At 47.9% G+C, this 71,067-nt stretch overlaps 1 protein-coding gene across 1 annotated transcript; it reads left to right on the top strand.

Moving 5' to 3' along the window:
• The first annotated feature begins 30,424 nt into the window (after window positions 1-30,424).
• On the top strand, window positions 30,425-70,231 carry WNT3A (Wnt family member 3A). Its single transcript, XM_071419275.1, has 3 exons — window positions 30,425-30,646; window positions 66,106-66,371; window positions 69,599-70,231. Exons 1-3 carry the CDS (start codon window positions 30,520-30,522, stop codon window positions 70,076-70,078), a joined length of 873 nt encoding a protein of 290 aa, XP_071275376.1. The 5' UTR covers window positions 30,425-30,519; the 3' UTR covers window positions 70,079-70,231.
• The last annotated feature ends 836 nt before the right edge of the window (window positions 70,232-71,067 follow it).

The raw sequence follows: 71,067 nt of genomic DNA, 5'->3' as shown, positions 1-71,067 counted from the left end.
AAGCATTCCTGTGCTCTGTCCCAGGCTGGTGAGGTGAGCAGGACCCTGCTCATGGTCACAGTGCTGCTGATCACATCTGTCTTGGGAGCAGAGGTGGGATGGGAGGGTAAAACTCTCGGTGTCTGCCTTGAAAATTGTCTCTTCTAACAGTAAAAAGGTTGAGTTTGTGACTTAGACCTGACTGGACTATCATGGCACCCATAACTAAGGACCTTTGGTGACATTAGTTAGTTGTTTCCTGCCTCAGAAGGAAAAGTCCTATTTAGGACCTATTTAGTCCTAATTATTATTATTATTATTATTATTATTATTGTTGTTGTTGTTGTTGTTGTTGTTGTTGTTGTTGTTGTGATTATAAGTCCTATTTAGTCCTATTTATTCAACTTAGCTAAAAACAGATTTATTTGTGAGAAATAAATGCTTTTTACTGTTTCCTCCTCAGCACAGCCCTGTGGTAAGGGATGCTGGCTGCTCTGGTGAAACAGATCTGCTGCTCTTTGATACAAGCAGCTTTAATGCTTTAAGCTGGAAAAAAACCAAGGAATTTAAGGTTTTTTTTTTAAATTGTTACCACTGTTAGATTTGCACAAAGTGGAGGGCTTTGGAGCAATACTGAAGTCCACCTTGTCGTGGCACCTCCCAGCACGGAGGGGCATCTCTGTGACCTCTCCCTCTCCTCAATACAACTTTTAGTCAGTTTTGTACTGCCCGAGGCTTTGGGAGAAATTAGAATCCAGGTCTCAGGGTTTGCCTGCGTGTGGAAGTCCTAGCAAATTAAAGTCCTGATCGAGTTTCTGCGGTGCAACAAGTTACCACACATCAGCTGACCCCTGGTACCTGTCTGTGTGTTCACTAGCCTGCAGCTAGTGAGGTAATTAGACTTTGCTTACCCACAATAAAAAAGGGTTAATTTAAATCACATTCGCCAGCATTTGCTGTAGGCTAGGGATTCACATTTGTAGGATTGCTGTGGGTCAGCTAGCACCAGGGAGTAATTTGAGCTCCTCTCTTGCTTGACCATGAGATTGAGCCCTAAGTGGGATTTGTTGTGGTGTCTGAGCAGTGATTCCTTCAGGATGTGCTCCAGGACATCCACACTCAGGCTTCTGCAGCAGAGACATCTCTTCCTGTCTCCTCAACAAGGTGGAGAAAGGGGTGATTGTAGTGAGACATGATTCTTACCCTAAAGATCTTTAAAAAAAATGGGGTGAAAACACCTTGAACTGTGCCCTTAAATGGTGTTTGTTAATTCTCTTAATTGCTGAGAGGGAAAGCTGGATGGCTGTCTCAGATGGAGAGCGCTCCATGCCTCCTGGAGGTCATCAGCTGGATGACAAATGGATCACAATGGACAAATGGATGACAAATGGACCTCCCATTACAGTTTTATCAATCAGTTTTGTCACAGATGATGAGGATCTTGTACCATCCACCTGCCTCTCAAAAGCCCTCAGGTCTCCCAGAGATCCCGTGTCAGACCTGCTGGTATCTCAGAATCTGTGGCCTAAATCTGGAGCACCTTTCAAAGGAGAATTACTGACTTTGAGGCATTCTGATGCAGATTATTCAGTTGCTGCTGCCTGTTTGTGTTTCAGGGTTTGTGAGGGACAGGTAGGAATGTGCTTCCACCCCTGGTGCCTCTGCTATGGTGTCCCATGTAGGTAAATCATTAGTGATTTCTATACATTTTATAGGTGTTCACGATGACTCAGAGAGCTGGGAATTCTCTGCAGGGTGCAATTCCTGCCTCCATGTGAGCCAAAATCATAGAACTGGTCAAGTTCCAAGGCACTGAGTGCACAGGAGATGAATGAAGAGGCTTTGAGCTCAGAAATAATGACCCAAGCACTTATTTACTCTTTCAAATCAGTATGATTCAATAGCCTGTACAATGCTGCCAGTTTCCCTAACATAGATAACCTTTTCCAAGTTTCCTTCCCTGATACAGATAGTCCTTTCCATAATCTCAGTTTTGGGATTCCTAATTTCTTGTACAATGCCAGGCAGGGAAAAGGACTAAAAGTGAATTCCACTATTTCTCTGTGGAAATAGTGAATTTCCAAAGAGAACAGTGATAACCCTCCCTGAGAGTTTGATACATTTGGCTGAATGCAGGTGATTAAAACCATTTGAGATTTCCCTGGAGTCCATGTGCAGCTTTTCCACAGTTCCCTTGTGATCTTGTCTTGTGTAAATATCTCACAGAAGGGTTTTCACATGGAAAAATTTAGGAAATATTTAGCTAATTGAATTGATTGCTGAGCTTCAGATCCAGATATTTTTATTTGGCTTTCTACCAGAGTGATCCAAGGGAGTGATCCAAGTCAGTGGAGGTTTATAAGTCTCCCTGTAGTTGTGTAGGCAGGAGTGTGCAGTGCCATCCAAAGGGGTGCTTTGTGTCACCCCAGGAATCCACATGATTTAGGGAGCCAGGCTGGAGCCAGGTGGGTGCTGGAAAGCAGCTCAAATGGTACTCAACACACCTGTGCTCAAGCAGCTGAATTCCAGCCTGAGAATTCAACATGTGATAAACTATGGGAGGGGGAAAAAAATAAATATCCAGAGAATTTCAAGCAGGCAAGTACAATTTCTCCCAAAAGGCAGCTCTTGGGAGGTTTGCTTTGGAATGCCTGCTGCCTGGCTGGAAATGGTGTTATGTAAAGTAAGGCCAGCTAACTTCTGTGCAGCAGTGAAGGTTTATCCAGGGAATAATGGGAATGATGGCTGAGAGCTCTGCCAGCCTGGCTGTGGAGCTCTTGGCCATCACAGGGAGCTGTTGATCACGGAGACAGGGGGATGAAATACAGAATTAGGGAATTCTGGAATGCTAAGGGGTTGGGATGGGTGTGGAGGATTATCCTCCAGTCCCAATCCCCCCTACCATGGGCAGGGACACCTCTCACCAGGCCAGGCTGCTCCAGGCCTTTCCAGCCCAGCCTTGAGAACTTCCAGGGCTGGGGCATTAACAGCTTCCTGGGGCAACCTGAATATAGGAAAGAAAAGAATGACCAAAATAGGAAAGAAAAGAATGACCAAAATATGAAAAGAAAAGAATGAACCCTGTGTTTTGGTTCAGCTAATTTGGGTCAGGTTGAGCCAATGTTCAGGGAAGTGGAAGTTCATTTGATGTGTGGAGGTGAAGGAATCCCACACTTTCCTGACACTGGTAGCCTACTACCTGCCACTGACCCTAAATTGACTTTAGGTAGTTCTCACTTTCAAGAGTAATCGAGTAGCACTGATTTAGATCTGGGTCTGATTATTGTTGGAGAGGAAAATTAAGGTGTTTGTCTTACCTAGAAGGATAAGTCATGGCGTTACACAGGATAATCTTCAATTTACCACCAGAAGCAGCTGCACCAAAGGCAGGCAGGTTATCAAAGCACTGAACTTCCTTTGCAACAAAAAAAAAAAAGCATCATCCTCAGATGACTGATTGCAGCAGAGCTGCTGTGGCTTGACACGTTCACAGCCCTCAGCAGCCCTGCAACACCTGTGCATGACCTCAGCTTAATCCAGAGTCAAGGGCAAAGGAAGAGATTTAAGCCTCGCCGTCTTGGTGGAGGCTCGGAGCACACACGCATGGACAGTTGCAGCAGCTCTGCTGGCAGGCAGCAACTTGTGAATGACTTGATCTCATTCATTGTGTGCCAATACCTTGCTTCTCGTCACCTTGGTGAGCAAACAGAGGCAGGCAGAGCCGCGGCCTCCGCGTTTATGGAAAGCGTTGCTGTGCCGACGTTCGCACCCGCACGCGGACCTGCAGGAGGGAACGGGCTCTGCACGGGCACACAGCCCTCAGCTGAGTGGGAAAAAAGGGGTGACAGGCCAGCAGAACCCCCGGAGACACATCCCAGCCCAGGATGGGGCTGGTGGGGTGATGCAGCACACCTGGACCACAGGGCTGCCGTGCCAATGCGCGCACCCACATGCAGATCCATGGTAGGGAACAGGCTCTGCACAGGCACACAGCCCTCAGTTGGGTCTGAAATGAGGGGTGACAGGCCAACAGAACCCCCAGGAGACACACCCCAGCCCAGGATGGAGCTGGTGGGGTGATAGAGCACACCTGGACCGCAGGGCTGCCGTGCTGATGCGCGCACCCGCATGCAAACCCACGGCAGGGAACGGGCTCTGCACGGGCACACAGCCCTCAGCTGGGTCTGAAATGAGGGGTGACAGGCCAACAGAACCCCCAAGAGACTGCTCCCAGCTCAGGATGGAGCTGGTGGGGTGATAGAACACACCTGGACTGCAGGGCTCCATCCCCTGCCTGTGCCAGGAAGGTGTTGACAAACTGGAGGGCAAAGAGCCAGAGGGATGGAAGGACTGATGCTGATGGGCAAAGATTGGCACTAGGTGCTAATCTGGGCCAAAGAATGAGAGGATAATGGCTCTCAAACGTTTGTCAGGGGTAGGTGTGGGAAATGGATTTATAGAAAATTCTTAAAGCTTGATAGAAGGTTTACATGTATGCAGTAGGGGAAAGCAAGGAGGGATCGCACTGCAGGGTACCAGGAGGAGAACTTGGAGAAAGAAAGAAAGGGGGATACCAGTGAAATACCAGAGAAAACAACTTGCCTGCATGCTCTAGAATCTACAATCTACAATCTAGAATTTACAACCTAGATTCTAGAATGGCAGTGTAGAGGAGTGATGTTAAAATGATGAAAGTATCATTGTTTGATTTATTCAACGTGATCCCAGGCAAGACCATGGGAATGTGTGATGGAGGTTTCCATTTTATGGCTGGGTGGTACCAAATGAGTGATGTTTTACTGGAATTCAGTCAGGGTTTATCTTCAGCTGGTGAGAACCTCCAGAGGTGCCCTGACTTCAGTGAAGCTGTTGCAGAATCCAAAGAAATGGGAGAGGCGATGGAAGGGGTGGAGTTGAGGATATGACTGGATGGACTCTCCAGGCATTTATCTGTGCCTCGGCCTCAGGACTTGGGCATTCACTTCTTTGGATACAAAATGGTGAAATTGCCAATTTGTGACTTTGTGTACCAGGGATAACAAGCTGTACAATTATAACTTCCCACCGACTGCATTAGTTTGCTGTGACCAGGTTTGAGTGCCTTCAAGTTAATTGTGAAATTTATCTTCTAACCTGATCAGTCACTGTGCCCACACATCCTTCCCTCTAAGCTGGAGAGGTGTGGATTTGACAGGAGGACTGCTTGGTGTCAGGGATGGGTTGGATGGTCACATCCAGAGGGCGGTGGTCAGTGGCTCAGTGTCCACTGGGATCCCCCAGGGGTCTGTGTGGTATCCAGTGCTGTGTAATTCCTTTATCAGGGCCGTGGATCAGTGGCATTGAGGGAACCCTTTGCTAATAGCACCAAGCTGAGTGGTGCAGGTGGCACCACAGGGACCTGGGCAAGCTCCAGAGATTCAACAAGGCCAGGACAAGTTCCTAGAAAACCTGGGAAAACCCTGGGATCAATCCAGGCTGGGGATGAAGGGATTGAGAGCAGCCCAGGGGAGCTGAATTTGGGGGTGCTGGTGGGGCAGAGGCTGAACATTCCCTGGCCATGTGCACTGGGACCAGAAATCCAGGGCTGCGTCCCCACAGGTGAGGGAGGGGATGCTTCCTCTCTGCTCCCAGGAGCCCCCACCTGGAATTCTGCATCCAGCTCTGGAATCCTCAGCACAGGAGCAGGGCCAGAGGAGGCCACAGAGATGCTGAGAGGGCTGGGGTTGCTCAGCCAGGAGAAGAGAAGGTCTAAGGGGACCTTAGAGCAAGAAGGATGGGTGCAAACATTTTAGCAGGAGCAGCTGAGATAGGACAAGGCTCAGTGTTTTTAAACCAGGGAAGGATTGATTCAGATTAGATGTAGGGAATGCATTTTTTATGATGGGAGTGGTGAGGCACTGGCACAGGTTGCCCAGAGATGTGGATAACCCATCCCTGGGAGCATTCAGGGCCAGGCTGGACAGGCTCTGAACAACCCCACCTGCTTGAAGATGTCCCTGATCATGGCAGGGGGGTTGGACACAGGAACTTGTGCCTTCCAACCCAAACCATTCTGTGACTCCACAACGGGGAATTCTCTCACTTAGGTTGCCATAACTGAGCTGTGATTGAGTTGCTGCCTGTGAGAACCTTTCCTTTCACCAGGTCTGTGGGTGAATAGTCAGGCTACATTTAGGTAATTACATTTTTAGGTGGTTTATGTTTGGTGAGATGGGTCCTACCTGAGCTGCAAATGAGCCTTTGGGAAGCTCCTGAGTGCATGGAAACAGAGAATTCTTTGTCAGAGCCCCTCAGCTCAGGTCAGTCCTCCCTTTTAGATTTTCCTGAGTGGGGATGAGGTGAAGAATTGATCTTGTGCCACTCAGAGGAGTAGGACACAGATATTCCCCTCCTTTGGGCACACCCTCGGTGTGTGAGGTGGTCATTTCTCAACTCCCCATTATCACAGAGTGTGAGAGGGCTGTACCCACAACAGAGGTACAAAGACTCTCAGGATCAGCATTGTTTAAGGACTGTGCTACTTCTCTCTTTAGCACCCTGCTGATAAGGAACCAGCATGTTCCTCAGTCAAAGATCTGCCGTTTAAGAGGATGCTCCTCACAGAAAATGGCCTAAAATGCACATAAATGTAGCAAACAGTCAGGGTTTATTGATTGGCCTGGCCAGATACTGGTAGGAGAAGGGCATATGGAACTTCCAAACTAAGTTTTGGGGGTCTCCACGAGTGTGATGGAATGCCAGTGCGCTCTTGGCTGTGGGGTTACATCAGATCCCCATGTGAATGCAGCTGGAAGGAAGGAGGAAGGGTTTTGCCATCCCAGCCAAGGTGGGGCTGGTATCCTTAGGGACACACTAAATACTGTTAAGGACCTGAGTGCTGGCTTTCTGAAAGTCCAGGAGTGCTGTTTGTCCCCACCTGCCATCCCAGGGAGCTGACAGAGATCCCTGGGTTCCAGCAGCCTTGCCATGGTACGCCCTGTGCTGCTCCAGAACCCCTCGGGATGAGATTTGGGCAGAAAGGACAGGGCAGGGATGAATTGTGTCTGTGCTGAGCTCCTTCCAGCTGAGCTCGGGAGGAGGATCTCACCCTTCCCATCCAGCTGGCAGCCAAATCCACCCAGGGATCTCCCCACTCCTCATCCCAGCCCTGGCTGGACCTCGTGGCTCACTGCACAGGGACCCTCGTGGTCCTGGACAGGAGGAGCTCCATGAGGTGTCAAAAAACAGAGCCTCCACCCTGATGGCCAAGCTGTTCTGAACTTGCTGTTTTTCCCTCTCACCTGAGTGGGAAATGAGGGGTGACAGGCCAGCAGAACCCCCAGGAGACACATCCCAGCCTAGGATGGGGTTGGTGGGGTGATACAGCACACCTGGACTGCAGGGCTGCACGCAGACCCATGGGAGGGAACAGGCTCTGCACGGGCACCAAACCCACCCAGGGATCTCCCCACTCCTCATCCCAGCCCTGGCTGGACCTCGTGGCTCACTGCACAGGGACCCTCGTGGTCCTGGGGCAGGAGGAGCTCCATGAGGTGAGTCAAAAAACGGAGCCTCCACCCCGCTGGCCGAGCCGTGCTGAACTTGTCTCAGCTGGAAGCCACTGTTTGCATGTTTTCCCATAGCTACTGGAATCTGTTTGATTCCAGGCTGAGGTGTGACACGCAGCTCCCCAGCTCCTGCATGGGAGCTGGCCCCGTGGATTTGGATTGTCTCCCAGGTGCTGAATTATCCAAGGGAGAAGCACGTTTTTCTTCACCTTGGTGGTGTGGTATCTCAGGATTGGGGGTTTGTGAGGAGTTAAGATCTCAGGCATGCAACATTTGGGGCTGAAGAAATCCTTTTGCTCAGTATTGACCCAATACCTCCTCTCACAGCCCCAGGTGGGAGCCGTGTCAGGCACATGGCAGCAGCTCTGCCATGCCCCAGCATTCCCCAGATTCCTGGGTCATTAAACAGCTCTGAGAAGCTCCAAGGTTATTATCAATTATGCTGGTATCTAGATTAGTCCCTGCTCTGCCACCTTATCAGTAACAAAGCCATAAAGCTGCCCTTTGGGATTCTTATCTCCTCACTTGGATCAAATCCCCAATCTTGGTTGCCCACTAAGCTGATCTCATCTGCACAGAGTACCCAAAAGCTGCCAGCAGCTCTGCAAAGGGCTCAGGCTGTAAAACCATGACCAGAATCCTGATTTACTCCATCCAAAGCCCTCTGCAGCCAGCTCTTTCCAGGAAATACTGATTTCACTCAAAGCTCACTGAAGTGATGCACTTCCAATGAAGGGAACTGGCAAAATGCTTTTTGATTTCCAATCTTCAGGAGCTGAGCTCCAGGTGAGGACAGCCTGACCACAATTCCTTACCTGTCTCTGTGAAAAAGAGGAGAAATAGCAGAAAAAACAACCTGAAGGATGATATTATCCAAAATTAGAGGTTTGACTTGGCTGCCCCACTGTTTTTTTTCCACCTATCCTAAAAAACCCCACAAACAGAAGCTCCCAAGTGGTTTTAAAGGGGAGCTGATAAAAGTAATAATTACTTTGTACATTACTAATGATGTACAAACCACATGCAACAGTGGCTGAATTCAAAAGTTGAAAGTGAGTACGAGGCTCAGGGATCTGATCTGGGTCAGTTTGTGTGATTCTCTTAAGGCAAATCTGCTCAAGGCTTTTGTGAGCACCAAATCTTAGACAATTTTTGTCTGAGTCTTCCCTGGGTTCCTACCTGTGCTTTCTTCTGGATTTTTCCTGTTGGCCATCATTTAAGAAGTTGCAGAAATAGAAAGAATGGGTGAAAATATGTTAAATGTACACATTGTGCAAAGACACAACTGTGTCACCTCCCTGCTCTCATTTCCCATCTCAGTTTATTGTTTTGGGCTCCCCTTGGAGTCAGCTCCATCCAGCTGGAGAGGCAGAGGCTTCCTGGAGGTCTTTTTATTGGAAATCTCTTACTCTGGAATAGATTTTGGATCAGGCTATGGATCAAGCCTCCCTCCTGCATGCCAAATTTTGTCTGCTCCTGCTAAAGCATCCCTATAGATCTTTGTCAATTTAGCAACTGATATGAAAACAGTAGTTTTCATTAAAAACAAGTTTTTAATTAAATCTCTCAGTGGATAATTTTAGTTGGTAAAGCAGAGCTGAACACAGATTTATTGGAAGTTTGACCTGAGAGGGGTTTGGTTGGTTTTGGTTCTGGTTTACTTATTTATTTATTAAAATTCTTGGACATTTTCATGGTTTTAAATGATGGAAATCTTAAAACACTTGGAGCAGCCATTTCTTCAGAGCAGGGTCCAATGTGAAGCACCTAACACAGGGAAACCTGGGTCATGCGTGGGATTACTCATTTTCCTTGCATTAAATCTAATCCTTATGAAAACTTTCCTTGAGCCAAACACTTAACCACATGTTTAAGCACGTGGGACATCCTGTCCTTACATTCTTGCTTGTGTCTCATTGATCCATCTCTCAGGGTAAATCAGGAACAAATGGAATTGACCCAGGAGGGGGGAAAAGGAAATTTCCAGCCCCTCACCACCTGCCCTATTTCATAGAGTGAGTTGAAAGGTTGAAAACTTAAAAAAAACCTCAGATCAGACAAGACTTGAGTGGAAATGCAGAAAACAACAGCGTTTGGTGTTGTTCCAGAGATTAAAAGGATAAAATTTATTGATGAAGTGGGGAGATTCCTAAATAGAAGTAGAAGTGAAGCCTCCCTCACCCAAAATTGTGTTTATAGGCTTACCACAGTGGAAGTGAGGTTTTCATAACCACTGACAAATACCTGGTTATAGGCAGAGACAGGATGTGCACCTCTGGAGCTCTTCTAAAGAACACCCACCCAGTGATCCATCAGCAGCTCACCACTGAAATACAGCTCATTCATTAATAATCCATCATCTACGTGTCAACAGCTTTGTCCTTAATTCCCTAATGGAATGGCTGTTTCCATGGATGGGGATGGTGATATTATTCCCACTTCACAGGCAGGAAATTGAGGCAAACCAAAATGCCCCCAGCCCACAGTCCCATGCTCATGCCTTAATAACCACATCACCTTCTCTTCTAATTAAGGTAATTTACTGATAGAATTGATCCATGTGCACACTGGGATGATTATTATCTCCACTCTAGTGTTGGGACAGTTTCATAACCCACCCAATCTGTCAATGCTGAAGGTTCTCCATCTCCAACAAGAGGGCTGAGAATTTTTTGTTACTCGGTGCTCAGGAGGTTCCTATGTGTGCTTAATCCAGAAATGGGACCCTGAAATTGAAATTATCACTCTTAAGGTAAAACACACACACATACACACACCAAAAAAAAAAAAAAAATTCTGGGGAAAATCTGCTGCAGTTCTGATTGGCAGTGTTTGATGATTAAAAACATGATTCATCCAAAAACAACCCACGCCTTGCAGTCTGTTCCCAGAGCTCTGGCGCCAACCAAATTCTGGGTACCCAAGAGACATTTCTGTCCTGTCACAGCAAGCAGCATGGGAATTGCAGCAAAGGCAATCCCTTCCCCTGTGCTTTCACAACACTGGGGACCCAGGGTCCAGTCTCACTTACAGGAAAGCCTTGGGTGCCAAAGCCTTTGTTGAGCAGGATGCTGCTGCACAATGAATGAAAGGGCCACAGCTGAGGTGTTCCCAAATGGTTTTTAGTTGAAGACCCTTGCTGATAAGTGATTAGATGCTCTCAACAAAAGGTGGTGCTAAAAGGATCAAGGAGGAAAGTCGGTGCTGAGTGGGAGCAATTTGCTGCTGAGAATCAACATCCTTATTCCTGTAAGGCTGGAGAAGGCTGCTAATTCCAAGGCATAAATCCCTTTGAGGCTTGCCACATCCCCGGTTTCAGCCGACGCTGGGATGGGTTAAAAGCAGGAGGGGCAGCATTGTAAAGCCATGATCTTATCCAAGCCTCATCCAGCTCGCTATTTATATGGTTGTAGATATATTGCATCCCATTGTCTAGGGCAGAACGTGGTGCTCAGCCCTTTGAGGGCTGGTGGGGATTGCTCCTCTGATCAGGGGATTTTACAGCACTCGGTGATAGGGGACTTTGTGGCCTGGAGCCGTGGAACATCTCAGCCTGATCGTGTCAGATTCCTTCCCGAAAACAATGAGGGGCTTGAGTCACTACTTGGGTGGGAAACCTCCAAGGAAATCTCGGTATGACTCTGTATCTTCAGGACCATTAGGACCATGAGGGCTACACCTGGTGGCTCCTTTGTCAGGTCTAACAACCCCTGTTTGAGTTAGAGCATTCAAAGAGATGACCTGGGTGGCATTTCCTAAAATTCCTGTGGCTCACATTCAGACCTCTTAAACCTCAGTGGAATTTATTGGAAAGCACTGTAATGTCAAAGATCAAAAAAGGAATGAATAATTCAGGTTAAAACTCTGGTTTTGAGCATCAGAGAGAAGTTTGGTGATATTCAAAGTATCTCTGTGTGTGACTTCAGTCCCATGTCCAGTATCCTCCTCTGTGAAGGGAAGGCTGATGTAGCAGATGGTATGGGTCAGTCATTTCTCTCAGATTTGGATATCCTTCTGCTTTTCTAGGATTTCCCCAACTTTTCAGTACATCTGGATGTGGAAGTTTGGGTCCTGTCCTGATGCCTTGTGCAGGCTGCCCTAGAACAGAGGCTGGACAGAGCTAAAGAATAAAGCAGGGATTTGTTAAAAGCATCTCCTCCATGGATGCACCTTGGGCAGCACAAGAGCCCAGCCAGGGCTGCACCCAAGATGAACCAAAATGGCCCCAAAATGCACCAGCGCTCCCGGGCTCTCTCCCTGGGATCAGTTCTGCTCCATTTGCATCTTGCAGTTCATTGTCCCATCCCAGCTTTAGCCCCTGCAGTCCCACCCTGCTTGTTTTTCTCTCTCCAGCCCACGGGGTTTGTGCTCTTGGGGCTGAGATTTAGATCATTTGTCCTTGGTGCCCAGCTGGAGCAGGAATTGTTTTGTCTCCCTGCTCTGTGCACAGAGCTCAGCATGCCCTGATGTGAAGCTCAGACCCACACACTAAAGCAGCGCAGAATCTGAAAAATAGAAAAGCTGAAACCTGAGGCATCAGTCCTCTTCTGTGCTGGGTTCTTGGTTGTTCCCTCCTCCTTTGGGCTCCCTCTCCAGCACTGCTGTGCTCAGCATTCCCACCCTGGGGATCAGTTCCCAAATCCCCACATCCTTCTGTGGATTTTCCATGGCTCCTGTCACCCCCACAAGCCTGGCCTGGCACCTGGGCCATGGAGGTGGCATTGGGTGGTGACATCCTGACCCCTCTCTTTGCGCTGCTGCCCTGCACGTGCCCTTCACCCTCACCCCTCTGATGTTCCCACATCCTTCAGGCTCTCTCAGTGATGATGATGATGTGGAGTTTTTTGGGCTGTTGGTAAGAAGGTTCAATAGCACTGAGGCAATCTCATGGAGCTCCAGTTAAAACCAGCTTTGTTTGATGGCAATTGCTCAGCAGAGTGACACTGGAGAGTTGTCAACTCCCCATGTATTTCTTTTGTACTATGCTGATCCTAAATATCACCATTTTGAATTCTGTATTCCCTCTTTGTCTTTATATTCTGACTAAAAATACTGTACCAACATCACTTTTATCACCTCTGTTTAACAATCTCATTTAAAAATTGCACAAAATTAGTTTTCCATAGAACTGTGGTTACCACCACTAATTATATGACAATTTTTCCATCCTCTGTGGGTTCAGTCTTGTATCATCCAATTCCCTTTTGGGCCAGATAACAGACTTACAGTTATCCATTTGCTCTTTAACAGCACAGTGGATTCCTAACCTATTTGGCATTCTCTTGTTTTCCATCATCACTTGGAGATTTATTACAAATGTTAACAGTAGTTATCCAGAAATATCCAAGATTCCCTTCCTTCTTTATCTCCTTGTTTATCTACAGGAGGTTAATACATTATTAGGGACTACAAATATGTGTTTGAATATCTCTGTATATTCTCTAACAACACATTTAACAATTATTTATAGGTCATCCTCATGTTCTTAGCACTGCTGACCATGGATTATCCACTATGGGCTTTCCTTATCACTTATCTGCCTTTTCTTTGTCCTAATTTATATTCACAATTTCCCACTCTTCTCACCTGTGCACAGAGGATTGGGGTGAGTGAGATTCATGAGCAGTGCTGGGAGCTGATGGATGAGTTTTAAACCTCCCCATGGGATTTCACCTACATTTATTTTCTTGCTTTTTTGTAAGAGCAAAGGTGATTAAGGGAATTGCATTCACTTTTCTTAAACTTCTCATGCTCTACCTGGACAGATTTTTCTTTTAACCCCCCTCTGTAATTCAGTGCTCCTGGATCACAGTCCCAGTAGAATCACTGATTCCTCAGAACCAGCAAACATGACCTTTTGCTTTTAATCATTTACCAAACAAACAAAAAAAAAAGCTTTCAAAACTTTTTCAGACCCCTCCCAGCCCCCTGTTGTCATTCTGCCTTTCAAGACCTTCCCTGTTATTTATGATTATGCCTTAGCAGTTGCCAGTTCCAAGGAAAGTGGAAAGGTTCCTTGTCCTGAGCACCGTGTGTGCACATAGCAAGAGACAGTCCCTGCCCTGCAGCACTTCAAATCTAATCTAAAGAGACAGAAAAAAAGGTGGGTGAAATGAAGAATTATTAGTATGGCACGATGTTAGCACCTCCTTACCCCGGATCCCTGGCAGCTTTCCAGCCCCCAAAAGGACAGGAGTGCAGGTATTTCTGTTCAAGGTAAGAGCAGAGCAAGGGATCTTTTTTTTTGTGGAGGAAAGTTCTCCACCCTGATTTTGCCACAGAGGAAGGGGATTTTTATTCTGGGAATTTGGCACTTTTGAAGCAGGGGTCTACCAGAGAAGAGACAATGGCTGTGAGCAGCTGCTGAAGGCTCTCCCGCTGCTGTGTCAAAAAAAAAGAAAAAAAGAGAAATAATAGAATCCACATTTCTGCAGCTGGGAACCTGAAGGGAGCATTCCCCTTCTCCCTGTCGAGATTTGACATGTGTGGACACAGACAAGGAGTGGGGTTTGCTTAGGCAATGCACCAGTGCTGACTCCTGCTATTCTGCTCCCTGCTCTTCGCTTTCTCCTTACTGCTGCCTCCCATCCTACCTCATTCCTGGCCCCTTCTCTCTTTCTTTCACCCCTTCATGTCCTGCCTGAGTGCAGAAAATGAGCTTTTTTACAGCAGGAATCATCTCCCTGACACTTCTCCACCGAGCTCTTAACACAATGGGAGCCCTAATCTCAGAGTCAGGTTCGAGGCATAATAGTAATAATTATTGTTGTTATCGTTGTAATAACAATGATGGAAAGATTTAGAGAAAGCAGGGGGGAAAAAAATGTTGCTAACAGCAAGGGAAGATTACCCTGATCCTGGAAAGAGGTGTGTATCAGCAACTTTTAATCACCAGATAGGCTTCCTCTTCCAGGGTGGGGTGATGCAGGAGTCTGGGAGCTCTGCTTGTGTTCCCTGATGGAGCATGTGCTGGGAGCTGTGGGATTGGATCAGTCAGGGTGCAAAAACGGGTTTTGCTAAATTCAGGTGCCCAGAAAGTTGGGGAATGGACTGCAGGCATCTGTCCAGGTCCGTCAGCAGACAGTGGCCTGGACCTCACGGCCAGAGAGGTCAATGTTTGGCCACTTACAGGGTTGGGAGCTTGGGGTTAACAGCCAACGTGGGCATGTGGGGCTTTCTCCCCCTCTCCTTTCTTTGGAGCACAGCAGATAAATAGCTCCAGGTGAAGGCCTGCACATTCTTTATGAAGCAAAACGTGCTGTCGGTGTAAGGAGGCGAATGTGTGGCCCGGGGCACCATGTGCAATGTAATGTGTCTCGAGTCCCTTGCACGGGCTTGTTTGAAATATGTGTCAATAACAGCAGCAGCAGCAGCAGCAGTTTGCTGCTCAGAAAGGAAAAGGAGACAGGGGAAAGCAGGAGGGCAGGCAGGTCCCCATCCTCCCCCAGCAGCCTCCTTGAAAACCCCAAAGGTTCCCCTCCTCCCCACCACCCACTTGGTGAGATCAGCCTGAGCACAGTGAATACCCAGCACAAGCACTCCAGCAGAGAGCCAATGTTTTCACCTGCAAACTCGTTTTTACAGCAGAAGCAATAAATGATCTCTTGCAGGGAGAGGGGGAAGCCTCTAATTATTATTTTTAAGGGCGTAAACCAAACCCAGGTTAAAAATTATGGGGGGCTGGCTGTCTTCCTCTTCTTGCTTCCTGTTCTAGACAGGATTCAGGTCTCGGTGATTTCAGCAGAGTTGAAATTAGCACCTGCAAGTGCCATGTGTGGAAAGCCACAGTCCTTGTGCACAAACCTCTTTGCCACCACTGCCACAAGAGAGTGGCTCCAGCAGCTCTCACAGGGAGGATGGATCAGCACATCCCTGGGGGAACTGCTGGATTCCCTGCCTCTGGATATCTCTGGATCAACAGTGGGCACCTTTCTGGAGGAGGTGATTCAGGCCAGTGCTGTAGAGGAGATGAGTTAATGGGTGGTCTGACTTGGTAATTATACACGTTGATGAATCCATGAGATTACAGTGTTGTTGGAAGGGAGCTCAGCAGAATTCCTGAGCTTTTGTGACTGCCTCTCACCAGATCCCCTGCTCCAGCTGAGGAAAAATCATCTCACAAGGAGACAATGAGTGGAATAGTGCTGAATCTTCAGTCCAGAATTTTGTGTCCTGGTGAGGATGTCCCTGGCTTGTTTTGCAGTGGGAACTGCTGGGCTCGGGGCTTTGCTCCTGTATTTGCTATAATTCCCATGGAGGGTGTTTCTACCCCACTGCAGCCCCTGTTCTGCTCTCAGCAAGTGTCTGTGGAGCTCAGAGCCAGACCCTTGGCCAGAGGGTTTGGTACAGGTGAACACAAACCTCTTGTTCCTCACCTGACTAAATAATCCTGAGGTCGAGGTGGGATTCATCCCGCTGTACACCTGCACGGCCAGTAACTCACAGCTGAGGAATCACAGAACCATGGAATGGTCTGGGTTGGAAGGGACCTTAAAGATGATCCCTTCCACCCCGTGTTGTAGGCAGAGACACCTTCCACTGTCCCCAGGCTGCTCCAAGCCCTGTCCAGCCTGGCTCTGGGCACTGCCAGGGATGCACAGGTAGCATTACACTTTCATGGCCAGGGGAGTCCAGCACTAAACTGGACTTAACTCCATGACTTAACTTCTAATTGAAACTGCTATTTTGACTAGGCCAAGTTGCTTATCTCCTAAATGTGTCCAGTTCTTCCCACTGGACACCTGGGACACGTGGGATGGCTGGCCCAGCTCTGTGTTGTGGCCACCCACAGCAGCTGAGGGTCCCCATCAAGGCTCCCAATCCTGGTGTAGATTCCCAGCGGTACCTGAGACACCCAGGCAGGGCTGGAAGCCACTGCACGGGTCCTACAGAAAACCTGTGGCACTTGGGAGCCGGGTTTGACCCCCAGGAGATGTCCCTGTGCGCTCAACCTGACCCTGGCATGTCCAGAGATATCTCACCAGCTTTGGGAGACTTCACCCGCCTTGTCCTGAGCTTCTGACTCCCAAACGTTATTAGTCACTGTTTGTAGGAAAAGGAGGTGTAAGAAAGAGTTCCTTGAGGGCACCCTCGATGTTTCTGGTGGATGCTTGGGTGCACCAGAGCAGAGAAATGTCCAACCAAGCCTCCAAACCCGGGGATGTGTCAATAGGTGTGTCCGTGTGTGGGTACACGTGGGAAGGGAAGGGAACAGAGAACATCTGATGGTGGCATCAGGGACAAACACAATCTCATGCTCATGGCTTGGCTTCCACTGCCATTTTCAGCCCTGCAGTTGAGCAATCCCTTCCAAAGAAAGTGTCCTCTCTGCCCTCCTGGTTGGTGGTAAATGGGGTGATGTCCTGTAGGTGAAGAGCTCAGAGACCTCTAAAGCCCTGGTGTCTCTGTGCTGTCAAACCTCCAGGTGTTCCTGCTTTGTGTAAAACAACTGAGCCCTTCCTATTGCTGCTAAACCCCCTTCTGTTCTTCTGAACCTTGGTGATAATCTGTGGAACTGAGTTCCATTAATTAATTGGTTCAGCATAGTCATAAACCCCAGAGTTGTGCTGTAAGACAGTAGTTATAGAGCATCCACACCATTTAGGATGTTATTCCTGTAAAGTCCCTTCAAAACTGAACTTTCTCTTGTCCAGGCAGTATGGGCAGTTCAAAATTCCTATATTATTCAATTTAAAGAAAAAAAAAGTTGCTAAAATCTTGAGTGGTTTGTTCAGTTAAATATTTCTGGCCAGTCAAAATATCTCCATTAGATCCCTACTTTCCCACATTCTGATGCATTTTCACTGGCACACATTGCCCAGAGAGGTGGTGAGTCCCATCCCTGCAAACATCCATGGTCAGGCTGGATGGGGCTCTGAGCAACCTGATCTGGTTGGAGACATTCCTGATCATGACCAGGAGGCTGGAGTGGGTGACCTTTGAAATCCCCAGACAAACCATTCATGCACAAGCCATTCCATGATTCTCTAGTTCTGTATTTAGGGTCTGGGAGCATGGGAAAGCTGAAAACCAGGGAATGAGCAGCTCTTTGGTGAGACAGAGCTGCTTCTGCAGTGGTGCCTGTGGCCACTCAGACCCCACATGAGATCCATGCATGGCTTTGCTTTGTCTCCAGTGGAGCTCCCTTCCCACAGAGTGGCTTTGTCACCGTTCAGATCTCCTGTGAAACCCAATTATGGACATTGCATAATCCCCCCAGATCCACCAAGTGCTTCAGTTCCGCACAGAAATCCAAGCTGGAAGGAATCCATCTGCTAAGCTGAGTGACCCTGAAGCTTTATTATTATTATTATTATGCTGAGGAGGGCTTGTCTCTGGTTTCTAAAGTAAACAGAGCAGGGATCTTGGCAGAGGAGCTTGCAGCAGAAAGCTGGGATTGCTTTCCCAAATTCTTGGCTGCTTCCCTTGCTGCATGTCAAAGCTGGTATCTGTGCCTAGCAGTGATCAGCCCTCCACGAGCTGATCACGGTCTGGCAGCCTGTCTGAGCTCCCCAGCCACTCTCAGACAGAAATCATTAAGGCTGGGATGCTGCTCAGCTGTGCAGGTGCTGCTGCTGCCACTGGAGAGGTTCCCAAATCCTTCCACGGAGGCTCCGTGCCCCCAGCACTGAGGGGTCCCTGGCTCTTCACCCAAAATCTTGTTCCATCCCCCAAGTCAGAGATTTGGGGTAGTTTATGCTGCTGCAAGGACAACTCCTGACTCACTTTCTTCGTTCAAAACCTTTCCCCTCCTGCCTGCAATGGGGACGGTTCAGCCTGGACAAGAGAAGGGTTCAGGGTGACCTAATTGTGGCCAGGACCTGAAGGGAGCTACAAGAAAGACAGAAATAAACTATTTACAAGGGCTGCAGTGGCAGGAGAAGGGGGAATGGCTGCACACTGAAAGACAGTAGGGCTGCATTAGATATTAAGAAGGATTTCTTCCCTGTGAGGGTGGGCAGGCCCTGGCACAGGGTGCCCAGAGCAGCTGTGGCTGCCCCTGGATCCCTGGCAGTGCCCAAGGCCAGGCTGGATGGGGCTGGGAGCAGCCTGGGATGGTGGAAGGTGTCCCTGCCATGGCAGGGGGCTGGAAGTAGATTTAAGGTCCCTTTAAGGTCCCTTCCAACCCAGGCCATTGCTGTGTTTCTGTTTCATGATTCTTCCTCCTTCCCCAGTTTCTTTGCCATCCACCAGCCTGACCCTTTCCAGATGTTTTTCATCCAGGCTCTGCCTCACCAGCTGAGAAGCTTCCACCCTGGAGAACAGTTCTGCTGCATCAGGGCATCACATCTGCCAAACCACTTGGAGCAGAAACTCTCTGAGCCCCAGCTCCTGGTGTGAGAGCAGCAGACCCCAGCAGGTTTAGGCCTGGAGGGGAAAGCTTGGTCCTTTCTCTGGTGCTGCACGCATTGGTGGTGCCAATGCTCTGGCTGGGTTTTTGGAATTTAGACCAGGTCTGGAAGAACCTTTCATACCAATCATCTTTTTTCACCCAAGAGATTTGGAGAGTGGGTGGCCTCTTGCTTGAGAGTCATCAAATCATGGGATGGTTTGGGTTGGAAGGGACACTAAAGCTCATCCCATTGCACCCCTGCCATGGCAGGGACACCTCCCACTGTCCCAGGCTGCTCCAAGAAGCCCTGTCCAACCTGGCCTTGGGCACTCACAGGGATCCAGGGGCAGCCCCAGCTGCTCTGGGAATTCCATCCCAGGGCCTCCTTTGAACACCCAGTCTAAATGTATATATATATATATATATATATATATATATATATATATATATATATATATATATATATATATATATATATATATATATATATATATATGTATGGCTTCCTTTCTCCAAAACAGATTATAAAACCTTGACTTTAGGTCCTTGTCACTGTTGAGGGGTTGCCAAATGGAGGGATTTTACTCAGCACCCCAAGAAAATGAAGCTGCCTTATGGCTGAAACCTGCCTGGCTGCTCCCTCCACAGCAGAATGAATTTTGGGCTGAAGGAGATCCAGCACATCCATTTCAGTAAACAGGAGCTATCTGCAGACAGTGCTAAAAGTCAGTGCTCTAAAGCAACTTAAACCTTTCCCTTCTTTCCCTACACCAGGTTTTATTGTGGTTGTTATTCTTTCTGTTGTGAGAGATGATCTCGGAGAGAGAATTTTTCTCTCTCTCAAGGTGTATACAAATGCCAGGACATCCACTGGCACTTTTCCTGTACCTCTGAGCGACTCATCAGTCTGTACCTCTTTAATTTTACTGAGATCTAGCTGAAACATGTCAAGGAGCCATGAGGATTTTTTTCCCATGCAAAGCAGTTTCTTTGCAAAAAAAAAAAAAAAAAAATCCAGTTGTTCTGTTGCAGCAGAAATTGCACTTTCATTTGAGGAAAAAAATCATTTTATAAGCAGTAAAAAAAGTTTGAGCTTTGGCTTCATGGCAGTCTTGTTGCTGTTTTAGTGCTAAATAAGAGTTGTTTTCTCTTTGGGCTCTGGTGTTGTTTGTGTCCTTCCTCCATGTGGATTTTTTGCTGTCTAATCCCAGGTCATCTTTTCCCAAAGAGAGGGAAGGAGAGGATAAGGAGCTCTCTGCCTTCTGCTGCTTTCCACATTTTCTAAAAGCTGGAATACAGATCTGAAACCTCTTTCTGGAGGGAAGTTTGTCTTTCCTGACCTACTCTCATGCTCCTTTCCCATATGGCAGGACCAGGATCCAGACAAATATTCCCCTTATTCCCTCTGGGACAGAAATGGTCCTCAGAGAAGGTGTAAGATGTGTTTCTGTCAGTTTGTGACTCTGGAACAGCTGATTCCCTCTTGATCAGTCCTTGAGTCGTTCAGAAGCTCTGAATGAGAGGAGAATTGTGACATTTCAGGCCAAAGGAGGAGCAGATTCCATGATGAATGAGTGATATGAAAGGAAGCACAACCATAATTTATTGCCAAGTACTTAGAAGGTATTTTGATGGATAGTGCAAGTAGATGAAAAGCCCTTTTGGGTTTGGGATTTTTTTTTTTCAGTTCATTAGTTCAAAGTGAAGCAACTTTTTCATGGTAGCAAAATCAGGTATGTGATCAGAAATCCTTTTTTTTCCCAAAAAAATCAAAACATTTCACTTAGCTTTTGAGGTTCTGAGTATTTTAAGATAAACATAAAAGATTTTTACACAAAATACAATTGCTTGCAAATCCATCCTCTAAAAAACTGTTATTTTTACATTGGTCAGAAAAATTAAGCTTATTGTGAATGCTTGGCAAATATGCCAAACTCAGAAGATTTCAGGGTGGGTTTTTTTGTCATGTAAAAAAACTGTGCCCAGTCCTAGGTGGCAGTTTCAGTAGAGTTGATAAAATAATGTAGGAGTTTGCCCTTCCTCAGATGTTTCAGATTTGGACCCAGTGACAATGAGAAATGGCAAAATTCCCGATGAAACTGGAACTGTGCTGTGGGTCTGCAGAGGAAACAATCCCTGAGGTTGCCCAATCCAAACTTCTAATTTGGTATCGATAATTACATTAAAAAAAAAGCACATAACAGTGTGACAAGTTCCTTATTGACTGTTTGGGTGCAATTAAAGTCCTTAAACACATGCTCAGTTTTAAATATGTGCACAAGCCCCTGTGTTAACACGGGGCACTGGCTGAAGTGCTCCTCTAAATCTGCATTTTCCTTAGGAGTATTTTATGACCAGAACAAAAAGTAGTTGTAGGATTCATTAGAGGGGAAAAAAAAAAATAGAAAAAAAAAAGAGAGAGAGTGCAAAAGGAAGGAAAAACAAAGAGGAGGAAACTTTATGGCTCCGTAAACAGCTGTAAGCAATGTCTCTGGTCGGGTCAGACCGGTCTGAGTTGACAAGGCAGTGTCTCCAATTATATAGCATGCTGTAGCCTGTAAAAATGAAATCAATTTGTTATTTTTCTGGGAGAACATTATAGCGTGAGTTCACACATTTGGTGAGCCTGATGAGTCAGTGAAAGCCAGAGGAGGAACTCGCAGCCCTGTGTGTGTGTGTGAGGGTCTGTGTGTGCTCACCCAATGCATATTCACAGCACCTTCTCCAAGGAAAGGGTGAGAAATGAGAGCTTCCAAGGAAAGGGTGAGAAATGTGAGCAATTTGCTTTACCAGAGCAGTGGACAGTGAAAATCCTGCTGTTCTTACCCAAAACCTCAAAATGACGGCTCTCTCCGTCCGTGGTTCTCGTTTCAAAATTGGCTTCACTGGCAGAGGAGTTTCAGGATAAAATTCCCCCAAGCACTTAAGCACTTAAGCAATTTAGAAGTCCAAATCCAATCTTTGCAGGGATCTGAGGTCTTTGAGCCCAGTCCTCCAAGGTATTTAGCACTGACATAGCCCAGGCCAGGCCTCAGCGCAGGGGGATGAGCCTTAATGAGAGGTTTGAAACCACAAGATGTACTTTATATTGCTGAGCATTTAAAAAAGGTTCAAGTTGGGAGGCTTTAGGGGTGGGGAGGGGGGGAACTGGGAGCATTAGGACTAGCCACAGTCCTAATTATTATTGAAATTCAGAGTAGGAGTCGAAATATCTTTGCATTGTGTAGGCATTTTTCATTGCCTAATATGTTGCTTTATCCCTTCCCTCCATTCCCCTAATTTAGCACACCTGACCCAGAAAATTAGAGCTATTTTCACCTAAAACTTCATTCCAGTGCCCAAGTTATATAAGCATTGTGCTGGGGAGAAGGAGGCAGGTTCTTTTCCAGGCCAGCCAGTGGCTGCCTCACAAACACGCATTCTTTCCATTTGTCATGAAACCCTGAGAGGGGTTAGGCTGGGAGAAGTCAGAAGTAAGGCAGCAAAGGTGTTTACATGAAACTTTAAATTGCTCCCCTTTCATTTGCAAGTAACTGTTGTTCCTCGTCCCAGGTGAATTTATCCATCAGCAATATCATTAGATGAGTTCATTATAACCACGAGATTTACAGCGCTCATAAACTGCAGTGTAGGTGGCAGATTAAAATGTTAAGGCTTATGCATCTCTAAAACCCTGCACTGCCATCCTGGCACATTTTAGGAGGTAAATGGAGCTGCATGGAGGCAGATCTGAAGTGGGGAGACCTCCAGGGAGCAGCCCCAGATATAGGATGGGGAATGGAAGCAACACCAGGGTCGCTGGAACCTGGATCCAGGCTTGAAAACGTGGTTTGAGGGGCCATTATTCTGCTGCCTGGGTTGTTTTTCAGATGACATGTGTAGCAAAGGAGTTAATTGCCTTGGGTAATTAAAGAGTTCCAAAGACTTTTTCCAAGGAACTGGGTTGTTAATACTTGTATTCTCTCTCCTCCTCTGTTCTGTAGATCCTAAGGGAAGACAAAGTCAAAGCAACATCTCTTGCACTCCGAGTGGAAGGTGCTGAGTGTTGTGGTGTGCCTTAGTTCCTGTGGGAATTCGCTGTCCTGGCCAAACCTCAGCTCAGGGAATTTTGCTTTCTTAGCACCTACTTGAAGCTGCCACTGAGCTTATTATTTTTCAAATCCAGCCTCAAACCACTCTAAACAATCTGTCGTGCTCCGCGTTAGAGATAGCAAAGACTTTCCTTGGCCTCCTCTTCCAGCTCTCCAAGGATTTCTGAGATTCTGCCAAAAAAAAAAAAGAAAAGGGTGAAATTCCCAATTCCTACTTTCAGCTTGAAAAAAACAACAAAAGGTGTCCAGTTTGTGCTCCTCATTTTTGCACAGCCAGTGCTGCCTCCGGGGCATCTGCAGTGATTCAGCCCCCCTATCTGAGGCATCTCTCTCAGGATGGGCTGAGTTGCCCTCTGGAGGTGCTGATGTTGCTCCATGGATCCCGTAGACAGTGAGCTTGGCCGAGGTTCCAAACTTTGAGATGGTCAGAGTGGGGTGAGGTGAGTCCCACGCTCGGCGATGCTCTGAGGAAAGGTGCAGCAGAAACCCAGTGCTGCTGTTATTCATACAGGGCAAGGGTGAAGGAATCATTGTGGGAGAAAAGGCACCTCCAAACCTCTGTGTGTGTGCAGGGTTGGACTCGGCCACACAATTATGGGCATACTTTCAGGGTTAGAGGAGAAAAAAAAGGATTTAAATATAGCCCTTGTGCTGTTCTTGGAGATGAATGAAGAATTATCCAGCAAGAACAGTTAACCCAGTAGGTTACAAACTTTTTCTTTTCCAGGCTGGAGGAAAAAAAAATCTGGAAGGACAGAATTTGTGCTGTCTAACAGGTTTAGATTTCTTTTTGTGAACCCCTTTGAAATGTCTTAGGTTTGATAGCATGATGCCCAGAGCCAAATGTTGAAGACCCCACCACAATCAATGTTGCAGAGAGTAATAATTTCTGAATTAAAGTATGACACTTCTGTAATTTAAACTGCCTAGGCCTAAGCTTGATTGTTACTGGTCCATGCAAAACAAAAAAAACAACCCCCAAACTAAAAAAATATCTTTCATCAGAATCAGTTACTTGATTCATGTCTTCGAGAGCCAAACCTATCATTTTGCTGATCTGTGTTAAGGTGGTTTCCAAGTTTTCAACTAAAACAACAATTAAAATTGTTGCTATTGTCCACATTTTGTAGTTGCTTGGGTTTAGGATAGTTTTAATCTCATAGAATAAAACCACTTTGATGCAGGAGGGACAATAGTGAGCAGAATGATTTCCTTTTCCATTTAAAATAATGGGGTGTGACAAGTTCTACTTCTTTTCATTCTAAAATTTCTCTAGGTTTTGTTTTCACAGTAAAAAAGAGAAATAAATCACAGCCTCTGCTGGAATATTGGTATTTTCTGTGAAAAACAAAGCCATTCAATGAATGCAGAATTAGAAGTTTTCCTGCCTGTTCACCCACCTGACCTCTGGGCTGGTGGTTCAAACCATAGAATTATAAAATCATTCAAACCATAGCATGGCCTGAGTTGGAGGGACCTTAAAGATCATCCCATTCTGCTCCTGCCATGGCAGAGACACCTTCCACCATCCCAGGGTGCTCCCAGCCCCATCCAGCCTGGCCTTGGACACTCCAGGGATCCAGGGGCAGCCTCAGCTGCTCTGGGCACCCTGTGCCAGGCCTCAGCACCCTCGCAGGGCACAATTCCTTCCCAATATCCCATCTCTCCCTGCCCTCTGGCAGTTTGAAGCCATTCTCCCTTGTCCTGCCATTCCAGGCTCATAAATTCTCTCTCTCCATCCTTCTTGTGGGTCCCTTCAGGTCCAGGAAGGCCACAGTGAGGACCCCCTGAAAGCTTTCTCTTTTCCAAGCTGAACAAATACAATTCTCTCAGCCTTTCCTTGTAGGAACCACGCTCCATCCCTCAAATCCACTTTGCAGCTGTTCTTTGGGCTCACTGCAGCAGGTCCATGTCCTCCCCACGTGTCTACCCAAGAGTCCCATGGACATTTGTGTGTCCAGGGTGGACAAGACACAGAAAAAATTCCATCTCCTGTTCCTGGTCTCAACCTCTGGGATATCCTTGCCATCTTCCAGTTGTCCATGTTAGATGGACACCACGCTCCATCTGTCTTGTGGCAGCCCTCTGTGGTGGTGAGGGATTTTGGGAATTGACTTACACACCCTGCCCCAGGAGCCTCTTGACATTAGCCATGCACGGCAGCCCCCATTTTTGGATCCTTCACAGCCTCCCAGCTGCTCATTTCTCAAATAAAATAAAAAAAAATAATAAAAAAAAGGTGGTTTTAGGCAGCCTCGGATACATGGATTTCATGCTGGTCAGCTTGAAGGGTTATGGTGAGAGATGAGAGAGGGTCTGTTTGGGATGTTGTAGGGTGGAGTGAGGGCTGCCCACTCCTCACCTGCTTCTCTGTGAGCCCCTCTGGTTCCAGGAGATGTGAGACAGCCCTGGAGGGGTTTTCCTCACAGTTCCTATGGACTATTCTCCAGCCATCTTCTCAATTTCAATATTATAGGATCATAATGCCACAGATGTATTGTGAAAATGCATCTTTTTAGAGAAAACGCTTTACACGATTTGTCCCCTCTTTCATCACGTGGTTGAGGCTCTTCTGAGGGATGTGGCACCTCAGAGAGGCAGCCAAAATGAGTTAGGAAGGAACAGGGGCTGAGCTGAACCTCTGGAAACCTGGATGGAGTATAGGAAAGGATTTGGAGGAGGCATCTTGCTGTTAGGGGGTTCCCTGCAAAGGGAGAAGCACTGAAGGCATCTGTAAGAGAACATAAATCCCCTCTGTATGAGCAGATGGACATCCTTTGGTTTGACTTCTTCAGCAGGACCAGCTGGACAAGAGGAGCAAAGTCGCTCCTGGTGCTCAGTTTGTAATATTTGGTGGGATTTAGGTGCCCTCAGGGTCTTCTCTGGGGTCATTTGGCAAGTTGCACCCTTGCTGTTCAGCATTGATAAATTAAGTTATTTTCCCTGTGTTGGGGACCCCAGAAGGACATCCCTGGAGGAAACTCTCAAAAAGCCTCTCCAGGATGAATAGCAAAACAAAGCTCAGGAATGAGAGAATTCAGGGAGAAGGAGGCAGCTGTAGGAGTCTCCACACGCTGCTCCTGATGTGTCAAGGACTTTTGACACGCTGAGAAGGTGCTGACCTTGAAAAGTCAGCAGAGTGGTGCTGTGCAGTGAGGTCATCCAGAGCTGAAACCCTCTCTTTTTTCTGAAAAAAAAACCTCTGAGCAGGTATTTCCTGCATATTTCTCCCTCCTAACCTGGCTGGGGTGTCCATTCCAAGAGGGAGGGTACATGTAATTTATTAAGAAGGTGGCCAGGTACTTATTTACAACGGCTCTGCTGAAGGAGCAGATAGATTGAGATAAGGGAAATGAAGAGCTCTCGAGGTGTGTTGGCAAAGAAAAATGCTCACTGGAGGTTGAATTAAACACTTCAGGGCATGCAAGGCTTAAAGATAAGCTAAGAACTTTGGCTGTGGACATACAGAGCAGTGTTTTCATGGCTCCTCCTGTGCTAATGGGAAGAAAAGCCTGGTTGGTTTGAAAGCAACAACTCTTTGACCCTTTCCCTTGGTTCAGACTTGAGCAGAGCCTGGTCTGGGCATGAGTGTGTTTGTAAAATTGAGAGCTTCAGGAATTCTCCATGGAAAAGGAGAGGTTGGGGTCAGTGCATCCTGGAAGTGGTGGTGCTCAGGGAATTTGAAGGTTAGACCACAGTAGGTGACACTCGGCCCATTTCTCAACACAAAATTGCCCACATGAAGGAGATTGTTTAGGAGGAGAGCCCAGGAGAGTGGAAAAATGCAAATGCCAGGTTTGATCATTGGAAACAGCGAGAAAAAAAAAAAAATGAATGATGGGAGCTACGAGAGAGTTGAGCAACACTGAAATGAGATTCTGATCTTTACAGACTTTCCCAATCTTTTCTAAAGGTTTGGTTGTTGGGTTGTTGTTGGGTTTTTTTCTGGGTGGAGGAGAAGGTTGGGAGGTTCATGAGGTTCCCACCTGATGATCAATAATAATGACAGGGAGCTGAAAGAACTGGGTTCTCCTAAAGATAAATTGACTTTAGAGAGGGAGAAAGTGTTTACAGCTGGAAGCAAAGTAGAAACCAAACGAGGGTGCTGGGGGAGATGTTATCACACTCCAGGAGCTGCGAGTGAGCCAGGAGCAGGAGCAGGAGCAGGAGCAGGAGCAGGAGCAGGAGGAGGAGGAGGAGGAGGAGGAAGAGGAGGAGGAAGGTGCTCAGCTCTGCTCAACAGCAGAGCCACTGCTCATTGGGAGATGTTTTGAGATTCCACCCTGCAGCTCCAGCTGAGAGTTAAGTGACTCCACAGTGCCCCATGAAATGCCAAATTGGTGTTGCACCGTCTCAGGGCCTGATGACACCTTGAGAACAAGGCTCTCGCTGGAGATTGTCTTTTGCAGATTAAACTTTCCAGACTGTAACTCAGATCAAAGTGAGGTGTGACTGTTTCCCTGCTGTACCGAGCAGGGAGCAGAGTGAAAAAGCAATTACAGGTATTTCTATATGTTTTTGGGGTTTTTTTAAATCTTAGATAATCTCCCCAGCAACGGAAATGAATAGTTGAGGGCACCAACCTATAAACTCCTCTTCCTATGACTGGTATTTTCATTTTACCACTGGAGTAACCACGAAAAAAAAAACAACCCAGAGACAGGCTTGAGTTTGGCTGTTCATATGATTAAAGTTTATGAGGTTGGAATCCTAAACTTCATCAGGGTCCCACTGATATAGCTCAGAAAAATCCTTCTGGTTTCACAACATTGTGGATGGAGCCTGCAACAGGTTGATGGTAACTCATGGATGCTTTATCTTTGTTGGGAACTGGGTAAGGGACTTTGGAAAGCTTTGGGAAGGATGTTGGTGGCTGCAGGTGATGTGGAAACAAACTCTACAGATCTTCCCACCAGAGTTAACCTCAGACACCAGAAGACATCCACACTTTGGACTCCCTGTCATCAATGGCTGGAGGATGAGTAGGAACAAGTAAACTGATGTTTTCACCTGGAGACTTCAATGAAGGCATCTCTCCAGATGGTTTACAGAGATAGGACCACTTACCTCCCAGTCCTAAAGCTGGGAGCACCTCCTAAGTCCCAGTCTTGTGAGAGTTCAAAGAATTAAAATTTGGGTATGTGGCACCCTAAAACTCAACAAGGCGACAGAGGCAACACTCAACAAGTCCTCTGAAACCTGAAGTATCAGAAGGTGTCTTTAGTCCAGAAATTCTGGTCCAGTGCTTTGTATAATATTTAACAGTGAAACAAAAACGTGCACTTGGCATGGGCTCCATTTCACAGATGGCTCTCTGCCAGATGTGTACCCTGAATGAATCTAAAGCTCAGAAAACCCCATATCTAGCCACTGAGATAAGGAAAATGAGTTTAATGGGTCCTTTCCTCACTTTTCTCCTGTGGGTTCCTGCAGGCACCTGCAGGAACTCATCTCCTTCCTCCAGCTGAGGTCTCTGTGTGTCCTTCAACCCAGGGCTGAACTTTCCTGGGTGGGAGAGTTTCAAGGAACTTATTATCCCTGCTGGTTGTCAGGGATCGTGGTGTGACTCACCTGGAGACTCCCAGGGTGCAGACATGCCCCAGCCACCCAGGGGGGTTTCAGTCTGGCCAGCCCAGCCAGTGGGGGCAAGGCCATGATTCACCCCAGCCCCAAGCACACACCTCAGCTGGGCAGGGGCATGGAAGTGTCTGCTGCTCTCTGATTGCAAAAGCAGCCTGGGGTGAGCTGGAGACACCCCAGCAAGCGTTGGAGGGTGGGTGACAGGGACACAATTTGGAGCTCCTTCCCCCTTTTAATGCAATGTTAAAAAGGGGCACTGCTGGAGGGCAGTTCATGCTGTTTGTCTCAGCCTCCCTCCTTGGGGTCAGATTAATTATCTTCTAATGTTGAGATTAATCATCTCCCAGAAGTCCAGCAGAGGTGGAGAGAGGCATCTAAGTTCAGGAAATCAGCTGGAAATCCTTTGGTTTCCCACACACCTTCCACCTTGTCCATCTGAAGTTCATTTAGCGGAGGGCACGTTCTTGACTGAGCTGATTATCCAGGTTCTAAACTCCTAGCTGGAGCCATTTGGAATCCAGAAATGGATGTCCTCATTTGCCTGGAAAGGATGGATTTGTAAAGATTAATCTGGAGTTGGCAAAGCCCTTGAGATGTGGCTCCTGACCATGTGAATGTCACCTTCTTCTCACTTGTGACCCCTCTAGACCAGGTCCCCTCCAGGACAGGAGTGAATTGGCTGCAAGGACCCTTCTCCTTAAAACAAAGCAATTTTAAAATAATTTTTATCCTAGCCTAGAGAACTGCTAAAGTCAAGCTAATTTTCTTCTGGACTTTGGCAACGATAGAATCCTTGTGTTATTTTTTAAGTCAGAGCTAAAGAGAGTGAAGGCTTTATTCCCTGACAGCCCTGTTGTTAATTTAAACACACCAGGCTGTTCCCAAATGAAAACCACACAGCAAAAAAATGAATGTAAACAGAAATACACACTGCCCAGGCAGGTTCCTCTTTGTCATTAATTCAGGGCAGAAAAGACAATCAAGAGATTTAATTAGAAGAAAAGGAAATTATACTCTAAAAATCCCTTCAGTTCTAGTAATCAAGGTTATTATTAGAAGCACCAGTAAAAAACACTTTAAAAATCTATCTAATTAGCTGCATATCTGCTGATCTCCCTGCAGAGCTGACTTGTTTGTCTCCAAGGCTTCACCAACATAAAGGTTCATGGACACTCCTTTCAAGACTTCCACTGGGCTGAGCACAGAGTTTGCACTCAAGTTTAATTGGGATTGGTTTTTGGTTGTTGGTTTGGTTTGGCTTTAATTTCACTCCCCTCACTTTAACCAAAGCCCCACAAGAAGGATGCTGTTTCCCTTCCCAAATTCTTGGTGCTGCCTTTCCAAATACTCAGAGCTTGATGGTTTCAGTTGCTGGAGTTATTCCTTTGGGTAGCTCCAGAAGTGCTTTTGACTCAGCTGCCAAAATTTCCTATAAAACATCTTGTAAGAGGTGTGTCTCAGAGAAAGAAATGCATGTTTGACCCCCTGGCTGGAAAGGAAAGGAAAGGAAAGGAAAGGAAAGGAAGGAAGGAAGGAAGGAAGGAAGGAAGGAAGGAAGGAAGGAAGGAAGGAAGGAAGGAAGGAAGGAAGGAAGGAAGGAAGGAAGTATTTCACAGCACAGTGATGGATTAAGGCTTTGGGATGATAAATAAAAGGGAAGGAAGATATTAAGAGTAGAGGTTTTGGCCTTGCTGGGCCTGTAGGGAACTCCAGGAGATGTTTTAGGGATCGATAACAATGAAAGTGGTATTTCCTGGTGAGGAGGAATGCCGAGGAACTAAAGACATTGATTTCCTGTCCCCATTCTTCTGAACCAGAAGCACAGAGGTGAAACCCAGCCTGACAGATCTCTTTTCCCCTGTTTTTGTTGCCCAGGTCCCTGGCCATTGGTCACCAGTACTCCTCCCTGGGGACTCAGCCCATCCTGTGCGGGAGCATCCCGGGGCTGGTGCCCAAGCAGCTGCGCTTCTGCCGCAACTATGTGGAGATCATGCCCAGCGTGGCAGAAGGGGTGAAGATTGGCATCCAGGAATGCCAGCACCAGTTTCGAGGGAGAAGGTGGAACTGCACCACTGTCAACGACAGCTTGGCCATCTTTGGGCCCGTGCTGGATAAAGGTGAGTGAGGAGCGACGGGTTTGGGGAGATCTGTGGTGGAATTGGCAGCAGAGGTCTTGAGAAAGCTCCTGTGAACTCGTTCCCTTCTGAAAAAAAAATCCTGTAAAATGTCCTGCAAGAGACAGGCCTTGAGCTGGATAAAGGAGTGGGGTTATCTCAGGTCCAGCTGGCAGAAGGAGGTTGGACAAGAGACCTCCCTGAGTCCCTTTCAGCGTGAGTTACCCCATCATCCTGCACCCTGGGAATGAGCACAGAGGGTTTCTGTGTTTGCAGTGCTCGAGCTGGACCTGGCTCCTTTTCTGACCCCGTGCTGTGATTTCAGGTCTCTAGAGGATGGCAGAGGGGAAATGATGAGCTGTTGGGGATGGTTCCTAGGGACTGGACTTAGCAGATAACAGCAGTTTTTATACTATTATGAAATACAACGAAGATCAAAGGCCTGGGGAAATCACCGTCAATTAATGCTTCTGCTTTCCTTGGTTGTGAACACAGTAAATTAGGATAGGGTGTAAATTCAGGCAACTCTTTCTTCACCCCTTGATAGAAGTGGAAACTCTTAGAAATTTTTTGCCCTAAGTTGTTGAATCTTGTGAGATTTAAGCCCTAAGCTAAGCTTAAGTATCTGGTCTTTTCCCTTATAAGTTGATAGGAGCCTGTGAGAACTCCTTTATCCTTCTTTGAACTTGTTGGGCGTCTTTTAAAACCCAGCCTGGTCCTGGTCCTGCTGATCTGCTGGTCTCACTAAGTCTGGGATAAGTTTTGTGTTTCCTTCCTTCCTTCCTTCCTTCCTTCCTTCCTTCCTTCCTTCCTTCCTTCCTTCCTTCCTTCCTTCATTCCTTTCCTTCCTTTCCTTCCTTCCTTCCTTCCTTTCCTTCCTTTCCTTCCTTCTCATATAAAAGAGGAAGGAGCATTTGGAATATTTTCAGGCAATCTGGTGTATGTAATTGATCTTTACCCACCTTGGGGTGTGTTCTGCAGTGCTTCCCATCTAGTTTTCTGTTTAGTTTTGCCCCTGCTGCATTACTCAGAACAGATTTGGGCATTTCCTTCCCCCAGACCGTGTTGCTCCAAGCCCCATCCAACCCGGCCTTGAGGATTTCCAGGGATGGGGAGTCCACAACCTCGCTGGCCAATGTTCTCCCAGACAGTCTGGGATTTTACACCCCACATCTCCTGCAGCAATTATCCTCGTGGCCAAACTGCTCCTCACCTCCCTGCTGACCAGAGGAACCCCAACCCCACCATCTCCCAAATTCCCAAATATCTCCCAGCGGTGCCGGCACCGAGGGTCTGTCCCTGCCCCACACTGGAGGCTCTCAGTAGCCAGGCTCAGGGAGGGAGAGGAGACTGGGACGATTTCATAACTGAAGAATGTTGTTCCTTGAGGGAGAATCAAACCACCCTTCAGTTTTGCTTCACCTACAGCAGGAGGGGGGGGAGAAAAAAAACAGCTCAGTCGCATTCTTGTGCGGCAGATCCCCCAGGGTAGGAACATACTTGAGCTCCTACCCTGAAAGGGAGAAGGGGAAAAGGAGAGAGAGAAAGCAAGGAAGCAAAAATCTGTTTTGCAGCTTGGATTTTCAGATCTGCACCCAGGACCTGAGTGCAGCTCTGGTGTGGGTCAGTGGGGATCCCCATCCTCCCTCAGCAGCTCCTACAGCATCTCCCCTTTGCCTCACAGACTATCTGCACTCCTTTCACTGAAAAGGATCGATTTTAATGCCTCCAGGAAATCCTTTCCAGGCCCAAATCTCGCTGAGGCTGCCTCACTGTCTGGGCTGCCCTTGCTGCTGTGGGAGCTCATTGCTCATTCAGGACTGGGCTTGAGCTGTGATTCAGCAGTGCCAAACTGTCACCAGACTCTGGTCCTGTTAAGAGCCATGCTCTGATATCTCCTCTAAACCAGACTCTTTTCCCCCCATCAGCCTTTTTATGGAAAAAGATCTCCCATGTTTTAGCTAAGTCTATATTTATGTATAATTTTCTTTTAGCCAGGCCTAATTTCCAGAGGTCCCTTCCAACCCTAACAATTCTGGGATTTTGGGGTGAATCACAAATTAGACAGGACTGGCACTGATGAGCTCAGCTACCAGGGAATGGTGATGTCCAAGTGATCCTGACCTGCTGCTGGTGAAGGCAACCCTTGACCCTAAATCCCTTTTGATCTATGTATGTCTTCCAGGGCAGAGGAAGAGCAGAAATCCCCCATCCCACCCTATTTATTCAATTATCCAGACAGGTGTGGACTTTCTATCCCTGGGAGTGTCCAAGGCCAGGCTGGATGGACTTGGACCAACCTGGGAAAGTGGAAGGTGTCCCTGCCTGTGGGATGTGTCCTGCCCATGGCAGGGGTGTAATGAGATGAGCTTTAGGATCAGGGCTGTGGGATGGGGTTTTTCTCCTCCTCTGTGGTCTTGGGAGTGTATGGACAGGTGTGCCACTTCATGGAGAAACATTCAGACAGGTGTCACTGTTGGGTCTTCCCTGCAAATCCCCAAGAAATGGGAGTTTTGGTCAGTTTGGACTACTTGGAATGCAAAAAGCCAGGATTCCTGGGTGTGTTTAACAAAGCCTGGAAATTCACAGATTTCCTGGTTTTTCCTGGTATGGGGAAAGAATTGAGTCCGATCTCCTTTTCTCTACCTGGACTTAATCTGCTTATCATTTCTGATATAAAGACACTACAACTCACTTCTGGTCTCCCAGAAGCTCAAACCTCAACTGCTGGACAGTAGAAAAGAACCTCCCACTTGAATTTTTGCAACAGTAATATCAAAAGGCAAAATACTGTAATATTGAAAGGAAAAATACTGTAATATTGAAAGGAAAAATACTGTTATTTGTTTCTTCACCTGTGTTTTATGAAGTGGAGAAAACCATGGGAACATGGGAATGGCCACATGACCTGAAGTGACCACTGAGCCAGAGCTCATGCTCATCCACTTGCCTGAGAGGCCTGGCAGTTTTTAATGCAGTTGTTGCAACTTTCAAAGATGTTGAAAGATGCGGCTGTTGCATCTTTCAGCTCACCAAGGAGAAGGGGAGATTTTTGAGTTGCCTCTAAAAAGAGGCAGAACAAAACTTTGGGGGATGTAGGAGAAGGACACCCCATCACTGACAGCAGAAAGTGAGCAGTGCAACCCGGCAGGCATTTTCCATCCCCAGCTGAAGTGCCATGCACTGGGAATTGTGCCTTTTGCCTTTATTTTAGCTTTTGTGGCCTGAAGAGGCTGTTCATGCTTAAGCTGTGAGTTTAGAGTCTCTGGGTGCCACGTGAGCTCCCTTTGAAACTCCTCTGGGCAGAAATATGAACCAATCTCAAGAGAAGTAATACAATTAAAGCTTATCATGGCCCTGTCTCTTTAAAGGACCTCAGCACATAATTAAGTCAAAATAAAAGTTTCCTCTCTCTCCTCCCCCCCCCCCCCATTCAATAAAAGTAAATTACCTCCAACTATTTAAGCCCGCTGTTCGTTTAAATTTAAAAAGGGAGCCCTTGTCTATCTATTTCTTTCACTCACTCCCACCTCCTTCTGCTAAAGACTGGCCAGGGCTTTAAACCTGCCAGCTGGGCTGAGAAATGGTTAATAGTTATTGTGGAGGAGCAGCTTTTAATGAACTATTGAAGAATGATACATTGATGGAGTAATGGGAGTTTAAGTCTCTCTGTAATGAAACAGGTTCTCAGCGCCGACCCATTGTGGTGTAAATACGGCACGTCTCTCCCACTGTTTGGTCAGGGCTAAATAGCAGAGGCCAGAGGGGGGTCTGCTGATGGGGTCTCCTCTTTAGTTAATCAATCTGATTGGATTAGGGTCACTGAGATCCCTAATAATGTCAAAGGTTACGCCAAACTGGATTAAATGCTTTGTTGGAGAGGGCTCGGGTTCTTTCAGCCCCGGCCGGCAGGGCTTGTTTATTAGACTTTAACACTCGTGTGCAGCCTTGGGAAGCCACTCCTGCCCTTTCTGTGTGCACAAGGAGGTGGGAAGGAGCCAGGGCAGGGGTGTCCCGTGGCTCTGCACCCATGGGATGAGCCCTATGAGGATGCACAGCGAATTTCCCAGCGGACAAACGAGAGCCTGATGGGTGACCAAGGCCCAGGGGCATAAATTCATTCCGGAAATGATGGTTGGCTGCTGAGCCTGCTCCGAGGCAAATGTCGAGAGTCACAGCAGTGGTGGAGTGACCCTCTGCTCCTGTTCCCTGGGGTTAATCCTGTCTGTGGCCAGCAAAGCCCTGTCCTTTCACTGAATTCGCAGAATTCACAGAATTCCCAGAATGAGCAGGTTGGAAGAGACCTTCAAGATCACAGAGTCCAACCCAGCCCCAACTGCTCAACCAAACCCTGGCCCCCAGTGCCACATCCAGGCTTTGTTAAACACACCCAGGCATGGGGACTCCACCACCTCCCTGGGCAGCCATTCCAGAACTTTATCACTCTTCCTGTGAAAAACTTTTCCCTGCTATCCAACCTGTATTTCCCCTGGTGCAGCTCGAGGCTGTGTGCTCTGGTTGTGTCAGTGCTGCTGCAGAAAGAGCCCAGGGCCAGCTGAGCACAGGCCCCTTTCAGGAGCTGCAGAGAGTGATGAGGGCAGCCCTGAGTCTCCTTTTCTCCTGAGTCTCCTTTTGGTGCAGCTCCTGTTTGGGCACCCACCAGGCTGAGGATGGGATGAAATATGGAGCATTTCAGACACCACTGCATTGCTTTGCTGTTAAACTGGGGGGTGTCTTGCCTTCCAGCACTTCCATCTCAAATCAAGGTGGAATGGGATCTCTCTGTCATCTTCCCCAGAATGACCACAAAGCCCAAACATTCCCTCTTGTCTTCCCTCAGCATGTTCCTGCAGATGACACTGTCCTGCAGTGTCCTTCAGGAGGTGACACCAGATAACCCCTTTGAAGGTCCCCTGGCAGTGGAGATGGGCAGCACTAACAGTGTGCTACCATCAGGGATCTGGAATCCCTGATCTCCAGGGCCTCATTCCTTCCCACAGCAGAGCACACAATGCCTGTTCGTGGCCTGACGTGACTGTCATTATCCAAGCAGGCTTCTTGCATGATCCAGACTGGAGAATTTCCCCTCCAGACTTCTGGAATGAAACCAAAATCTGAATTTGACTGCAACATCTCTTCCCAAAGGACATTTTGCTTTGACATATCACCAAGAGATAGACAGCCTCCTCTTTACAAATCTCCTCCACCGCTTTGGTGTTGACAACCAGCCCCTCTATTTTCTCTTCTAGCACTGACCATTTTCTTCGCTTCTCCCTAAAAAGTTAAAACTGGGGGGCCTGCAGAAGAGCAGTGGGTCAGCAAAACTTTGGGTCCTGGATGCCAGACAGCGAGACAGGTCGAGGGAGTTCCAGCTGTTGCTGGGGTCCTCCAGGGCATGATTCATCTGAGGTATTCCAGACAGTTTGGATTAAATTATTCACACCCTGACGTTTCTACATCTCTCCATCAATCACTGAGGGAATCCAGGGAGACCGGCTCTGGATGAGAAGACTCTTGCTCCCAGGGACTGCATGAAGGGCAGAGCAGGCATCTGTCTAGCTCCTGAGAGAGGGGGGATTCAAATCACATCCAGTTTCTTGTGGAATGCTGGGCACTGTCACCTTTGCTGCCAGGCTGATTTTGGGCTCGGCTCATTTGTGAGGTTTGGTTTATTTTGTACTCTAGATATTTTGGGGATAAGCCCCACGTGTTCTCTCTCTCAAGAAAGCCCAAACAAAGCTGTGTTCAAGGGTTGACTCTTCCCCATTGTGGAGGAGGAAGCTCATCTCATGTCTGGTGAAATCCATGCGAGTTTTTCCCCAGATCAGGCAAGAATGGAACCAGACTTTTAGATTCAGTTATCATCCCTTGGAGTCACAAGTCTCCTCCATATTTTTTTTTTCTTGCTGTGTCATAACAGCCTCCCTCCCCGGGCTCCCTGATGGGCCTGATCTCATCTCCCAGAGTTAGCTGTCAGAGTCTGAGCAGTCACCCCAGGCTCCCTTTGTAGTCCGTGGAGAGCAGCCGGCATCTCCAGGGAGCAATTCATCTGACCTATCTCAGACACCTATCTCAGGATAACATGAATCATAGCAAGATGTTTATTTCTCTCCATTGACTATAGAGGGAGCCTAGGGCTACAGCCTCAGACTTCCATGGGTGCTTCTTAGAGGCCCATTTTGGGGGCACGTTGTTCCCACCCCTCACGTTTCTCCTGTTGGAAAGCAATCCTGACATCCAGCCCCTGCTGGAGAGGGTGTTCCATTATTTTAATATTGGAATTATTATTATTTTAATAATGGAACAACATGGAAAGGATCTCCTGGACCACTGAATGCAGCCAGTCCCTTGCTGTTCAAGGCATAACAACATCTCATAACCTTTTAAAATTAATCCATTTAGCAGATCTCATCCTGTTTTCCTGATGGCATTCTGGCATCTCAGTTGTCTCCGAGCCAAACAGAGTTTGGAGACTTCCCCCCTCCTTTTTCCCTGCTCTGGATCAGCCTTCTCCACTTCTGCAATAAAGTAAGGCATGAGCAGAAAGCCACAAGATACTGATCCATCCAGGAGGTTTGTTACATGTAGGAGGTACTCTCTCTCCTCTCTCTCATGAAACTCTTCCCAAGAGGATCTGATTTCCAGCCCCACCCCGTCTCCCTCCCCGCTGATGGCAATTTGGGCAGCTGCCCTGGTATCAACAACGGAGATCTACAAACTCTGCCCTGTAACTATGGGGAAGGAAACTGGAAGGATCAGGATTGAAAATGTGACTGTGCAAGCTCCTCTCAGCCAGCAGGATGCAGAAATCCAGAGGTTTGCCAGCAGAAATCCAGAGGCAGGACGTGCCAGCCTCTAGACAGGAGCTCCAGTTGGGTTTAGTGGAAATTGAGCTTCGAGTGGGAATACTGCATGGACTGAGGGGATGCTGCACTGCTGAGCCCATTTCTGTCTGTGGAAATTGAGTTAGGAGTGGGGAATGCTGCATGGGATGAGGGAATACTGCACTGCTGAGCCCATTCTAGCCTGTGGAAATTGAGCTTGGAGAGGGGAATGTTGCAATGAGGGGATCCTGCACTGCTGAGCCCATTCCAGACCATGGAAATCGAGCTTGGAGTGGGAATACTGCATGGGATGAGGGAATACTGCACCACTGAGCCCATTCTAGCCTGTGGAAATTGAGCTTGGAGATTCCAGCCTGTGGAAATTGAGCTTCCACTAAATCCAACTGGAGCTCCTTCAGACAGGAGCTCCAGTTGGGTTTAGTGGAAATTGAGCTTGGAGTGGGAATTGCTGCATGGGATGAGGGGATGCTGCACTGCTGAGCCCATTCCAGCCTGTGGAAATTGAGTTAGGAGTGGGGAATACTGCATGGGATGAGGGGATCCTGCACTGCTGAGCCCATTCCAGTCTGTGGAAATTGAGTTAGGAGTGGGGAATACTGCATGGGATGAGGGGATGCTGCATTGCTGAGCCCATTGCAGCCCAAATTCCCAAATTCAGCATTCCTGACCTGGGTTTTGGGTGGCTAACTCAGTGCAGGCAGCGTGCTGGAGCTGCAGCATGCTGGACAAGCAGTTTGGGGGTGTCTGGAGGAGCTGTGGCTGCATCCCACAGAGTCCTGTGGGGGGTTTGCAGCCTCCCCAGAGCCTTGGCAGGTGGCAAGGGCAGCAAACAGAGATGCTGAGGAAAGGTGCCAAGGTGTTAACCCTCAGCTTTGGGGAGCAGGAGTGCGCTGAGGTGGTGAGGAGCTCCTCCTCTTGCTGTTGGAGCCAGGTGGGACCATCAGAGGGGTCATTTCATCCTCTGGGGACTTCTGAGGTGTCCAAGGACAAGCCCTGGGCAGGGACAGCATCACACCTGGTGCATCTGCCCCTCCATCCCCAGTGCCCTCGGGTTTTGGGGGTTTCTGAGAGGCTCTGACCTCGCCAGCTCCCTGTGATAAAGTGAGCCTGGGGTAAAGACCTGGCTCCCATGCATCTGGAGAGCAGACAGCCCATGGAAACAGCTGGAAACAGCTGGAAACAGCTGTAAAGAGCCAACAGCCAGTGCAGGCTGCAAACCCTGAGAGCAGTGATGGGGAAAAGGAAATGGCAGCAATTCCAGGAGCTGATCCCGTTTGCTCTCTGTGCTCCCTCCACCTCCCACTCATCTGTCAACCCTGACATGCAGGAGCTTTTTGGTTTGCTTTGCTTTTTCGTTTTTGTTTTTGGGTTTTTTGTGTGTTTGTTTGTTTTTTGGAGTTTTTTTGGGTTTTTTTGGTTGATTTCTTTAGGGCTTTTGCAGGGATTTTTTTGGTGTTTTTTTTGGGAGGGGGTTGGGGGTTTTGTTTTTCTTTTTCTTTTTTGTTGTTTTGTATTGGTTTTTGGTGGTGTTTCTTTGGCTTGTTTATTTTTGTTTATTTTTCGGGTTTTTTTTTGGTTTTTGGGGTTTTGTTGGGGGGGTGGTTTATTTTTCATTTTGTTTTTTTGGTTTTTTGGGGGGGGTTTGCTTTTTGTTTTGGTTTGGCATGTTTGGGGTTTTTTTTGTTGGTTTTTTTTATTTGTTTTGTTTTTTGGTTGGTTTTTTTTGTTTTGGGGATTTTTTTGGTGGGTTTTTGGGTTTTTTTTTTTTTTTGTTTTTTCTGGGTTTTGTTTGTTTGGTTTTTTGGGATTTTTTTGGGTTTTTTTTTTGTTCTTGTTGTTGTTGTTGGGGGTTTTTTTTTGTTTTATTTTTTGGGTTTTTTTGTTTTTTGGGTTTTTTTTTTGGTTTTTTGGTTTTTTGGTTTTTTTTCCTGGCTACTTAACCATCAGACAGGGTATCAGGGGAGGGCAAAAGCAGCAAGACAGCCCGTGGCTACAAAACCCGGTGCCGTCTCTCCCCGGCGTCGGGAGGCACTGGAAGCTCCAGCCTGGGGCTGCGCTCACAATGCGCGGAATTGCGGATTTGTTTCCTCCCGCCCTTGCCCTCCTTCCCCCTTCCCCTGCTGGGTACATTCCCCAAAGAGGGCTCAGGTTGGTCGCAACAAGGAGCTCCCTCTGCCGCATCCCCAGAGTGCCAAGTCCAGGCGTGGGAGCTGGCCCTAGACAAAAGGGAACAGCAGAGGGAGCTGAATTAGCATCCCTTTGTCCCGGGAGAATCCCGGCCCCAAACGGGCCCTTGGCGCGCCACGGGAGGCACAAACACACACACACACACACACACATGGATGGGAGCCAAGCAGGCAAACAGCGACAGCAAAGCCTTGGTCTCCTTCACCCGGATGCTGGGGGAAGGGGGATGAGCTGGGGGCTGCTTTGGGATGGCTCCAGAACCAACCAGCCCTGGGTGGGTTTGGCTGGTTGAGGACGTAAATGTGTCTGCTACGTCCCAAAGAGCCAAAAGGAGTGGAAAATGTGTCTTCTATTCCCTCCTGACAAAGAGGGATCCAAGCTTGTGAATGTGGCTTTTCTTCCCCGGGAGATGTGTTGGGAGCTGGCAGTGCTGAATGGATGAGGGGAGTTTAAGGGCAGAAGGGGCTGTGGGATCATCTGGGTGTGATGCCTTGAGAAGGCTGATCTAGAACAGAGAATAGACAGAGTTAAAGAATAAAGCAGGGATTTATTGATCCTAATCAATGGATGCACCTTGGGCAGCACAAGAGCCCAGCCAGGGCTGCACCCAAGATGAACCAAAATGGCCCCAAAATGCACCAGCGCTCCCGGGCTCTCTCCCTGGGATCAGTTCTGCTCCATTTGCATCTTGCAGTTCATTGTCCCATTCCAGCTTTAGCCCCTGCAGTCCCACCCTGCTTGTTTTTCTCTCTCCAGCCCACGGGGTTTGTGCTCTTGGGGCTGAGATTTGGATCATTTGTCCTTGGTGCCCAGCTGGAGCAGGAATTGTTTTGTCTCCCTGCTCTGTGCACAGAGCTCAGCATGCCCTGATGTGAAGTTCAGACCCACACACTAAAGCAGCACAGAACCTGAAAATATAAAAGCCAAAACCTGAGGCGTCAGCTGGACTTCGTAGACATCATATAATTATTCCTCTACATTTCTATCTACTGATGAGGATCTTACTCTTCTAGTATATTAATTAAAATTGACTTCCAATCCTTAGAATCTGGTTTAAATCCAGAGAAGAGTAATAAACATAATCCTATTCATCCTAGCCCTATCACTGACCCTAAGCATCCTCCTAACCACACTCAACTTTTGACTCGCCCAAATAACCCCCGACAGGAATGATTTTCAGGAATGATTTTCAGGAATGATTTTCAGGAATGATTTTCCTCCTCTCCATCCTCGAGGAGATGAAGGAAAACCAGGGTGGATAAAGATGCCCTGCCTGGTTTTTCCTGTGGTGGACTAGCATGGCAGAGGAATGGGAGTGTCTCCTGCAGAGCACCATGGAGTTTCCATGCTTAACACAATCCCTGCTGAGCTCTGGTGCAGGAGGAGTCCTGTGCCTGGATGGTTCAGCCTCTCTCACTCCTTGTTTCCTCAGCCTAATCTTTCTGGGAGCATCTCCTTCAAAGTGAGGACTTGGCCATCTGAGCAGGTCTACAGGGTTTAGAGAGAGGGGCAGGGATCAGTCACCAGGAGGAGAGGGAATGGCTCAGGAGGGTTGGTGTGGCTCTGGATTTCTGTGGTGCAGGTGAATGATGTGCTCCTAGGAATGATGAAGGCACAGCTGGCTCGAGGCTGAGCAGAGAGGACAAAGGAGGGAAGCAGGTTTTGGAGGGCTCCAAAATCTTGGGGGATGCAAGGAGGTCAGAGACCTCCACCTGATGCAGGCGGGGAGTTTCCCTGCTCCACAGAAGTGGCATTTTTTTTGGAAAGCAGCATGAGATGGGTGAAGCTGAGGCAGCTGAAGGCTGTGTGAAGCTGACCCCAGGCCATGAAGCCCTTCAGTGTGTGGTGCTCTGTCTCCTGCCCACCTCCTGGGCTCCCAGGGCTCACAGAGATGCTCCTGGAGGGGCCACTGCCAGGTGGGCCCATAAAGGAGGGATGTGGATATGTCACAGTCTGGAAATGCTCCAGGGAAGGGCTTGAAGGAAGCTGTTGTGGGCTGGTTTTGGTCTGAGCAGGCTTTTTAAGGAGGTGGAAGGAATCTCAGGGAAGCTCTGGAGATTGGCTGGAGGTGGCCCTAAAATCTGATGGCAAAGCCACCTATAGAATGTGAATTCTATAGAATTCATATTCTTTGTCTTTACTCAGAGGGTGCTGAGGCCCTGGCACAGGGTGCCCAGAGCAGCTGTGGCTGTCCCTGGATCCCTGGCAGTGTCCAAGGCCAGGTTGGACAGGGCTTGGAGCAGCCTGGGACAGTGGAAGGTGTCCCTGCCATGGCAGGAGTGGCACTGGATGAGCTTTGAGGTCCCTTCCAACCCCAATATTTGTATGCTGCTGTGAAAACACAAGGAGAGATGCAGAAAGCCACCAGATCCAGGGAAATGCAGAGCTGTCCTCAGGCCCTGGGAGCAGGTCCTGGCTGGAGAAACAGAAAGTGTCTTTCACTTTTTGTTCCCTTTTGACTCATCTCACCCTTCCCAGAGGAGAAAAATCACGAAAGCACTATTTAAAATTTACAAAATACAGAGAAAATTTACAAAGCACTCATGACCCAGCCAGGGGCAGTGGTGGGGAGCAAGGCAGAGAAGAGAGGTTCTGGTTCTGGATGCAGCAGAGCAGATCCTCCTTCCCCTGCCTCTCCATTTCCCATGGAACCACCTGGATATCCCAAAGTAGGTCACAAGTAGGGCCCTGCAGCTCCTGAAGTACAATTTAGGAACTTTTATTGGCCTCCATGAGCGTTTCTCTTGCAGTTTGATCGACAGGGCAGCAACACTTCCCTGGTAAGGCTGCAGTTTGCTGACTCAGCACCTGGCACCATTTCCTCCTCCCCATTATTTCCAGGTGCTAAATCACATTCAATGATAGCTAATAATTATGGTTTATCCTTTCCTAATCACGCTGCTTTCCCAGGGAAGCTGTTGCCACAGGGGTGTTGTGGGTGTGTGAATGGGTGGGGAGGGCACCAGGAGAGGTTTCTGCTCACCCCGAGCCATGGAAAAGTTGGAGACCCCTTAGGCTAAGCGCACCAGATTCAACATAGGAGATCTTGTATCTTGTCAAAAATGTGTTTATTTATTCTTCTGAGCCAGTTTTCCAGCAGAAAAAAAAGCTGCACCAAACTGTTGAGATGTTTTGCAGGTTCACCTTAATTTCCAGGAAAACAAAAAATTCACAATTTTGGTTTTTTCCTGCCTTTTTTTAATTTTTTTTTTGCACATTTCAGATAGTTTCATTTGAATTATTGAAAATGAGGCATTTTATTTCTTTTTAATTTAAATTCGATCTTATGCTAAAATAGAAAATCATTAAACCATCGTAGACTCACACTTTTAGTAGTTTATAGAATATAGAAGTGGGTTTTATATTATTGAGGGTGAGTGATTAGTGGGAGTTATTTCCTGATCTTTCCTCTTTCCTGCCCTTCTTTTTTCCTGCTTTTCCTTTTCCTCTTTTTCCTTCCTTCCATTATGGAGCCACCCGGGCTGGCTGGAAAAGGGTCAGGAAGGATTGGGATGAAAAATAAAAAGTTGGAGAAAAATGCAGGAAAATTGAGGTGATGTTGGTGTTTTTTAGTAGGAGTAATTTCCTGATCTTTTCTGCCTTTCCCTTTTCCTGCTCTTCCCTTTTCCTGCTTTTCCCCCTTCCCAGCTTTTCCCTCTTCCTGCTTCAGCTGGAAAAGGGTCAGGATCCAAAGGAAAAGACTGAGGGGGGAAAAAAGGAGGAAAATGGGGGAAAAAAGGAGGAAAATGGGGGTGATCCCTTTTTTGGAAGGGATCTTTAAAGGTCTCCTAGTCCAAGCCCTGCCATGAGCAGGGACATCTTGGACTGGGTCAGATTGCTCAGATCCCCATCCAGCCTCACCTTGGATGTTTCCAGTACACGTTAAAGCCACTGTGACATCCCTGAAATCCTCACACCAACATGACATAAAGCCATAAAGTCTTTTTTTTCTTTTTAAGAAATAGTGAAGTGTTTGTTTTGTGAATTGACTTTTTTTAAGGATTCCAAACATATTTCCATATTTAACCTTATTTTTCACATATACTTTGCTCTAACACCCACCAGTTGTTGGACAAGCCTCTTCCACTGGTGCTGGCTAGAAAATATTAGTTATTCCATGCCTGGAGAGTGGGGTAGATGTAATTTAAAACCATATGGATCAGCATTCCAGCTGGAAAAGAGCCTGTAATCACTGGTGCTGCAACTCAGTGAGGTCACTGCATCAAGCCCAATTCACCACATGCATTTACCCATTTTATGGGGTTGACCACTACTGTGGTTGGCTAAAAGCTGGAAGTATATTGGGCTTTTCTTGGTAGGGATGGGTCTTCTGATATTTAAGAGGCTTGGTTTGTAAATGCAGGGCTGCACCTTCTTTTGTGAGGTTTGTGACTCGTGCTGCTTTAGGCTTTTATTTGGTTCCATCGACGCTGCCAGAATAAGGAGGGTGCTCTTAGCTCAGGCTGGGGAAAGTCAGCCTGGCTTAAAATGGCAGAGGAGCTAAGCTTGGTCCTGATTGGGATCAGGCAGCTTGGGATGAGCCTGAGTGTGGGACGGTGGCTCCTCGTCCTGCTGTCACCACAGGTGATGCACATCAGCCTGGTGCTCTACCAGGACTCCCTCAGAGGCTGCTGGTGGTGGTGGTGGCTCCTCTGGAGCTGATCTGAGCAGGAAAACCCCATCCCAGAGTGACCCAGCCTGCTGGGCACAGCCCTGCTGCCCACAGGCCACAGCCAGGCCAGAGACCACCAACACAATATTGCAGAGCCACACGAGACCCAGGAGCTGCTGCCAGGGAGTCATCCCAGCCCTCACAGCTTGAACCGAGCTCCTCGCCCAAGATAAAACCCAAACCTGCCTTGGACCTCAGCCAGGCAAGTGCACAAGCTGCCCTGCCATAAAAACTGATCTAACCCAACTGAGGTTAACCAGCTTGGGTGAAAGATTTGTCTGCCTTGTGTAAAACTCACCACATGGGAGCTCTTCATCTCAGTGCTTGACCTCTAAGCAGCTCTGTGAGACTGTGGGGATCTGCAGGTAGTGAGAATTTTATGTCTTGGGTTAAAAAAAGTGTATTTATTCAAGAGGATTCTGAGCATCACAGGCTTCGTGTTGCGCTCAGTATTAAGCTAAGAGCAAACACCGAAATTAAAAATAATTAATTAATTAAAATCAATTAAAAATAATTAAATAATGAATTTTTGAAATTAAAAGAATCCCTGCAGTTCCTTGCCAAAATCTCTCTCTGCTTTGCTCAGCTGAGCTCTCAGTTCCTGAACTCTGTGTGGGATTCCACCAATCCCCAAAATTAGCACCAAGGCTGGTGGTGATGCCCAAAACACTATTATCCACAACAGAACAAACATGGAGATTGGAAGGAAAACATCCCAAAATTCCCACTGTAGCCAAGAAGCAGCACCAAAAAAATTGTGCATCCTCAGGAAAGTCAAGAGGACGGTGGGACCTAGGAGTGATTTATGGGCAGGATATAACATTTATAACATTTCTTATCAGCACTGGCATTGTTCTACCACAGGACAGGATTGGGCAGTGTGTGGGTGACCCAGCCTCTGCCTCTCCATGCCAGGAGGTCCAGCAGGGCCATGGCTGAACATCTGAGCAGTAATTCCCATCTCCAGAGCAGCAGGACAAAGCCAGGAGCCACCCCTGATTTCCTCCACCCACGGACAGCTTTCCACCCTGCCCAGCTCAGATCCATTGTCAGCACAGGAAAAGGCCCCACATCCCGTTGCCAGTGGCTTAATCCATTCCTTCCCTGCCCACAGCCCATACAATAACACCCCACTGAGGGGATCCACCTCCCAGGAAATCCTCCTTTAACACCCTCCAAAGGAGCAGCCAGATTTATCTCTGCTGTTGTTCTGGAGAGCTCAGTGAGGACTCATCTGTTCTAATCCCCTCTTTAAGGTTTCCAGTTGAGGCCTGTGCTCCCATATTAGCATTTCTGACAGCTCCTGGGTGTGCCCTGCAAGGCTCCATGGAGGGAAATCACCTTCCAGCAGCTCCTCCAGGAATCCCACTATCCCTCTCTGAAGGCACAAATGGAGGAGCTTTTGGAATGACCCCATAAAAATTCCTGAAATGGAGACTTGGGTTAAATGGGGCTGGAGATCTTAAGAATGAATCTCATGGCTCAGCCTTTGCTGGAGAGTTTGGGCACTGTTCCTTCCACATGCCATTTTCATTTGGCTCCTTTTTGGTGTAGCAGATTTTGAGATTTCCCAGAGTCAGACTCCTGGAGTGGTTTAGGTTGGAAGGCACCTCAAAGATCATCCAGTTCCAACTTCCTGCCATGGGCAGGGACACCTTCCACCATCCCAAGCCCTTTCCAACCTGGCCTTGGATTCTTCCAAGGATGCCCCCCCCACCAAATTCTCCTAGGCAACTTGTGCCAGGCCCTCACCGCCCTCTGGGTAAAGAACTTCCTGACTTTGGTAGAATTCACATTCTGGAGGTGGCTTTGCCACCTGTTCTAAGGTCACCTACAGGGTGTGGGACGCTCACAGGTTAAACAGCAATGGCTTTAAGCTGAAGGAGAAGAGGGTTAGGTGGGATATTGAGGAAAAACCTGTTCCCTGTGCCCCGGCACAGGGTGCCCAGAGCAGCTGTGGCTGCCCCTGGATCCCTGGCAGTGCCCAAGGCCAGGCTGGACAGGGCTTGGAGCAGCCTGGGACAGTGGGAGGTGTCCCTGCCATGGCAGGGGTGGCACTGAGTGATCTTCCAGTTCCTCTCCAGCCCAAACCATTCCATCATTCTGGGATTCCATGAAGCACCAATACATCCACTGAGCTCCTGGATGATGCTGCCCACTGACCAGACTGTTTGGACCATGTGATTCACAAGCTCCAGAATTTCCACTCCTCCCAGCTGACCAGAGAGAAGCATCTGCTTGTTGGGATGCATTTTCCAGCCTGGAACCATCAGCAGCTTTGTTGTGCCAGGACAAATCCTAATTTTAGTCCTGCAAAACTTTTGCTGGCAAGTCTGGAGCTGCAGAGAAGACTTGAACCATTTACATGATTAAAGGTTGCTGGACCAAAGTGATCAGAAAGATTCAGCAGGTTCTCCAAGCCCAGCATGGGCACAGATCCACTTGGGAAGGAGCTCTGGGCATGGAACTGGGTTTTCCTCGGAGTGACTTCCACGAGAGCTGGGTGTTCTCAGCTTCTCTCAGGATTGACCTCTGCACCTGCAGAGCGAATTCCTTTAAATGTTGTTGTGGTTTTGGTGGCTTTTCCTTTATAATATCAGAACCTGATGCTTTGATTAGAGATAGGGAGGTGATGATGGGGGGAAGGGTGAATCTGACAGTGTTTTCTGGTATTTAGTCCCTAATTGAAATATTACCTTGAGGTATTTATAAAAAAAATATTAAATTGGCCCAGATATTTTTTTATGAATAAGGCTTTAATTAACTTTTTACATATTAAATGTACATCAGTGGAAATAGTTAGACAAATAGCAGGGGTGTTAGTCATGCAGAAGCAAAGGGATGATTCAGTCAGGGACTGCTCGTGTTACAGCAGCCTCTCCCTCCCAGGGCACATGTGAGAGATGCTGAGAGGGAAGGGAAATTAGCATCAGGAGCGTGGAGAGGGAACAAATTCAAAAAAAGGCCAGGAGAAAGGCGAGGTTCCCAGTGGAATTAGAAATTAAGGGCTCCCTTGCTTACGCAGGAATAACTCACAGAGCCCAGGGAGCTGAGCTCTGTTACACAACTCCACAGCTCCATCCTCCCCTTCCCCTCACTCCCACCCCCTCCAGGTGAATTGGACAAGTTCTCTCCACGTCCAGCCCATGGCAGGGCAGAGTTTGGGAAGAGCAGAGTAACGGAGAGGGCAGCGAGGTGTGAGCAGGGACGGGGTTGCTGTTGATAATTGCTGCCCTGAGATGTGCAGGGTGTCTCTGTTTCAGCCCATGCAACTGAAAAACGAGTCTGGACTCTTCACTTTTCGGTCTTGAGGTTGTTTATTAATTCTCATCTATAAAATTTTCTTTCTGCCCAGCAGAGGTCTGCTCAGCAGGGCAGCCACAGGCACTCTGACCACCCCCAATGTGGTGTTGTCCTTTTATACTACAAACTACATAGAACATATTTACACTTAATTCCCAATACCTATCACCCATGTTAGACAGTGAGCTTCTACTCTAAACCAATCCCAAAGTGCCAACATCACTGCAGAAAATGGAGAACAAGAAGAAGAAGAAGAAAGAAAGGCTGGACACGCCCAGATTCTTCTATCTTGTCTCCATAACTCCCATACCAAAAATCTTAAAATCTACATTTTCACCTTATAAACATTTTGTTATTACACCATTCAAACCTGTGTGACTTTCATGTCCTCATATAAAGCTGGTAACTTGCTCCAAGGGTCAAAATCAAATCCCCAGGTGTTCTGGGCAGCGTGCCAGGGTCTCTGAGCCCCCCAATGGGGTCCTTGGCAACTCTGGACACCCGGAGGGATGCACTGAGCTCCGACAGGGTGGGAGCCCCAACCTGGGAGGTTTTGGGGAACAAATCAGAGCAACATCTGTCAGCATGGCTCAGGCACACTGGATCCTGCCTTTGGGCAGCAGGGTGAGAAGTCCAAGTCTGGGATCTGGGATTTTAAGTGCTTCTGGAGCACGTCTCGGGGTCTCTGTGGCCAGGATGACCCTGGGGTGTTAGAAAGTCTCTTTTTCCAGCCTGGCAGCTGAAGAAGGAGTCAGGATTCCTTGGCTCTGGTTCTCAAGGTTTTTATTCTCTCTTATCTATGACATTCTTTCTCTGACCTGCTGAGATCTGTCCAGCACATCAGTTCGTGGCACACTGACCGCCCTCAGGGTGGTGTTATCTTTTTATACTAAGAACTACCTGTACTTTATTTACAATAATTTTCCAATCCCTATCACCTATGTTAGACAGTCTGTCTCTACTCTAAACCAATCCAGAAGTGCCACCATCACCCAGAAGATGGAGGACAAGAAGAAGAAAGAAGAAGGACAAGGCACACCCAAATCCCTCCATCTTGGCTTCTGAACCCTCATTCTAAAAACCCCAAAATTCAACTTTTCTACTTTGTAACAAACTAACTATCGTTCTACTCAAACTCTCGAGGCTTGTAACTCTTCACACAAAGTTGGTAATTGTTTCCATGGGTTAAAACCAAAGGCACAGGGGTCTTTGTCTTGGTGCCAAGGTCTCTGAGCCCCCTGCCAGGGTCTTGAATCCTCCAGGGCACCCAGAGGGATGTCCTGGGTTCTGACAAGCACAGGCTGAGCCCTGCCAGTCTATCCACTGCAAAGTCAAATGTGTATCATAAACAAAGTAAGTTTTTCTAGGAAAAAAAGAGTATTTTAATACCAAGATGCACCCCTAATCACACTGGCTTAACTTTTCTGCCACTTCCACTGAATTAGACATAAATTACACCAGGCCAAGAGGAGAATCAGGCCACGTGTTTTTCTGCTGATGGCCAAAATATATATTTTTACTTGACTCGATTTATTCAGTATCTGATTTGCATAGACATTTCCAAAGGCTGTTCAGATCTTTTTTTTTTTTTTCTTTTTTTTTTTTCCCCAGTTTTTTTGCACTTCACATGTCATCTCCCCCCTACTCATTACACAGGGCAGCAGCAGTGTTGCCACCAAGGGAGCTCACATTTAACAGCAAGAGAGGAATCTTCAGCAATTCCCATCCCAAGGGACCGCAGGATGCGGAGCTTTGATTTTGTTGCTCTAAGATAGGCAGGGATGAAAGCAATGTGCACTGGCAGGAAATCCTCAAGGTGCTGGGTTCCTCCAGCAGCCTGAGAAGTGCCTTTCCCTCCCACGAAAGCCACCAAAATCAGAACAGGTCATCACCTCCCCTCCAATTAATATCACGGAGAAGGAGCCATGAGTTGTTCCCACCAGCTCTGGAGAGCACACACCCCGGGCTGGGGGGTGTGGATGCTCTTCAAGAACCTGAAACAGAACATCAGACGTCAAATCAGGATTAAAATCAGTCAAATCAGGAATAAAATCATGTCCAGTCCTCAGATATGAAGGCAGGGTCGATAGAACAAGCAGGCATTTGGTGAATTGTCAGCAGCCAGAATGAGAAGCCAAAGCTGGAATTGTGAGTTTTCTTGCAATCAGGTTGGCAAAGCTCTGGAAAAACCTCAGAATGTGAAAGAAAAGAAGAAAATATACTGCAATGACACATAGCCTGAGCAAGGGAATGGCTCATCGAGGGATCTGTTATCATTTGGCTTAAAGTGGGTGAGCCCAGAGACAGGGATGGAACCTGAATCAAACCCCGGAGCACCTCCCTGCTCTTCCCATTGTCCCACTGCCCTGGTCCCTTCAGAGAGACCCCAATCCCAGCCCAGGGGTGATTCCCAGTCTGGTCCCCAGTGCTTTCCTTGCCTGGGAGGGCAAAATCCATGTGCAGTTCAGGCTGGAAGAGATCATCTCCAAAGGAGAGAGGATTCCTGGATGTGAGGGCTGAGCACGGCACAGGGCATCTCTCTGATTGGAGGTGGTCATTATTTGAGCTTAAGAAACCTGGATAAAACAAGGGAAGCACCAGATGAATGAAATTGATTTGTCTTGTGAATACAAATGATGCCTGATGAAGAAAATTATCTGGAGGTGTTTGGTATCCTCTGCTTCCACAGCAGGTTATTTGATTTGGGGTTTTTTTTTGAGGTGAAATAGCCCATTTATATTGGTGAGGGCAAGGTGAGAGCTTCACTGTTTTAAATCACAAGCAGATACAAGTTCTGGCTATTTTAGTGCTGCTATGATTATCATTATTATTTAACATCTGTCAATGATTTGACAGTGAAGCCAATGAAGAGCAACCACAAATCACATTTCTGTGATCTTATATTCACCAAGAGCACAATATCTTATGAATATGTCTCATTCATGTGTGACAGATTCAGAGGTGTTTGGTATCCTCTGCTTCTACAGCAGGTTATTTGATTTTTTGAGGTCTTCTTGAGGTCAAATAGCCCACTCACATTGGTGAGGGCAGAGTGAGACCTTCACTGCTTCAAATCACAAGCAGATACAAGTTCTGGCTATTTTAGTGCTGTTGATATTATTATTATTATTATTATTATTATTATTATTATTATTATACATCTGTCTATGATTTGACAGTGAAGCCAATGAAGAACATCCACAAATCCCATTTCTGTGATCTTATATTCACCAGGAACACAAGGTCTCATGTCTGGTTCAGGGTGTGACAGATTCCCAGGAGGTCCCATGCCATGTGTTCACTTTCTGCATTTTGCTCAGCCTCCCAAACCCAACCAGTGACATTTTCAGCCCAACACAATGGCAGCCTGGCTCCTCTTGGTGGCTGAAATGAAACTTTATTTTAATTATTTATTTATCTAAATGATGCTGTAGAGGGTGAAGTCTGCTTTGAAATTGTGGTCAGGATAATTTTCTTCCATTTTTAACCTCTAGGACTCATTTCTCCATATCTGGGACCAGCACCAGGCTGATCACCAGCTCATAGACTTTTCTCAGCCATGCTGGCAATGCACAACATAAGGAGGAAATTGGGGTTTTTTTCCACTTTTTCTCTTCTGATTATTTTGATTGTGTCTAATTAGGATTGAAAGATTTAAGGGAATGTCTCAAAACACGGCTGTTGGGCAGGGTGAAAGAACAAGTTGTGATCGGATGGGGGGGATGGTTTTAAGGTGGAGAGGGAATGGTTAGGTGGGATTTTGGGAAGGAATCCTTGGCTGTGAGGGTGGAGAAGGCCTGGCACAGGTTTCCCAGAGCAGCTGTGGCTGCCCCTGGATACCTGGAGGTGCCCAAGGCTGGGTTGGATGGGACTTGGAGCAAGCTGGGACAGTGGAAGGTGTCCCTGCCGTGGCAGAAGGGTTGAAACCAGGTCTCTGATGTCCCTTCCAACCCAAACCCCTCTGTGGTTCCGTGGTTCTATGAGAAGTGTTCCTTGTTTCCAAGGGCCATAACAATCCATGCATGATAAAGTTATTTATCCACCCGGGCAGCAGATGTGCTCATGGCAGGTGGAGCTGCTGGAAAGGGAACTGTAGCTCAGTTTCCTGTTTTGGTTGGGTGAGGCAGGGGATTTTCTGGATTTCCCATCTTTAGGAGCTGAGCTCCTTCAGCAGTGTCCCCACGTGCACCCCCCCAGTGATGGAGAAATTTCAGACAAGTGTTCAATATATTTAGCTCCCTTTTCTGCTTGAGATTTATACAAGAGCTCCAACTATAAGCAGAATATCTGTCATCCCCAGCTTATCTGCTGACTTAAAATTGCTTGTAAATCATCCAGCCTGTGTCTGGGGCTTTGCAACTTCCTTATTCCTTGGTGTCTAAATAGATCTGAAATTCCCCAGCATTGTCCTCGGGTGTTTGGGATTAGAAAGTGGGCAGACAATGGTGGCTCTCCATCTCACAGGTGGGCAGCTGGGGCAGAGGAGCTGTTTGAAAGTTGTGTTTTGTAGGACTGAGCCCCTTCTCCCTTAGGGGCCACAAATCCAGCCTCCAAACCATGCTTCCTCTCACGAGCTATTTATAAAAAGTGGCTTTTGTGCTGTGGGAGCTACATCAAATTTTTCTGCTTCCCCAACTGGGTGAAACTGAAACCCACAGGAAAAAAAAACAAAAACCAAAAAAAATACCCCAAAAAGCCCCAGAAAACCAGATTGCCCAAGCCTGCTGCAGGGAGGTGAGCAGCTCCTCCAGCACCCAGACCCCCTCCCTTCTCCAAATGGAGCCTGCAAAGCAAAAATTTCTGCAAGCCGAAAAATTGCTTAATTGCCTCAAATTGATTCCATGGTTTTATTAAGATATTTTCCCAGCTCTATTATGGTTAATTATTTGTATTACAGTAGACTCTGAGGCCCCAAGCAGAGATCAGGGCCCCATTGTGCTAAGTAGTGTACAAGCACTTAATAACAGAACCATTCCTTGCCCCAGATAGCTTGCAATTATGTGGGGAGCTGCAGTGGAAACACACCACAGCTCATGTGAGCACCTTTTAGGAGAGGTTAATGTGGATTTTGGAAGCCAAGAGGGTCCCTCACAAGAGCCTGTGCAGCCCCACTCTTCCTGCTGGGCTCCAGTGGGAAAACCTCAAAGGAGAACCTTGATGTTCAAGCAGGAGATGAACTCCCCACCTGGCTTAAGGCTTTGTGAGGGGAATCAAGAGGGGAGAAAAGTGGGGAAAACTGAACAGGTTCCTGTGCTGCTTTCCCCTTCACACCTTTGGTTTGTGCTCAGGGACTGGGCTGTGGGAGGTTCGTGAGGGAGCTTGTTATCCTGGGGATTTCCAGCCCTGTCTTGCAGAGGCAAAGCTTTCCTCTGCTCAGGTAAATGCTGAGATCCAGCCTTGCAGGGACCCTGCTTCCTCCCAGCCCCAGTGAGGAAGTGGAGCAGAAATGCAGAAGGGGAGCCCTGTGTGTCTCCTCCTCCCTCCTCCCACCCCACCCCACTCCAAACCTCTGTGGCTGCATCTCACCCATCGTGGGAGAGCTCATCTATGCAGGGATCAGCACTGGGGGAGCTCCTCCACACTTCAGGCAGGTGGGGAGTGTTTTGAGACCTCAAAGCCTTGCTGGAGGTGATGTTTGGGGCTGGGAGTGGGACAGGTTTGGGGTGAATGGGCCCCACCTGATTTCACCTTGGCTGCTTCCAGGGATGGGGCATCCACCACCTCTTTGGACAACCTGCTCCAGTCCTTCACCACCCTCATAATGAAAAATTACTTCCTTATGTCTGGATCCATATTTTTTTAGTTTAAAACCATTGTCCCTCTTTTAGTTCAGCAGGCCCTACTGAGAAGCTGCTGGCTCAAGCAAGGACATTTCTTGTACTCCATGAGCTGCTGAGCTCTGGGCGACCCTCAGGGGCTGCACATCTCTGCATCGTCCACCTCTCCCCAGGGCTGAGAGGATGTGAAAAGCAGCAAACTGTAGCCCCCCAAACCAGGGGAAAATCCAATTGTTTCCAAGCTCTAAGCTCAGGTCTCAAGCAGAGCAGGAACCTCTGGAGATAACGCCGTGTCTATGTGTGTGTGTGTGTGTGTGTGTGTGTAAAACGGCCTCGCCAAATCCCCCAGCTTTAGCAGGGCTTTGAAAAAGATCTGGGTGGTGATTCAAAATCCAGGTTATGACCTGTGACCTTTGGATGAGAAATTGTTGCCATTTAGGATGTGTTAGGAGGTCCATCCTTTTCATCAAATGCGTGTTTCTTCTTGCTGCGGGAGGCAATCACACCGGTATATCATTAACTCGCAGAAAAGGAGGCTGTAAAAGAAGTTGATGGGGGACCTTAGCCCACACCCTGCTGGGGTCTGCTCGGAGCACAATATCCCAGCGACCATGAGATTAAGCTAAAGAGAAAAGTGAAAATGCTTTTCACGATTCACACGCCCTTTAGATTGTTTTATTAAACCATTTGAATAGGGATTTCCCTTTCGGCCGACAACGGGGCCCGGCCAATGCATAGTTCTAGGTTGCTATGACTTAGTTGGTGCTGGCTAATCACAAGTGAGGGCAAATTTCATATAAAATATCTCGGCCCATTGTCAACCTAATGCGGCGTGACAGTGGCAGCACAAAGGGGGATTCATTCCCCCCAGCAGGTAATAAGGACGATTTGCCATACCAACCAGGCAGTCTCGAGGGGGGCTGTCAAATGCGATCAGAGCAGCGAAATGGAGCCTCGCATTCCATTCTCAGGTGGGCGAAGGAGATCCTTTTGTTCAACCATGTTGCTTCTGATAACAGAATACAATTATATTCTTTTTTTTTTTTTTTTTTGCTTCCCCTGTATCCTACTGACCGTTGGGGCTATTTTGCATGGCGCTTTTTGGGGCTTGCCTTCTTTTTCTTGCCTTATTTATTTTTTTTTCCCAAAGCTAGGAGGGACCCCAATGATTCTTTAACCCAGAGCATCTCACCCCAGTCCTTCCCCGCTCCCTTTCCTCCTTCCCCTTTCATTGAGAACCCTGTCCTGGCACAATGAGCACCCTGTATCTCTGCTAATCACCCCCGATTGGCACACACAGCTTCCTTTTGTCCGGAGCCTCGCAGGGATGTTGGGGAGACCAGGGGCAATTCAGGGCGGATCGAGAGGACCGTGCTGCTCCAGGACGATGGAATATTCAGGAGAAGGCATTCATGGGATGGAGGGAGGGGGGGATCAGAGCGTTTCACACATGACCAAGCCAACAGAAAGACAGATAAAGCACTAAGCAGGGTAGGTAGGGAGACATACACGGCAATGATTAGATCAGCAGAGAGATAGGGCGATAGGGAGAGAGATAAGGCAGTGTTTGCTTTGCAGGTATCAGACTCGGGTAACTGATACCAGACGGTCCGGCTGATTTGCCTATCTCGGGGGTCTGGTTACCTGCGAGATCACCTGGGGTTGTTTTGACAGTGGCTAATTAGGGAGAGCATTCCAGCCTGCCAGCCACGCTGGGCTCACAGGCAGGGCAGCAGGGAGCACTGGCCCTGCTCCCAGGACACAGGGCTTGCAGGCTGCCCTGGCGTTGGGCAAGCTGGCCCTGCCTGTTCCAGGCACAGCCTGAAAGGTTTGGGGGTGCAAAAAACGTTTGGAAGTGCGAAAAACCTTTGGAAGCGCGAGAAAAGTTTGGAAGTGCGAGAAAGGTCTGGAAGTGCGAGAAAAGTTCGGAGGTTTGAGCACGACACTGGAGGTTGCAGCTCTGTTGTGCAACGAGAACCATGAGCAACCAACAGGGAGAAAGTGAAAAGAAAATGAGAATGAGAGAAGAACCCCATCACTCAGATGTTTTGGGGAAACTTGGCCTTCAGGATTTTACAAGCTGCTCTAATCCAACCTCCTTCAATCCAACATTCCCTCTTATCTGGATCGCCTTCATGTTCCCTGGCAGGAATTGCCCATTTAATAATTTCCCTCCAATGAGCTGAATCACTGCTAATCTGATCAAATGTCTTTTTAGGGCCTTTCATCTTCCCAGGGATGTGTTGACACTAGCACAGCTGGTTCAGAGGAAACAAGAACTCAATCAGAACTCCGTTCAAAACACAGATGGGACCCAAACCTAACCTTTCCTTTCAGATATGCAAAAGTGTGGTTAACTTCTTGTTATTATGCATTTGCATAAGTCTTTGCAAATTTAGGGGCCTGATTTTTAAGTGGTTAAAAAAGCCAGGCAAAGCCTGGAGCTGGATTTTGATGAGAAACTGTGCAGAGCCAGCTGGGCACGGAGCTGGCAGGGCTCTCTGTGAGGAAGGGGACAGGCTGTGGTGTCACACAGAGCTGTGGGACAGCTCCTGGTTGGCATCACCAGGAGCTGAGGGTGGGTGCTGCGATTCTGCCAGAGCTGCAGCTGCTCTTGGAGCCACCCCCATCCCAGTCCAGGGAAAGCCTCAGTTCCTGCAGCCCCCAAGGACTGCTGTTTTTCTGGAGTGAGCTTCCCTAGGTTTGGAGATAAAACCATTCGGGAATGCTGCTGAAGAGGAGGGGATGTGACACAAGGCAATGGCAGCAGGAGCCTGGGGAATGACTCCAGATCTTTCAGGCCAGTCTGTGGAACTGTGTGGAGACTGGAGCTGTGGATTCCCATCCCTGGAAATGGTCAGGGCTGGGCTGGATGGGGCTCTGAGTAACCTGGACTAGTGGAAGTTCTCCCTGCCCATGGCAGGGGCTTGGAAAGAAACAATCTTGAGGTCCCTTCCCATCCAAACCGTTCTGATTCTGTAATTCTCTGACTGCAGTCTCACAAAGAGATCTTTGAGGAATGCAATTAATGATCCTTCTGCATCCAAGGGATCCCAGGCAGCCATTTAGGCTCTGCTCCTGTTCAGAGGTTCCCAAGGTCTTCAGGACAAGATTGATGGGGTTTATATAACCCTGGGCACACCTGAGTGCAATGCAGAGCTGCTCTGGAACATCCTGAGCTGCTGCCAAGACCTGTAACTAGGTGAGGTGCTGGTTAGAAAGTCTCCATGCCCAAGAATAATGGAATAGTTTGGGTTGGAAGGGACATTTAAAGGTCCCCTTTGCAATGAGGTGACCACAGCTCAGCCCTGAGGCAGCTCAGGGTGCTGAGGTTCTCCTGGAGGGCTCCATGGATAAACAGTGATCCCAGCAGCACTCAGGGGGTACTCAGGCATCATGCAGCCCTGGCTGAGGAGAACACTCCTGTCCTTTGCCCCTCCCCTGTGGAATGCTGAAATGCTGCCCAAAGCTCAGGCTGGAGAGGGTAAGATGAGCTGTCTGCCCATTGCTCTGCAGATGGGGAAACTGAGGCAGGGTTTTGGAGTCACCCATGTCCAGAGAGGCCCTTGGTGCTGTCACCAGGCTCTGATGCTCCCAAAGCCTCTGGAGGCTCCACAAGGGCTCCCTGGTGGGTCAAACAGAAATTCAGGGTCAGGGCACTTGGTGGCTTAGGCTTGGGAGTGACCCCGAAGAAAGAAACAAAAGCTTTAAAGATCTCAGAATCTCAGGATCTCTTCCTGAAGCTTTCACTTATAGGGAATTGTTTTCCAACACAACCAGGATGAACTGGACACTGCTCAGGCTGCAGAATTTGGGAATGTGCTCTGTGGAATGAGTCTCCCTCCGCCAGGAATCCTGACTCCTTTTAGAGTCCTCATGCTGAGCGCATCCAAGGGTGGAAATCCTCCATCCTAATGGGTGGAAAGCAAGCAGCAAGTGTGGGACAAGGAGCCCCTTTTTAAGGAGTAAAGGGATAACTGAGGAGGTCTGAGGTGCTGCAGATGGTGAGGATGGGTCAAGGGAAATGGCAACTCTGGAAACAAGGACCTCTCCAGAGGGAAGCTGAGGGGAGCTGGAGGCTGAGCCAGACTTATGTAAAACCCTTTGGTTGCTTTATCTGAGATGGGATCCTCTCTTGCTACAACCCAGAGGAATGTGGGGAAGCTGAAGCTCAGCTGCCTCCAAGGCTGCCAGAGCCAATATTTGGTTTCCAAAGTTCCCAGTGTTTTCCCCTTGAGCACTGTCAGGGTCCCAGCAGCTGTGACACCCCTGTGATCCTCCTCCTCCTCCTCCTCCTCCTCCTCCTCCCCTGTGATGGGAACAGAGCTTGTTGCCCTCCAGCACTTGGGCACAGCCTGTGGATGGATCTGTCAGCCAGCCTGTGCCAAGGAGTTCCCTGTTCTCTGCCTTCCCCTGGTGCTGGGCCAATATTTAATAGTTCTGATTGGCAAATGATTTTCTGCTTGGTGATCATTCAAAAAAAAAAAAAAAAAGGCTTTTAGGCTTTTAGCATTATTTTTCTTTTTCGACACTCTCACTCCTTTCCCTGAGGAGAAATATGTCCTGTGAAAATGTGAACCTTCATTTCTTGGTATGGTTTAGGTTGGAAGAGACCTTTAAAGCTCATCTAGTCATGCTCCCTGCAGTGAGCAGGGACACCTTTCCAACAGATCAGGCTTGCTCAAAGCCCCACCTGATTTCACCTTGGCTGCTTCCAGGGATGGGGCATCCACCCCCTCTCTGGACAGCCTGCTCCAGTCCTTCACCACCCTCCTCATAAAAAATGACTTCCTTATGTCTGGATCCACATCTTTTTAGCTTAAAACTGTTGCCCCTGTTTTAGTTCAGCAGGTCCTACTGAGAAGTCTCTCCCCAGCTTTCTTGCAAGCCACTATAGAGCCTGATGAGGTGGGAGACACCATCCCTATGTCCTGAACTCTCAGCTTGTGGCTTTCAGGGAGCTGCTGGTCAGGGAGCTGCTGATCTGCTGCAGGCCCAGCAGAGCCCAGCTGTGCTGAGGGACTGGGGTATCCTCTGCTGGCATCTGGGGCAGGCTGGGCTGCACTGCTCCTGCTGCACGTGGCTCTCGGGGCCAGCAGGCAATGCCGTTTGTGTTGGTATAAGCCAGCGGCGATGCCTCCGTGTGCTTTTGCAAATCCTGGGAGCTCTGACTCACCAGTCCCTCTGGATTTCACTCCTGCTGTTCAGAAAGCAGCTGTGCCTGCAAGGCTGTCAGAGCCTAAGGAAACTCCTTCTCCCAAGGGCCGCCAGCTCCTCAACAACTGAGCAGGCTCGTTCTGTGTTAATCTTTTCTGGGATTCTTCTTTTTCATCCAAAGTGATGCAGTGTGAGCTTTGATTCAAAGCCTTCTGGTTTATCTTCATGGAGATGTTTCTGGGTGGATTCAAAGAGAGCACAGTGTGCTGAGAGCAGCTGGGTGGTGATCTTTGTACTGCAGTCAAAACCCAAATTCACAGAATTCCCACAATTCCCAGAATGACCAGGTTGGAAGAGACCTTCAAGGTCACAGAGTCTAACCCAGCCCCAACAGCTCAACCAAACCCTGGCCCCCAGTGCCACATCCAGGCTTTGTTAAACACACCCAGGCATGGGGACTCCACCACCTCCCTGGGCAGCCATTCCAGGACTTTATCACTCTTCCTGTGAAAAACTTTTCCCTGCTATCCAACCTGTATTTCCCCTGGTGCAGCTCGAGGCTGTGTGCTCTGGTTGTGTCAGTGCTGCTGCAGAAAGAGCCCAGGGCCAGCTGAGCACAGGCACCTTTCAGGAGCTGCAGAGAGTGATGGGGGCAGCCCTGAGTCTCCTTTGCTCCAGGCTGAGCACCCCCAGCTCCCTCAGGGCTTCCTCACAGGGCTTGTGCTTCACCCCACCTCAGTCTAAGGATGGGCCTCCAAAGCTCCTCACAAATTCCTCACCACCTCCTGGGATGCCAAAGGTGCAGGAGAACTACAGGAACCAGGGAGACTGAGCTAGGATGGGCCCCCAGTGTAAAAGGCTGGGTTGTGCTGCTCCAAATACCAGAAACACCAGGTTGTTCCCAGCTTTACTTCCAGTTTCTTAGTTCTTAGGGTTTATTTTGTTTATTTGGTCAGGTTTTTTCCATTTTAACCCAGAGTCACTGTAGTGTCAACTGTTGTGCAAATCTTAACTGACAGCTGTGGGTTTATATCCCCTGGAGCCAAGGAGGGAATTGAAACCCTTTCTAACACTCCCTGCTGCACCTAGGGACTTTGCCCTGCCAGAAAGATGTTGGGAAGCCCTGGGACCTTCCACCCCTCTAAGATGGAGCCAGAGGTACTTTCTGTAGAATTTTAGCTTTGAAAAACAAAGCTCAGAGGAGCCAGCACGGCTCCTCCCCACAGCCCTGCTAAACAAACAGACCATTTCCTCTATTTCACCCCATTTGTAGCAAAATGCTTCTCCCAAGGGCACTCCAGAGGTCTGTGGTGTCAGAAATTCAGGGCTCACAGCCACAAATGTTCCAATGTCTTTCTAATCATGGAATGGAGCAGGATCCTCTCCTCAGAAGCATACATGGCTGGGAATTCTTTCCTTTGTTGTCTAGGACATTTCTGTTCTTTTCCATGTTGTTTATGCATTATCCAGCCCAAAAAGACACTAAGTCAGTGCTCCACTCCAAGGACTCTGTTTCAAAAAGGAAAGATTTAGGGTTTCAGGAATGGAGATGGCAGGGCCCAGTGTTGCTATATAGATGTGATAGAAAGGGATTTTCAGAGCAAAATAAGCCATTCTATTCGTCCTGCTGCATCACCACAGTCCATCTTGCCACATATCTGGGACACCCACCTGACCTGACCTGGGGTTAATCATTTCATCATTCAGGGAAAGACTCGGGGAGAATAAGTCACTGTCTGGGCAGAAGAACACACGAGAGCAGTTTCCACATATCAGACAGCTGAGATATTTATGCAGTTATTCATTTGCCTTCCTCATCCCACAATCTGAGAACCCTCTGCTGGGCTCCAATCCCTTCTGCCTACAATTCTGAAGCCATCACTGAATTTAGCATTGCAGGCTCCTGGGGAGATAAGCAGGATTGTCCTCGGGTGTACAGATAAGGAAGGAGAAGCACAGAGCGACTAAAGGAGTTGCCCACAGTCACATAAAACAGCCCTGTCACAGCAGGAAAGCAAATCTTGGGTCACATTTTACTTCTCAGCCAAGTGTTTTTGCATCTGAAGTGGGTTTGGTGCTGGGACAAGTGGTCAGAGAGGTTCTGCCCAGGGTATTCAGGGGACGTTCATTTTCTCAGATTTCAGTCTGGGCTCCTTAGGAAACCCTTTCCAGAGAGAGAGAGAGACCTCTGCTTTAGTGGACACCCCTAAAGGCCCTCTGTAAGTCGCTTTTTCACTGATATTCAGTCCTCCCAGAATGGAGAGGGAATTTTGGAGAAGCTGCAGATATCCAGCTCTCTGGGCCCTGCAGGGAAACTCAGGGAATCAAACGAGCTGACGCCAGAGCTTTGGTGACCAAAATAAAGTGGTTAAAATGCTCTGAAGTCAACATCCCCGTGAGATTTGGGTCCCTGCTAACCTCCTCCTCCTGGCCAGGTGACTTTCCAGAAACTCTCTCCAAGCCCCCACCACCTCCTGCCAGCAGAGCCACCCAGAGAGGGACGAGGCGACCCGACAAACACGCGGCACTTTCCTGCTATCTTCGCCAAATCTCTTGCATTTTTATATGGCACCTTAATAACCCCTCATTTCCATCACAAGTGCATGCTTTCCTCCTGCTTATCTCCATCTCCATGCTGCTCCTGCTCCATTCCTGCAGCCGCACCGCCCCCGGCTGCAACCCGGGGATGTTTTTGGGATGCTCGGGGATGCTCGGGGAAGGCAGGACATGTCCCACGGCTTTTGGGAGGTGGCAGGACGTGACTCACGCCATGGCACGGCTCCATCTGCGTCAATATTGAACCCGCTGCCTTAACTTAGGGGGGTAGGAGATGTTAAAGCCAGTGCCCTAATTTCGTGGAGTCATTAAGGGACCGGGCTGCGACTTTCTCAAGAGACAAAACTCCTCACCTCGGTGCCCCGGGGCCAGAGCTGAGCTCCTTTGCCCTGCCTGCCTGCATTCCCCAGGTAGTTACGATCAGATACAAGGCGATTTGCTTCCTGTTGTGTGCTCTTAAGTGGTGGCTGCATTTCAAAAGCAGGGGAGTGATTGAGTCCTATCCAGGCTGTAAAAGGCACCGGGCGCTTTCTGGGAAGAGCAGAGCTCGATGTAATTGGTGCTTCTTAAGGAAAATCCCATCAATACCCTCCTGGCTTTCAATGAGGGCAAAAATCTGTGCAGAGTTTAGGGGATGGACCTGAGATTTAGGGTTTGGTGTCTACAGCCAAAGAACTGCTGGAACTGCTTGTTCGGCTGTGGCCAAGCCCTGGCAAATATGGGAATTCTCCAGGCTGTGCTGCCTGATGCTCCCTGGGGTTTGAGCTCTGCAGCTGGACAGAACCATTGGATTGTGGAATCCTTAAGGCTGGAACAGACCAGCAAGGTCACTGAGCCCAGACATGATGCCAGCACTGCCACATCCACTGGTAACCCATGTTCCCAAGTGCCATATCCTTTGAATCCCTCCAGGTGACTCCACCACTCCCCTGCGCCTGACAACCCTTTCAGTGAAGAAATTTTCCCTAATATCCAACCAAAATATCCAATTTTCCCTAAAATTTCCCAAATTTCCCTTCTTGACACAGCCTGGGGCCGTTCCCTCTGCTCCTGTCCCTGTGCCCTGGAGCAGAGCCCAATCCCCTCGGCTGTGCCCTCCTGTCAGGAGCTGTGCAGAGCCACAAGGGCCCCCCTGAGCCTCCTTTGCTCAAGGCTGAGCCCCTGCCCAGCTCCCCCAGCCCCTCCTGGGGCTCCAGCCCCTTCCCTGGACATGCTCCAGCCCCTCCATGTCTTTCTGGTAGCGAGGGGAATGCCCAGGGAAACACCACTGGGCTGATGGCTCCTGCTGAATCCCAACCATGGACTCCCAAGCCAAGGCCACCCCTCTCACCCCCACACAGGAGAAGTTTTCCTGCACAAACACCACTGCTGTAGACATTTTCTTTCTGGCCCAAGCTTGGCAAGGCACAGGGGTTCTCCCCGAGGTTTGCAGACATCACTTCAGCACCCACAGCTCCTTCCCAGGCCTGGATCACATCTCTCCTGAGCAGAGGGAAGGGTGATTCCTAAGAGATGAGAGCTGGCCTAACCAAGGAACTTTAGGGAAGCACATCATCCTTGTCCCTGAATTGGAGATACCTGGATTTGATGGATGGACCACCTTGTGGGTCAGGAATTATCTGTATGGTGGCACTGCAGTGGGGTTGGGGCTGGCACTGCTTGTTGGTGACAAGGACAGTGGCATCCAGGGCACCCTCAGGAGCTTTGCTGGTGACACCAGGCTGAGGGGAGGGATGGAGATGTGGCTCTGTGCCAACCTCATGAAGCTCAAGCCCAAGTGCAAGGTCCTGTGTTGGAAAATCCCAGCTCTAGGGAGACAGGGAAACTGAGAGGTGTTTTAAAAGAGTTTATTCCGTTATCAGTCTCCATGAAGGGTGAGACATAAGAGATGAAAAACTCAATGCTAATCTATCAGAAGCCAAGCTATTTCCTGGTTACCTCATAAATATTACCTTATAAATATGTACCTTATAAATATTTTTCAGCCTATTAGCTTTTGCCACACAATTCTGCTATCACCTATTATTTTAATCACCTATAATCACCTATTATTATACCCCATATGGTCTTACTACAATGCATCTTTCACAGTTCTAATTGTCTAAAATATCTGGTCTTTTTTCAAGGCCATCTCCTGAAACTGGTTTCTAGCTCAATCTCTCTCTCAGCAATGTCATCTCCATTCCATGACCTTCCTAAGCCAGCACACCTTGTCTCAGAGTTTACACACAGGTGTACAAGGCTGTGTGAGCTTTCAGTCAGGTTTTGGGAACCCTGCACAAATCCATTTCTCACAGTCCTGCACAAGGGTCAGGCTGATCCCAATCCCAGACACAGGCTGGGTGGAGAATGGGGTGAAAGCAGCCTTGAGTAGGAAAACTGGGAATGCTGGGACCACTTGACCTTTAGGGACCTTCCAATCCAACCACTCTGTGATTTTATGGAAAGGTTTCAGGATCAGTTGGGCCCCACTGAGAGGAGGTGGGAGGTGTGTCAGCCTTTCCCTGGTCAGACACTGCCCCTTCCACCTCCCTACCAGATTATAATGGCATCCACCCCACCACCTCACCTCACTGGCTTTTGTGAGGAGCCTTTCATCCTTCAGAGACTCCAAAGACGGTCAGAAATGTTCTTGGAGACCTCATATGAACTGCTGCACCCCCAAAATTTGGTTTCTGGATCCCACCTGGACTCAGGCAAGTGCAAGATGCAGAGTCCCCAGTCCTGTGTGAACGGGACTCTCCTGTCCATGCTCCAAGCTGAGCTTTCACAATCAAGAACTGCATGGTCATCATTTGCAGGATGCTGGCATCCTCCAGGCTGGCCAGATGCTGAACAAGGGTTTTTCAAAATCACACTGGGGACCTGAGGGCTCCTGCATTTTCCTTTTCTTTTCTTTTTTTTAATTTTTTTTTATTTTGGTTGTAGCCCTCGGTGACTTAATAATCTCCCCAAGTGCCCTGGCAAACATGTTCCAGGACATTGCTCATCCCTTCAGCCTGTAAGTTCATGCACATTATGGGATTTGCATACTGTTGTGTTTGGTAGCCTTCCCAAAGCAAAGCTTGAGTTCTTGCTTAAGCCTAAACTCCAGCCAGGACTGCTCCACAGTTGTGATTGCTCCCCGAAAACATGTTGAGTTTTTGGCTTGCTGCATTAAACTCTCTTCACATGAGCAAAGCCTGGAAGCATCTGGAAGGTAAAGATTAAGCCAAAATGCCCAGGGAAAGCTCAGATCAGCAAAATATGGTGCAGGGAAGGTTTGAGTGGTTTTTGAGAAGTCAGGTGATACAAAGGTCAGTAGAAGCTTTGGTGAAGTTGCATCAACTGAAAATGTGACCTTGTGACTTTATGGATCCATTAATATTTCAATGTCTCAGTGGAATAATCTAAAAAATGTAAGAAAGAACACAATTTCTAGGATAACTGGTCTGTAAGCACAAGGTGAGTGGGGAATAATACAGGAGGTTCAGGGAGGTCAGTTATCAGAATCATTGTGCCTGCTTAGAATTGCCCCAAGGGTTTGAGAACAGCCCTGTTCATGGCAAAAATCCCATTTTTACCCTACTGGTGTTTTCTGAGGTGTGATGTTGAAGTGTGGGGTCATTTCTTGTGAGTGAAGAAACCAAAACCATGGGGAGAAAGGGAAATAAATTTGGTATCTTGGGGTGCTCCCCACTTGCAAAGCAGTTCGAAAAGTTTGGTTTTCATTTTGGCACAGTGTGGAAAAAGCTGTGACATCCAGGAAAGCCTTCCCTGCTCCCCTTCCCTGCCCAGCTCTCCCTGGGAAGGAAGGCTGTGAGGGAAGTTCTCCACAAAGACTAAAACTCCTCAGTCCTTAGCCATGACATCCCCTGGCTGATCCCACCCTCCAGCCCGAGCCATTGGGCACAAGGGAAAGCTCATTTCCCTCATTTCCAGTCCCCCTTGGCAGGCACCTTAATTAGGCAAAGAAGGAAAACTTGGGGCAAGTGCAAGGTGCATTTTGAGTGCTGTCACTGAGTGAGAGGCACAGCCTTGGGGAAAAGAGATGGAGGGAGGGGACAAGGTTTGGTTCTCATCCTGAGGATTGAGGATGTGACCATCCTGGCATTTTCCTACCTTCCAGCCACCGGCACCTCTCCCTGTCAGGGAAGAGGAGCTTTACCTGGTGGTGGGACCATGAGGCTGTTAAGTGTAAACCTGCATTTTTTATTTTTTTTTGGGAACATACCCAAATTCTGAAGCGAAGCCCACAGCTCAGGGTCTGGCCATGTGGTGCATTGGCTGCCCAGTACCATACAGAATATTCCCCTGAAATTCAGGTTTGCACAACTGTCCGTGGTGCCATGGCCCTCTCCAAAGGCCTGAGGATGACCCCAGTCAGAACTTTTTGGCTGACCTCAGTGGCCTTGAATCAAGCCTGGTCCTGTCTGCACAGGAACTCATTTCCTAGTGAAAAACAAAGTCTTTGGAGCAGGTCCAAGCCAGACCACAGGGAAGAGGAGGATTCCCTGGCCTTCTGCCATGGCCTCCAGAGAAGGTGTTCACAGCACTGACCAAATCCATCCTTCACTGGCCCTTCCTTGTTGTGGTGTTGTGAGGGTCCCCAGGACGAGGTGAGAGATGAGAATTGACTCTAAGTTCTTAGAAGGCCTGATTTATTATGTTATGATATGATATGATATGATATGATATTAAAAAAATATATACTAAAACTATACTAAAGAAACAGGAAGGATACATCAGAAGGCTAGAAAAGAATGAATAATAAAAACCCGTGACAGACCAGAGAGTCCAACACAGCTGGACTGGGACTGGTTACTAAGTAAAAACAATTCACATACTGGGGTGAGCAATTCTCCAAATCACATTCCAGAGGAGCAAAACATGGAGAAGCTGAGGCTCCTCATCTTGCCAGGAGAAGAAACCCCGGCGAAGGGATTTTCCATAAAATATCCCAGTGACGCTTCCTCTCTCTCACAGCCACCAGGGAGTCTGCCTTCGTCCACGCCATCGCCTCCGCCGGGGTGGCTTTTGCTGTCACCAGGTCCTGCGCCGAGGGCTCGGCCACCATCTGCGGGTGTGACACGCGCCACAAGGGCTCTCCTGGCGAGGGCTGGAAGTGGGGAGGCTGCAGTGAGGACGTGGAGTTCGGCAGCATGGTGTCCCGGGAGTTCGCGGACGCGCGGGAGAACCGGCCCGACGCCCGCTCGGCCATGAACAGGCACAACAACGAGGCTGGAAGGACGGTAAGGACATTTCATTTCCTCCTTTCCCGTTGGTGCTTTCTTACCTGAGAGGATGAGTGGTGGGAGGGGATTAAGGGGGCTCAAAAGACCTAAATTGGGGTGAAATTTTTGTCACAAAATGGTAGTACCTATCCTGTGATAGCTCTAGATCGACGTGCCTGGTCTGTGAATTCCACATGAATTCACCCATACAGATGTAAACACCTGCCTTGGAGTCAGCTGTCCAGATCTCTTTTATAGAGGATGGATCAAGGCAGGTTGAGGATGGGATTTCATCCCATCTTACAAGGATATCTAGCCCCAGAAAATGGGATTTTTTCCCATCTTACAAGGATATCTACCCCCAGAAGATGGGATTTCATCTCAACTTAGGAAGATGTCTACCCCCAGAAGATGGGATTTGATCCCATCTTATGAGGATATCTACCCCCAGAAGTTGTGGATGCCCCATTCCTGAAAATGTCCAAGGCCAGGTTGGACAGGGCTAGCAGAAGGTGTCCCTGCCCATTCCAGGGTAGTTGGAACTGAGCGATTTTTAAGGTCCCTTCCAACCCAAATAATTCTGTGATTCCACTATTAGAGTTATTAACCCTTATTCCACTATTAGAGCTACTAATAATGTCCTAATGGTGCCTGTTCCCTTCCATTGCCTGTGGGGCACCTGAAGTTCAAGTGCAATTGTCCATTCCCCTTCTCTGCAGCCTTGAGGGAGGAGAAGAGCCAGGAGAGCTTTTCCTACAACCCATCTTCTCAACCCTGTTCTATTTCCCAGGAAATATTTAAACAAAATTAGAGGCAATAGAACTCTGGTGCCTCCTGATTAAACTTGGATCATGCCCTGAAGCTGTTTTTACTTCAAACAATCTTGGAACAAAATGTGTAAAGGGAAAGAAGGCACAAAATCTGCCATATACACAATGAATCTTTTCCCTAGGTGGAATAATCCCAAAAGGGGGATATTCCTTTTTATTTTTTTAATCTCAAGGATAGCCCATAAATCCAGAAGAATGCAATTTGTGGGAAATAATTTGTAGAACTGAACCACAAAGTCCTTTCTAACAGAGATTATGCCACAGCTTCTCTGAGATAAGAGGGAACAGGTTAATGTGGTCTTGTCCCCAGAGCAGAAGGTCTTGCACATATCCAGGAGGACATTTGTGCACTGAGCTGTACCAAAGCCTCCACAGCTGCTGTGCTGGGACACGTCCTCAGGCAGGCTGGGGTTTCCTGAGAGCTCCTGAAGTGGATACTGTGAATTCCCATTGCTGTTATCCCACCTCACACCACAGCAGAGCTGTTGGAATACAACTTCTGAAAGGGAAATACCACCAGAAACCAAAATTGTCTGCAATGGAGATGACCACAAGCAATAATGTGGTTTCCTCCAGCTCTGGCCTAAATTATCCCAGGAACCCCCAGGGATGGGGCAGTGCTGGTGGCATTTACTGGGATACATAGTGGGAAAAAGAGGGGTTTCCTTTAAAGTGAGAATTTGTTTTAAAGTGAGAATCCTTGTAAAAAACCAAACAAACATGTGGTGGTGTTTGCAGGTCTCCAGGATGAGGGAAGAGATGAGAATCTTGACTCCATGTTTCAGAAGGCTGATTTATTATTTTATGATACATATTATATTAAAAGAAAATGAGATATTAAAACTACACTAAAGAAAGAGAAAGGAGACATCAGAAGGCTAGAAAGGAATGAATAATAAAATCTTGTGACTGACCAGAGTCCCGACACAGCTGGACTGGGATTGGTCATCAAGTAGGAACAATTCATATGAGACCAATCACAGATGCACCTGTTGCATTCCACAACAGCAGATAATTATTGTTTACATTTCATTTCTGAGGCCTCTCAGCTTCTCAGGACGAAAAATCCTGGCAAAAGGATTTTTCATAAAATATGCCTGTGACACAAACCTTCCTGTGATCACAGGCCTGCAGAGGCCTTTTTACTCTAAGTCTTGTTCCTTGACTCTGTGTTCTTCTAGGACGTTTTACAGGTGTCAGACCATGACCAGAAATCCCACAGATGTCACACCATGACCTGAAATCCCACAATTTTAGAAAGCACTGGTGCTTTCCCTCCTCACCATGCCAGCACCCAAGGGACAGCTCTTCCAGGCCTCCATACCCGAGTGTTCCCAGCTAAACCTGAGCCATGGGCAATGTTTCGTATCAGTTCCCACAGGAACTCCAACCCTACTGCTCCACCAGGAGTTTTGATTAAGCTCAGTGTGATTATACAAACCAAACCTTCTGCGGTTCTCTCTCCTCGTTAATTGCAGCCAGCTTTGTGGCAGGTGATACTCCATAAATAACACAGGAAAACACCTGGTGAGCACCAAGGTGCTGATTCATGGCAAATCTCTTGGACTCAGGCTGGCACTCGCCTGTTCACGTACCCAGAAATTTGCTGATCTCTCTGGAAATGCAGATTATCAAGCTGTTGCATAAGGTTGTCTCCCACCCAGAGTACTGGAGGGCAAGACCTCTGTTTATTTAAACTCATTGTATAAGAGGTAAAAACAAGTAGCAAGCTTCTGGGATCAATAATCACCCTCCCATTTATCCCAGGAGAGTGTTTTGTGTTGAAGCCTGAGCCTTTAAAATCAAAAGTAGGGCTCTTTTTTTTTTTTTTTTCTTTGATTTTAGAAAAATCATAACCCTGGCTTTAAAATAAAAACAAATCCCTTTTCAGTTTCTGAAAGTAGTCATAGCAAGACTTGAACCTTGTTTGTTTAACATATGTAAAGGATGGAGTTCTGTTCTAGATAGTTAGGACACTTCATCTTCCTTTTATTTCCAACAGAAAAGCTGCCTTTTCCATTTATGAAGGCATTGTTTGAGTAGCTTTGTGTGTTCTTTTCTTCTCTGCCCAGATGTGTTTGAATTCTTTTCCTGTGTGACAGCACTATAATATTCCCACATGAACACTGATAAGACGGAAGTTAATAAATCTCCTTGGTGAAAGTTTTTGGTAAATGCTTAAATTTGAGCTGGGAGTCAGAACCAGTCACTGAAAACCATAAAGTACAGAAGTTCTATGGCTTAGACCCAGCAGTGAGGGGGAGATAAGGGGATTTTTGTTCACAAGAGTATAAATATATCTATGAAAACATCCATAATTCCTTGGAAAATCATGGCCAAGTGGCAGAATGTCATGAAGAGTTTTAATTACAGGTTAACGTCTTCCTTCTCCTTTGCCTTTCTTCTCTTTTTCAGTCCATCATTGAGCTCATGCACCTCAAGTGCAAGTGCCACGGGCTCTCGGGCAGCTGTGAGGTGAAGACCTGCTGGTGGTCCCAGCCAGACTTCAGGGTCATCGGCGACTACCTCAAGGACAAGTACGACAGCGCCTCCGAAATGGTGGTGGAGAAACACCGGGAATCCCGCGGCTGGGTGGAGACCCTGCGGCCCAAATACAACTTCTTCAAGGCCCCCACTGAGAAGGACCTGGTCTACTACGAGAACTCACCAAACTTTTGCGAGCCCAACCCCGAGACAGGCTCCTTTGGGACCCGCGACAGGATCTGCAACGTCACCTCGCACGGGATCGACGGTTGTGACCTTTTGTGCTGCGGCCGCGGGCACAACACGAGGACTGAGAAAAGGAAAGAGAAGTGTCACTGTATCTTCCACTGGTGCTGCTACGTCCGCTGCCAGGAGTGCATACGAGTCTACGACGTCCACACGTGCAAATAAATCAGCCGTAAACCCTCCCCTCCTTGGCCGGGCTCCGTGTGGAGAAATGGATTTTCGAGCCTACTTCCTCTGAGGTTGCAGACGTGAGAGAAGTCTACTTTTTTTGATATTAAAAAGAATAAAAACTGGACAAAAAAATTTAAAAAATAAAAAGGCTAAAACTGGTTGGATAGAATAGGTCTAATGACTTCTGGGCCATCCTGAGGTACATCTGGCAGTCACACAAGTTCTGCCCCGACGCCGATGCCTCTGGAAGGAGAGCAGCTCTTTCCACTGGCCCACAACACCGGGCTGGAAAGAAGAGCATTAGCAAAAGCATGGATTTGCTCTGCTCCCACCCACCTGAAGTGACTCGTGTGATTAAGTGTCCTTTGAAAGACTTGCATCTTCCTAAGCATCTCCTTTTCCCTCAGCCAGGCAGAGGCTGTGCTGAACAGCAGCACTGAGCTTTCTGAGAGTTCTCTCTGCAAACCCGAATGGCCAGATTGTGTAATATGAGCAACAGCAGCAAAAGAAATAAAAGCAGATAAATTAAGGATTTTTTAAATAGAGAACATGACTACTTCTTTGCTTTTGCCTTGGAACCAGAGAAGTCTACAAATATTTAACAGAGCTGGAGAGTGGGCAAGCTCTTGATGTGAACTTTTTAGCGTAGTAGCTTCTGCCAGATTGGACATAGGATCCTGTGACATCTGTAGAAAGGGAAGGAGGGAGAAGAGGAGGGAGAGAAAGAGAGAAAACTGCTGATGATTTCCTGTAAACTCCCTGTTGGCACACAGGTGATGTGCACAGTACGGAAAAGTTCAGTGTCTTGTGTGTGAAGTGAAGAGGACTCTGTGTGCATTGAGAAGGACATAGTCCCACACCTGGGAATGCTGCTCCAGCTCTCCAGCCTGGCACGTGGCTCAGCCAGTGAGTGTTCCTTGGAAACACGTGGTGCAGTGAGTCTCTGGGGCTGGACACTCACTGCTGAGCACAGGACATCCATC

Source organism: Agelaius tricolor, unplaced genomic scaffold (assembly GCF_023055355.1).
Source record: "Agelaius tricolor isolate 1412-34295 unplaced genomic scaffold, bAgeTri1.0.p SCAF_103, whole genome shotgun sequence".
NCBI lineage: Eukaryota > Metazoa > Chordata > Aves > Passeriformes > Icteridae > Agelaius > Agelaius tricolor.
The sequence above is the reverse complement of the archived record's forward strand: the minus strand, read 5'-3'. Positions and strand labels throughout refer to the sequence as shown.

Coding starts and splice junctions, on each gene's coding strand:
- WNT3A (XM_071419275.1), top strand. CDS start 30,520: ATGCCCAGCGTGGCAGAAGGGGTGAAGATTGGCATCCAGGAATGCCAG. Junction 30,647..66,105: donor TGGGCCCGTGCTGGATAAAG/GTGAGTGAGGAG, acceptor TCTCTCTCACAG/CCACCAGGGAGTCTGCCTTC. Junction 66,372..69,598: donor ACAACGAGGCTGGAAGGACG/GTAAGGACATTT, acceptor TCTCTTTTTCAG/TCCATCATTGAGCTCATGCA.